General features: G+C 39.4%; 2 protein-coding genes across 6 annotated transcripts; one reads left to right on the forward strand and one right to left on the reverse strand.

The window, feature by feature from the left end:
• Positions 1-8488: 8488 nt before the first annotated feature.
• Positions 8489-42424, reverse strand: GK (glycerol kinase). Of its 5 annotated transcripts, XM_064706970.1 has the most exons (21): positions 42281-42424; positions 34843-34916; positions 34145-34251; positions 33521-33598; positions 32484-32563; positions 31373-31510; positions 30990-31099; positions 30286-30352; positions 29669-29686; positions 27784-27819; positions 27135-27202; positions 25752-25794; positions 24985-25065; positions 23065-23143; positions 21113-21209; positions 19524-19608; positions 16145-16265; positions 15811-15954; positions 15086-15163; positions 13578-13664; positions 8489-10891 (listed from the first exon to the last, which is right to left on the reverse strand). In XM_064706970.1, the coding sequence occupies exons 1-21, from the start codon at positions 42344-42346 to the stop codon at positions 10884-10886; spliced, it is 1665 nt and encodes a 554-aa protein (XP_064563040.1). In that variant the 5' UTR covers positions 42347-42424; the 3' UTR covers positions 8489-10883. The 5 variants fall into 5 exon arrangements, with proteins under 5 accessions (XP_064563040.1, XP_064563044.1, XP_064563048.1 ...); XM_064706974.1 differs by lacking the exon at positions 29669-29686; XM_064706978.1 differs by lacking the exon at positions 13578-13664.
• Positions 42425-70592: 28168 nt separating this feature from the next.
• On the forward strand, positions 70593-71502 carry TASL (TLR adaptor interacting with endolysosomal SLC15A4). The gene has a single exon (XM_064705889.1). It carries the CDS (start codon positions 70593-70595, stop codon positions 71466-71468), a length of 876 nt encoding a protein of 291 aa, XP_064561959.1. The 3' UTR covers positions 71469-71502.
• The last annotated feature ends 587 nt before the right edge of the window (positions 71503-72089 follow it).

Here is a 72089-nt window from a genome sequence, read left to right on the forward strand (position 1 = left end):
GTGCTGAAAGCACCACCCCCACTTTCAATCCATTAATGATACCCAGCTGTTTTTCACCACTGAGAACATTACTTTCCTCCCTCTGAAAGTTAAGCTAATGCCTTCTATTAAACAGGAAAGAATTTGAAGTGACTAATATCCACTCCTGTGCAGAGAGGCTTTGGCATGGTGTTTTCATCCTTCTTCCTACTCTATCAGCAAAGCAGCAGAGAAAGCCATATTGAGTAGCTTTACACAATTAATGCAATTTGTGCACTGGCATTTTCATTAAAATCCTTTTGCCAAGATTTAATTATAAAAGTTGGTGGTTTCCCCTTACGCACTGAAATAAATTTTAATTAAAACATTTGTAGTGCTTTCAGTCCACTTCCTTCACACAATTTATTTGATAAATTTGATCAACCTGAGCAATTGCAGTACTCTGGATTTTTAAATGGGCTTTATTTTTGTCAAAGACCCTGGCAGGTTTCTGAATGCCGCCTGGGCAAAGCTGACATGGTGTGAATGGCTGGGTGGAAGATGCCTGTGGCTGCTGGACTGAGGGCTTGGTCTGATCAGACTACACCCATCTGCTTAGGTCCCTCTGTTTGAGAGTGACAGCCCTGAGCCAAAGAACCCTGGTGAATTATTCAGTCCTACTGCAAACCCAGGGCCTTGCTATCTTTGAAGGCCCAAAATAATTTCTCAAAGATCCTGAAGTCCTCCCAAAGCACCCAAAGCTTGTGGTGCACATGGAGCATCACTTTAGGGCCAGCTGCTGATCCCACTGCTGTCAGTGTCATTTTGAGTCACTCAAACTGGGTGTGTCCCATACAAAAATGAGGAGGGGAGGGGAGGAGAGGGGAGGAGAGGAGAGGAGAGGAGAGGAGGAGGAGGAATAAATGAAGGTCAGTGGATGGGATCCAGGATGATGCCAGGCTGCTGCCTGACAGATCCAGCCACAGGTACTGACACAAAGCCAGAGGTGTTTGCCCTCCCACTGACAATGGTGTTAAACACTCCTCCATATTCATCCAAAAGGATTTACACAGGGACAAGCTGTAATCTCACCACACATCCTCTGCCCAAAAATATGGCCCAGATTTAATTGGCAGCAAGAATCTGCTTGGGTAAGTGATGCACGAGGGTAAGAGAGCAAGACTCAGTGTGCTGCCTGCACATGGCTGGCTTTGTGAATAAACAAAGGACTTTTGTTCACCAAACTGCCAAGTGAGCACCCTTAATTATAAGTGAATGGAGCTTTCTTGAGAAATTAACACAATCAACAAGTGTCTTTTCTAAAATTATAAACAGATGGTACTTTTCAGCAAAGGCAAAATGTGATTAAAAAAGCTCCTCTGTTCAGAGAATACAATTTGTGCTTTAAACTTTTAATCAATCAAAAGCTTCAGATTCAAAGCAGAACTTACCATAACCATGTCAACATATTTTGTTTTGTTTTGTTTATATTGCAGTTTGTAAATTGCACAACTATTTACTGTTTCAAGTCAGTTGTGTCATTAACTAAATGTTGACCCAGGTGGCACCAGCAAATGATGAAAATGTCCAAGAAGCTACACGAATATTGGCTTGTTGAAAATGAACATAGTAACATAATAATTATCTATGCTAATGACTTCTGTGTAAGAAATATGCATTGCTAAATGATGAGCCCCACACATGGGGCCAGGAATGCAGTTATCTGAGTGATCAAACAGTATTTTCATATTTCAGTCAGGACCACATTTCCTTACATCTGCGCTGGTAAGAAAATGACAGTGGCAACAAATCTATTTTTTGTTCTTTGGTGTTGTTAGCACCATGTGGGATGCTACTCAAGCTGAATGTTAGGACAAAGGGAAATGAGGAGTTGATTGATCTTACCTGTGCACACACCCCAAAATAAAGGGATTCTGTCACTGGGGGCTTTTGTAAACTCTCACCATGAATTATTTTCTAGCACGATTTATAAGTTTGTCTTCACTGAACAAACATTGGTTTTGAATAGGCTTTACTTGTTCTTATTTGTTTAAATTAGAAGCATTATGTGACTTGCCCTGAAAAGTCAGCTGTTGAAATTGCTCTGATAACAGCCTGGTTTAGCTCAGGCCCAAGATGCCAAGGGCAGCTCTGCAAGAGCCTTTCTAAGTGCAGAGAAACAGCAGCAGAGCAATTTTGTGGTGCTGATATAGAGGTTTATCAGTGCCCACCCCAAAACCAGTGAGAGCACAGCAGGGCCATCCTGTGTGGGGTGTGCAGGCCATGGGCAGCACAGCTCTGCTGTGTGGGCCTGGCTTCAGCTCTGAGCCTGGCAAAGAGAGGGACTGACTGAATTTATACAAATGCAGCGCAGCAAACGCTTATTTTTTCAGTCCCCAATGCTGTTTTCCAGAAGAAGTACTCTGTTCTTGGCATGATGGAAGCCAGACCTGTCAAAAAATCCTTAAGAAACCGCCCTGAACCCAACAAACACTCAATGTGTGGACTCTGGCAGAACACTTGTTCACCTCATCCCTCTTTCTATTGGGCTGGAGCTACAGAGATGTCCAGCAAGAGAAGGGATACATGATAGGGGTGTGTGACCGTGTTTGCAGGGATCTGAGGATGAGGAAAGAGGCAAGGATCTGACTCCATGTTTCAGAAGGGCTTGATTTATTATTTTATTATTTATATTATATTATATTATATTATATTATATTATATTATATTATATTATATTATATTATATTAAAACTATACTAAAAGAATAGAGGAAAGGATTTAATCTGAAGGCTAGCTAAGAATAGAAAAAGAAAGAATGATAGCAAAGGCTTGTGTCTTGGACAGAGAGTCCGAGCCAGCTGACTGTGATTGGCCATTAATCAAAAACAACCAACATGGGCCAATCACAGATGCACCTGTTGCATTCCACAGCAGCAGATAACCATTGTTTACATTTTGTTCCTGAGGCCTCTCAGCTTCTCAGGAGGAAAAATCCTAAGGAAAGGATTTTTCATAAAAGATGTCTGTGACAAAGGTGGATAAAGGAGTATATGGTCTGAAAATGTGCTTTGGAAGTAGGATGTTACCTGGCATCTGTGTGTGATTCCATGTGCCCTAAGATTGCCACACATTGTATCAGTACAGCAGCAGGGTGAGGGGACAGATGGAGAAACCCCAGCTCCTTGTTCTGCTCTGAAACAGAAAGGTTTTTAGTGACACCAAGTCCAGACAGAGTGATGGAGCAGACGAGCAAACCCAAAATAACCAACCACAACTGCCAGCACCCTCTGAACATGTCAGTGTTGGTTACAGTGCCAGAACAGAGGGAGAGGTCCCTTGCAGGTGTGTCTGCAAAGGTCGTGGCTCAGCATCATTTCAGTCCCATGTCTTATGCTCTACACAACCTCTGACTTCAAAATAAAACAGAAGAAAGAGATCCATGGATCTCACTTACATCCATTTCCTTCATTATGGAACACCAGTCATTTCAAAGTCTAGGCAGTGTCCAAAATGAAATATCCATTGAGAGAAAGAAATTACTAATTATACTTCAATGGATATGGGCTACTAGGTCTGTGTGTAACCTTGGTGCTGGAACTTCCTGACCTTTAGGTGGAAATCCATAATATGAACAATCTTAAGGGAATATCTGTAAACAAGAATTACCACATCACTTATTTTTTTAAATTTTATTATGAAAGACCTCACTGTCTTTCCTCATAAGTGTTTAGTGCCACATGTTAAGTGCAAACATGTCTGGCAGTGCTGATCTGCAGTGTGTAAGTGAGCTGCCTGCATGCTGATGTTATCTCTGTTTCTATTGTAAGGTACTGCAGCTGTGACTCATGTTTCTGCATAAATATTTAAATCATGATTTCAACATTTTCATTTTGACAATAATGTGCCAAATGCTGCTGTGATAGTTTCAACAGATTTTGAAAAGCAAGTGGGAATAACTGATTGGCTTTCTTTAATGAAGCTTTAATGAACTCTTCCAACAATTTCAGATGTATCAAGGATATTCTGTAAACCAGTGTCATCCTACTGCAATGACCTTTAACCATCCTGTTGCTTGTTATATTGATCTACTATCGTGTTACACTGTGTTCTGAACTGCTAAAATCCAGGTGGTTTTTTTCTACCTTTCCCAAGTGCTTACCTCACACACTGAATAATAAAACCCTACCTGCATATTCCAATGTACAGCATAGCTCATCTGCACATCAGCTGTGACTCAGTATTTCACATCCTCATGAATAAGCAAATGACCTATTTCAAGATTAGCAAATAAAATCTTTCAGCACAATTATGTTTCATTTAATTTAATCATTAATTATATTAATATGAATTGTGCTTAGCATTGCTGAATGTTGCTTAACATTTCCAAGTTTGACAAACCCTGCCTTGTGTGCAGTTCTTTGATGATGTGATATCAGAAGTCAAACAAAAAAGTCTGGTAAGAGTCAAAGTAATGATGGCATGGTCCAAAATGTGTCACTGGGTATGGCAGCTCCTGACTTGAGCTGAAATCCAAAGCAAGACAAGGTGTAATTTGTTTTCTTTAAGGTTTATGCATTAGAGTCACAGGATAGAGGCACCATGCTGCACTTGAAGTGGTCTGCACTTTTTAGAGGACTAGAGTCCGCATAAAAACAGCTTGTGTTGGTGATACATAACTATTTCCTCGTGGGGGGGCTTAAAAATACATGTCTTGAAGTTTAGCTGAGAACAAAATTATAGTTACCATCTTGTATTTTCACAGTGACATGATTCTTGATTCTCCCCTTTTCTTCTTTTTCCTTAAAAACCTCCCAAAAATGGAAAATACCTGATGCCTCCAGTATCTCTACTGTTAGATCTCTAAAAGCATTTCATTTTGCTAAAGCACTTTCTTCTGCTGAAGAGTCAGTTCTTCAGAACTGTACAACAGAAGAACCAATTGCCCTTGAGAAATCAAGGTTGACAAGCTGCAGTGGTACATTCATTTCCCAAAAATGCTGTCCACAGGAGACTTGGAGTTAGAGTCTAGTTATAAGCTGATAGAGTTTGAAGCAGTTTACACAGTTTTTCAAGTAACCTTCCTTCATATTGAAGCAGCACCCGACTTTAGTGTTTGTGGAAGAAAGTATTTTAATACTGAAACATCATGCAGGGAAGGATATTAATATTTGTGTTATGTACCCTCTCAACTGACTCCTGGTGTTCCAGAGAGAGAAGTAATAACAAAGGGATTTCTGTGCTCATAAAAGCCAATGAGTTCATGAATCTGTATCAAACAATAAGCTCTGTGGCAACATTTTTAGCAGTGGCTCCACCTGCAAGACAACCTATGCAAGAAGGAGGGATAGCACTGAAAGCTTAGCAAAAATAAATAGCTGAAGCGACATAGCCCCCACTTCTGAAGGTGTTTATGAGTATCAAAGGAACTGTGGGGGCTGTTGAGCACATTAACTCATCCTCTTGCCAAAACAAACAGAATACAACTGCAACTGGCTGTAGTGGTGGGAGGGAAAATGCTTGTTCTAGATAGTGACAACTGATGGCCAGAGCCATCCTGTCTGTTTTCTAGTTGCACAAGACCTAGGGAGTGTGTCAGGAGATCAGGAAGCTGGAGCTGCTGGAGCCTCAGTTCTCAGCATGCTCCTGAAGAACTGAAAAGGAACTGTGCAGGAGATCCCTCCAGCTGAAGTGGATGTACTTTGAAGGATAGTCAGAGAAGGAACTCCTGGAGCAGCAGCCCATAGATCTGAAGGAAAAAAACACTACAGAAAAAAAATTATTACTCCTATACTGATGTCTTCCTGTTACAAAAAATTAAAGAACCCATCCTTTTAGGTTTTGCTGACAGCAGTTTAACTGTGATGTCTTTGGAAACACATTATCCCACGCTTGCCTTCTAGGCTCCTTTGAACCACCTAGTGGTGTAATTCCCTATGAAAAATAGGGTGTTAGATTAAAGCAAGCAGAAATCTGAAAAAGAGTAATTTTAATTAAACTCCCACTGCAACTGCTGAAGAGAATGTCTCTCAGGAGTAAACCAAGCAAGATAAGCAGCCCACACAGTCGGGCTGACTCTTCCAAAGCAAATACATACACAGGGTAACACAGTGACACTGCCGGCTGAAGAATGTTGAAATACAACAGTGGGTGACAGCTGGTTCGTACAAACTGAACTGGTTTTGTCCAAATAAACCAGCATGGACTTTCCCCTAGCCTTTGTTCTGAACTGGCTCAAGGCTCCATCCTGTGCTGGGGTTCAGCTGTGGCTGATCTCACCAGCCCCACAGAGGGACCAAGGCAGGAAGGCACCTCTGTCTGGGCCAACCCTCTGCTCAGAGCAGGGTCAGAGAGATCAGGGCTGTGTCCCATCAGGTTTTGCATATCTTGGATGAGATCCTACCTTTCTGAGCAACCTGCTCCCTTGTGTGACCATCCTCAGAATAAAGTATTGTTTTCTTTTGTTTGAATGAGATTTCCTGTGCTCACTTGTGTCCTTTATCTCTTGTTCTATCACTGGGCATCACTGGGGAGGGTCTGGCTTTCAGTCCCTGTGCCAGTAATTTATATCTGAGTTCTCTCCAAGTAGAATATGTCCAGGCATCTCAACTTCTCACCCATGACAAATGCTCTAACACCTCATCCATCTCTGTGGCCTGGCACAGGTCTCCCTCTGTTATGTCTGTGTCTCTCTCATCCTGGCAGTCCCAGAGCAGGATGCAGCATTCCAGGTACCACAGAATCATGGAATGCTTTGGGCTGGAAGGGATCCTAAAGATGACATAGTTCTGGCTGCTCTGCCATGGCCAGGGACTATTTTCCACTTGACCAGGTTGCTCAAAGCCCCATCCAACACGGCACTGAACATTTCTGGGGTGGGGCACCCACGGGTTCTGTGGGCAGCAGCTGTGTCTGAGCAGGGCTGAGTGAAGGATCCCTCCCCAGCCTGCTGCTGGTGCCCTGCCTGACCCAGCCCGAGGTGCTCTTTGCCTTCTTTGTCTGGTTGCAGGAAACAAGGGTTCAACTTGGTGTCCACCAGGAGCCCCCAGGACCTGTCCTGCAGAGCTGCTTCCCAGGGTTTGCCCCTCCTGGGGTAGGACCTGGCACTTCCCCTTGCAGAGCTCCCTAAGGCCCCTGCCAGCCCTCTTCTCCACCCTGCAGAGATCCCCCAGGACAAATAATTCCAGCAGTGCTTCTGTGCCACTTCCCAGCTTTAAAGGGCTGCCACTCATTTGCCCATCTTTATCTCCATGATTGATGAGTACTGCTTCCATAAATTCCAGTAATTTATATAAAATATATATATAGCAATTAAAAAACCATACATGTACATGCAGCAATCATAGTGGGCCCAGCTACAGCTGGTAAAGGCACAGCATTCCAAGAGCTGATAAGAGATCTAGGGCTCTTTAGATGGAAAGATTAGAGCTTGGATGCTGACATGGATATTAAGAAGCTTGCTTATACTGCACAGAGTCCCAGTAACAGACATTGTATTAGCTTTTGTTGAAAAAAAAAAATTATAAGCTTCTGAAACTAATTAAATTAATAAAATTGCAATCTCACAGTAGTCCAGCTTGATGAGTCATGAAATATGAGTACACTCCTGTGCAGGGCAGCTAAGGGCAAGGCTGCAATTCTGCTGTGTGAAAGGAAGACACTGGAGTCTCATGGGCAGAGGGAGAAGCCTGATATTGAGTGATAAGCGTTTGTGTGCTGATGTGAAACTTAAATTTTTGTTTCCAGGGTGTGTGTTGGTGTGTGTTTTGTTTCTGACACACACAACTGATTTCCATAGAGGAGACTAAAGATTTGTAAAGACTAAGGATTTGTAAAGGCAACGGATGAAGGCCATAGCCTTGGATAATCATGGAGCACTGGATGTGTAGAAGGCAGCTGGAAGCCACAAAGAGACAGAGTAAGAAGAGTAAGAACCCAGCAGGTGCACTCTTTAAATGCACTTAAAGAACACTTTAAAACCCCATCAGATATCCCCCATGCTCCTTCTGTAAAATAACAGAAGCATCTTCTGCTGCCAGCTACCACCCAGCAATGTTTGTTATTTCATGAACATTTCTCCCCACAGCTCACAAAGGCTTTTGAATCTGTAGCAATTGCCAGACCATGGCATAAGACCAAAACCTGTTTGGTGCATTGGCCCCACCCCACCTCTGCATCAAACCTGTACTACAACCATGTTCCTTTCTGTTGTTTTACTTGTGTTTTCCTGCTTTTCCTGAACAAGGAGGGACTTGAGGAAATGTGATTTCTAATCCAGTCCTTGAGTCCTTGCATCACTGGAGCAGAATGCACAATTGCATGTATTTCACCTGTATTTTTGAGCAACTTAAAGCATGTCTCAGAGTGGCTGCTTTACATAAAATCAGCGTATACTCGTGCCTCTTGTTTTATATTATTTTTATAATTATTGTCACTAATATAAATATTTTAATATTAGTGACAACGTGTCTGAAAGATGATGTGCAAGAATAAACTGACACCTTCCATCAATTAATTTATGGTACTTTAATACCAAGTTAATGCATTTCTCAATTAAGAATTTATAAACTGGTAATTCATAAAAAAAAAATAAATCACAGCTTCAGAAAAAGCTAACTTTAACAGTTTGTCCCCTCCCCGCCAACAAGCAGTTTACAATAAATTTCAACTATGTTGGTAGAAAGTTAACAGTGGTGAAACTCTTAAAAAACATTTGCAACAACAATTGAAAATAAAATGATGATTTTTACTCAGTGAAAAATTAATAGGAATTGTGTTTCCCAGTAAAAGATAAGTCAGAAAAGCAGCAAAAATTCCCTCTCCTACTTGTTAGGTACAAGCTTTGCCCTGCCACATTTATCACAGGCAAAGGCCACACTTCAGCATTATTCGTTCCCAGGTCCAGCACTTGAGTGGTTTTGGCAAGACTCAGAGGTCATATTCCGAAGTCCAGAGGTTGAGGTGTGTGCTGCCCCTGCTTCCTGTGCTCCACAGCTGCTCCATTCCTCTTCCTCAGGGCACAGTGGGATCAGAAACAGCTCAGAGTAAAGGTAAGGAATATGAGATTTTTTCTATGAGATCACATTCTTTTTTTACTCTTCACCTCTCCAATACAAACTGGAAACACCAGAAATTTTGGCTGTCACGCTTCACATGTGAGTATTTACAGGAGAGAGAGGATTTGAAGGATGCTGTTATATTTTCACTTGTATACAAAATCCCTTCTCTCTGCTGAAGTTATACATGCAACCACAGGACAAAAAAAGTGTTCCATCTCTATCTTCTAAGTTAAAAGTCACATTTTCAAAAGTCATTGCACTTGACAATAAAAAGGCAATGAATATGCATTTGATATTAAATATATTGTACAGACCTGAACTTCTGTGCAATTCATTGCTTCAGACATATAACATCCTTTTAAAAACTAAGCCTCTAATCAAAGAAAAACTTTGTTAAAGACAAAAACCTTTAAGAACAAATGCACACAACAAACCTCTCCCTTTAACTCCTAGTGCATTTAAACACATCTTTGAAATTCTCTGTGTTGTTCCCACATTTAACCTCGCTGCCATTCCATACTGGTCTAACATCACTACACAAGAACACCTTGTCCTTGACCTAACCAATAAGGCTGGCATTTAGGATGCTGTTGGTACAAACAGGAAAGCTGAAGATAAGATTATTACCTCACTCCTTTCATGTGGAAAACAAAGGATTTCAAAGTGGATGGGATTCAGCTGTCACCATTGTCTGTAAATTCCAGTAGCCCATTTCAGGTGCCAGTACTTAGTCTACTGAGTCAGGGTTTTGGATTGTCCCAGCATATTTTGCAACAACTTGCAGTTAAAACTATGGACAAGGAAACTGAAAGGGAGATTTTGGTCCCTGAGATATACTAAATGAAATCAAGAACTAAAGCACTGATATTTAGTTTGGAGTGGACCCTCTTTAATGAAAACTAAGTTAGCCTCAACTTTCTAAAGTTTAACAAAGTCACTTAAGCAGGATGACAGGATATATGCAGTATTGGTCAAGGAAAGTGCACTGTCCAGAGTAGTTTGAAAAGTTATCAGTTGCTGAGTTATCAAGCAGCTGTCCTGTCAATAGCATGCTGTACCGAACTTGTCTTTCCAAGCTAGCCCAAAACCACAGGATGAAACATGGCCTTAACCAAAACACTATTTTCTCTTATCTCTTTAAAGGTACAGCTACAGAATTTAGTGTCATAAATACTTACGATGGGCCAAGTGACTTCATGTGCCACAACCAAACCCAACTTTTTAACCTTGCAACTGAGTGTTTCAGCAATACTCTGTGGACCATAGCAGCAAACTTCTCATGGCCAAACCAGAGGCAATGTGTGCTATGGTGATCCATCTTGGGCTAGTGTTCAAAAGGTTTGTACCATGGAAGATGTTTCACACCAGTGGCAACTACAATAAAACATCTTTGGCAAACATTGGCATATGAAAAGTAATTCACAGCAGCTGGAAGAATTGTAGGATGTTTACAAAGTTCCATAGTGCATCATTAACTTTCTGAAGTATGTTGCATGAAGTACCAAACTCCTGAAAAGGACAGCTAAACATCTGCTATCATTACCTCAGAGACTGCAGGGTTTTGTCATACCACTTTCTCAGACAAAGCTAGGCCTTGTGAGATTTTAGAGGATGATGTGAGATCATCCACACAAAGGCTTCCAGTGCAGTTGGAGCTGATTTGGGTAAGGGAACAGAGTAATGAAGGGGTGAAGACTGAATTTTCAGTGCACAAGTGGGAAGTTATGCAGAGACTGGTGACAGATGGATTCGTGAATATATTGAACCACAAAAGCAGCATAATCACGTTGGTGGTGGAATCTCTTCAGACAACAAAACAAACCGAAACAAAAAATCAGCTGCCTCCAGTGAGTCCACGAAGTAGCCTCATTTACCTTAAATAAAAAAATGTGTGTATTAGGAATACAGAACTTATTTTAAAACATTAGTAACACTCTATAACACAACTGAGCTATAAGAGGAATTCAGTAAAACCAACTTTTGTTTTCAACTACTGCAATTATAAATTAGATTTGTCTTGTGACACCAGATAAGCCAGCTCTTAAGTGTGTGGGATGTGTACAGTAGGGGGAGCAGAGACCACACTACTAAGATGGGTAAATTTTTAACAAGTAGAAGGAATGAAAGAAGGTAATTTAAGCTTATTTTCTTCTAAATATGAGTTCAACTTTCAGAAATTTGGAAAATATTATTGCAACTATCTTGCAGAATTGCACAGTGATCCCTATATATAAATTAGTATGCAATTTGGCAGTAACAATCACAACAAAAGAAACTAAAAAGGAAAACCAGAATCTTACAAAAAAAAAAAAAAAACCAAAAAACCACAGGGTATTTAAGCAGGGACAATATAGTTTTGCTGATCAGCACTGATGTCTCATTTTGTGAGAATAAAGTCAACTTTATACCCCAGATGCCTCTTAAGACCCCATATATAGCCAATCCCAACTATACCTCACTTGAGAGATGCCAATTTAAGCAATAAATGCCAGAAAAGCATTTATTTAAATTTGAATCTAATAAAATATAGGATCATTTTCAGTTAACTCCTACCCAACCCCTGCAAAAACACAACTAAAAAAAACCAAAACCCCCAAAAATCACAAAACCAAAAATCTACAGCTATGGAATACATTGAAATCTCTCTGATGTCCACTTCCAAAACAAGTGTGAAAAACTTAAAAAAAATCTTAGCATAGGGACTCCAATTGTTATATGCACCTTGCTTCAATAGTGAAAAATACCATCCATTTCTCTCCAGCAGAAAAGAATTAAGATTATAAAATAAGGTACAAGATTATGATTTTGATGATATTATGATATTATATCATTAACAGAGTATTGTTCAGTCATCAGGTGCCACATGAAAAGGCAGCTTAGCAGTTCTGTAAATGGGGTTTTGCTATGCTAGTGCTCTCTATTCTGGCACAGCAGATTTTTCCTTCACATTTCAGTAGCTGTAAAATCATGGCCCTGCCCTAGAGAGACATGTTCAACATCAGCACTGCTGCCATGTGAGACTTCCTGCTGTTTCAGCACATGAAGGATGAATTCAATCCTCCCTAAATTCAATCCTCAAACCTACTACTCTGACGACTGCATTGGAGTTACAGTGTTTCACTAAAATATAAAATGTAACAAACTAATTAAGTGGAATTTCTGCACTGAATTAAAAGGAACACCTGGTCAAAAAGCCTTTTAAAAGCAAAATGATATTTACCAGAGCAGTGTCTAAGTTGCTTATTTGTTCATTTATCATTGATTTTCCATATTATTTTAAGTACCATCTATGTGGTGAAGCACCTGACCTGGAATTTATATTCATTTATATTCATATTACTTTGTTCAGCTTGTTAAAAATTTACCCACTTATTCACAGCTGGCTTTATTTTATTCTTCATAATATAGATATTTCTCACTCACAGATACATTCCAGAGTTAGTAAATAACTGAAAATCCATTTGTTCATTTTGATTTTTGCCTAGAACTTGTTTAGCTTGATTTTAGTTCTCCTACAAGCTGCAACCATCTCTTCCATGCAAGGAAAATTGAATAGTTAATTCAGGCTGAATGAGTAGAAACAAAATACAAACACATCACCACAGGAACATGCTAGAGTCCTCAACTGTCTGTTTAATTAACACCTCCTTGCTTATCCCTCCAAAACCAAAATAAAAAAAGAAAACTAAACAATCCCCAAGTTTTCTGAGCAGCAGCAATGCCTATACTGTAAAACAGTATCTCTGCGATGAAATTCTGAGATAAGGAATAAATGACATCATCAAACAAACTTCCTTTTCTTACTGTAAGAACATCTTTATGAAATGTCTTACTTCTGGCATAAGTAACTGTCATCTACATTAAGAGATTTCTTTTAGAATAACTTGCACATTAACAGGTTGAAGATGCATCTTCATTGCATATGCACACAGTCCCTTCCTGGTTTTGCAGTTAAGCCTTTAAGGGTCTCTTCTTTTTAGACTAAACTAATTAACTTATCCATCAAGAGCAAAATACAAGAAGAACATTTTATAGATTCAGTAGATGAAGATTTCTATCAATACAATAGTTTCAAGGGGTCCAGAAAAATCAAATGGGTGCATGAAGCCTTTCAGGGACAGAAGAAATAGTTTTCACTTAATTTAAACAAGGTCCTCAGAATAATTAAGAACAGTGCAAGAAGAAACACAGGATAAAGGATGGAACCTTATTCTATCTGCCATGAACACTGTAAAGCAGGCAATGCATAACTCTGCTAGGCTGCTCCAACCTGTATCCCTTTTATAAACTGTGCAATCTGTACAGACAGACAAAGTCCAAGGTTTCATGTGCATCCAACAAGTACAAATTAAATGGCACATGAGGATGGATTTGAGATGGCATTCCCTTGGCTCCCTTAGGCACACTATGTCTGATTCACACCCTCAAACGTTTGTGTGCATGAACAACAAAAAGCATCAGTCATTTTTGCTAGAAACAGACAGATGGAATACAAAAAACCCCAAAACTTAAAATAGTGTAGACAGTTTTTAAAGTGATCTAATTCAAATAATAACTAACCTGAGAGGTACTTTGCTCCGATTAACATTAGCATGCTACTCATAACAAAAACACTGAAAGGCAGACTAGAGAAGATACTACTGTCACCTGATGACATCCAGGGATGGTGTTTCCAGTCAAGCAAATCAAAAGAGAAATATATATATATAAATTGCAGCATATGTGTTAAATATATATGAAAAGCAAAAAGTAACAAATGTAGTGACATTGGCAGAAGAACTAAAAAAATATTTTGCATAAACCCCATAATAATTAAAAATAGGTTCTCTCTGTAAGAGTTCAAGTCCAAATTTCACTATCAGCACAATCCAGGTTCAGCCCATTTCTAGTATTCTCCAATCCCAACCTAGCCCTAAAGTTTCAAAGAACTAAGGAAAATAACACTTGCCCCCCAGGTGTTAGACCAGAAAAATCACTAAATTAAGTTTTGATAAACACATCTCTTCACATAAACCGAAGAAAAACCATCTAGATTTATTTACTGCAAAGCAGAACTTTTTATCCTAGTAAGATAAGCATCAGGTTAGATGTAAGGGTACTAAATCATAAAGGTCAATACTGAAAGGAATCATATTGCTCATGCTAATTCACCTGTTTCCCTTCCCAATAGCCTTGGCAGAATTGTTTGTAAACCACAGTGTTAAGTAAAATATTTAAACCAACATATAGGATGGCAAAAGGAAAATTTTAGCTTTCAAGGAGAAAGTGGCCACATGCAGCTTGAGGGCTCCAACTGTGGATTATGGATTGTGAAGGGAGTTTAAATTTTGAGGATTCTTTACTTAATACTTGTCATTTTAATAGTTTTTCCAATAAAAGGGAAATTAAATATAATTGATAAAGCCCATAAATTATGTGTTATATTATTACTCAGGACTAAAAACTTATCCCAAAATAGTACTAAAATAAACATTCAAATTATAGATCACAGGAAGACTGCAGGTTTAATTAATTCAAACATGATGGATGAGAAAGCCCTCTACTACAGAAGAAAATTCTTGTTCAGTCCCTCAGAAGTGTTTTCATACTTTCTGTATGTAAACAATAGGTCTGTGTAATTCTTTACTTTATGATAACTCCTTGCTCTTACCCTCTATGGGTCAAATAGATTTTAATATGGATATGAATCCCTCCTTCCTACACAGCAAATAATGAAGGCAGATACAGCAAGCAAAACCACAGGATGGAACTTTTCTCCTTTGCAGCATGAGGTTATGGTATAAGAAGGTTTACAAAGTCCCTGTGCTCTAAGCATTGTGCTGTATCTCGTCTTGTAGGTGAGATTTTTTTCTTTTGCAAACCAGTGCCTTCCTGCAAAACCTGCAGCTATTCGGGAGGAAGACCCAGATTTTCCTGCTTTGTTTCCACAGTGGATTTAAGTAATGACCTTTAAATCACTATAATAGTCCAGAGATGGCATGAACAGAAAAGGTCAACAAAAGCAAGATGAGCTCCCTAGGTTAACTGGCTAATTCATAACACTTGACCTGCATTAATTTTTGGTTTACCATCTGAATTGTCAGATGCCTCCCATCCCATAGACTTCATCACAGCTTTCTTCCACCTGGCATAGCGATATTCACTTTCTGAAATTAAGAAATCAGAAAACAGAAAAGCCTCTCAATGCATAGGAATACAACCACAAATATTTAAGAACCAGATCTGGCAATATGAGTTTTGCACAGTATCATTTGTTTGCACAGAGAAAGTAATATAAAATCCTTTTCTGAATACAAAAACACTCCACCCCAAACCCCACAGTTATGCATAGTAAGAAGAAATAAATAATTTTATTTAAAGAAATTTTCTTTATTATTATTTATTTATTATAAGTTATTTATTTAAAGAAATTTTCTTCATGCTCACCAATAAGAAGATTTACAAGCAGGACAAAATTAAACAATTGATACTTATGTAGAAACACTTCAAATGCTGTCTTGAAGTAAGGGATTTTAGAATTAATTATAATCAAAATGGTAAGACAAAAATATGTACCAAAAATAAAGAAATAATTGAAAAGATGAAAAAAATTTATCTTGCACAGGGATTAATTATGTCAAGTGCACACTTTCCACTTCTACAAGCACTTAAGAACTGATGAGAAAGATAGCTAGATAAAAAGCAATAATTAAAATAGGCTTTTTAAAGCCAAAATTAGAGTACCTAAAACCAGTCCTATCAACATCTGTAAAAAGAATAAGTTTGCAACTCAGATAACACAAAAAGGTTTTACCCTCTGGGTTTATCTGTGGTTCAAATCGTTCCCATGTCACTGCTGTCAAATCTTCAGGATTCAGACTCCAAACTTCAACACCTTCTGCAGCTCCTGCTGCCATAGCAGCTCCTAAAGCTGTTGTTTCAGCCATTGATGGCTTTACTGAAGCAAAACACAGGGAAGACCATAATGATTTGTAATGGAAGTCCCCTTGATGACATCAGAACTAAAGACTGACATATCTATCAAGATACAACAACAAAGCAAGCTACCCAATTTGCTCTCAACAGCCATTACAAACTAATGTTTTCAGCATTAAAAAGAAAAAGCAGGAGCTGTAAATTCATCTTACCTACTGGAATACAGAGAATGTCTGATTGAAGTTGCATGAGGATTTTGTTACTGGTCATTCCTCCATCTACTTGTAACTGACTTAGTGGAATCCCACAGTCCTTGTTCATAGCATCTAGAATCTTAAATAAGAGTAATATATGTTACAATTTAATTGCACAGAAATGCTCTGATACCCTCTGAGGGTAAAACACTGATACTACAGCATTTGCTGAAGACGGTTAAGTAGATCAATCCTCTCTCCTATATATTAAAAGGCAAAACAGATATAATGACAACACAGTTTTGTTTAACACACAGCACGTGCATTCTCTTCATTACAGAATTCCTAGTGCAGGACACCTCTCTCCTCAGGTGCTCTGGATGTATGTTATGTGCTGCTTGTGTGGCCTGAGAGGAATTTTAAGAAAAGTTGATGAGAACGTTTATCAAAGCTAACAAAGGAAGCAGCAATAATAAATGGAGTCCTTCAGTTGATCATCCTTTGTCTAGATATTTTCTCTAATTTTATGGATTAAAGAATTGAAGAACTAAAACGTTTGAACTGGCAATCTGGAAGACTCTTCAATAAGAACTGAGGAATGTTGAAATGTTTTGAAAGAGCAGCCTCTTCAAACGTTTTCAATTAGTTGTTGAAAACTGAGAATTTTACATCAAACAAGACAGAGCAAAAATAAACTGTTAGTGCAATTTTTAATAAAATTATGTTTCCTTCGTTTGGGCACAGTCTCTAGCTAAAAAATGTTGAAGTGTTTGCACAGGATAATTATCTAAGCTGGAGTATTTAATTCACTGATACCTTTCAATATGCTTTTTAGAAGCTTTCCTAAAAACTTAAGACTTGCCTCAAACCATAGCTACTGGTAACACCATGGCACTGCCTCATAATCACCAATAAATACAGAACAGTGGTTTCTGTGGGGTTTTGTAAAAGCAGTCAGTTAAATGTCTCATTTACATTTTTTTATAAGGCTAGTGCACAAGTTAGGCATTAACAAGTACAGTATGATTTTCTCTCTGTATTTTTTCAGTGTATTTAAATAAAAAAGAGGTGTGTTTTTCTCAGCTTTAAATGACAAAGCAACATGGACCACAAAAAAAGACTAAAACTACAATGCACTCTGCCCTGTTCTGTAGCTCACAAAGTAGCCAGTAATACAATATTTACCAGGAATAGTCAACATGCTACTTAGAAAAGAACAAAAAAATTGTAGGCTTGCAAGATAGTCAAAATTACATGGAGATGAACTATCCAGGAGATCTTCCCAGTTTCCAGAAAGTAAGCCAGCAAGGTCCCTTACCAGAAAAATCTTTAAAGGAACATAAGGAACTGCCCAGGATAAATAAAGGTTAAAAATTACAAGGTAGAAAGAGTAAGGACAGTTTTCATGGTGGCAGCATTTGCCTATGGGCCCACACTATTCAATACACTAGAAATAAATTGGAAAACAGGATTCTTGCACGAAGTTTGCTGGCAGTACTAAACTAGTACTTATTTCTTTCACATACATCACCTCACATTTGTCTAAGGTGATATTATCTGCCTTTTTTACCATTCAGAACTTCAGCAGCATTGGAGGCTCTGGGTTTGTTTACCACTGTGCAAGAGCATGTTGGATCAGCATGCACTCAGCAGAGATTAAAATAATAAAAACAATGCTAGAAGCCAGGAAGGGATGAAGGAACAAAACAAATCATGGTCATGCTGCTGCTATCCCTATTGTACAGAGGTGGGATGAAGAGCAAGGATCCAAGTATGCAGATTTTGCCTCATGACAGTATTGTACAGCTCTTAGAACTGAAAATTTGCTTATTTTTCCAAAATTCCTTCTGGAAGAAAAAATGTAACAAGTGTCATCTATCTGCATGAGGAAGAAGCTTTTTGGATAACAAGGTACTCAGAAGGAGTGAATGTGACAAACAGGCAAGAACTCCAGTGAAGGTGACCTCCAATGAAGGGTTTTCCTGAAGACTTCCATTTTCACTGGAATTAAAAGAAATTTGTTTTTGACAAGGCAGAACTAAGGATGTATCTTTAGAAAAACATAAATATATTTTACCTGTGTCGCTAGGATTTAATCTGTTCATTTGAGAGTGTCCAGTGCCTGATTAGGCACTCCTGTCATTGTGATAAAATCAGAGTGACTGAAGTATGGGGAAGTGTTAGGTCTGTTCAAACAGTGAACTTCACCCTCACGCAGTCTGACAGCTTTTTCCCCCTCCATCCTACTTCCAGCCACATGCCCTGCCTTGCATTTTGACATTTGCTGAATGCCTCTGTGAGGCAGCTGAGGTCATTAATCCAGCAGAAAAATAGCCTTGCAAAAAAAGGGATAATTTTCTGCTGGAAAGTTCACTGAGTTGTCACATGAGAGGGAATGGATGGGAGGATGGACAAGGAAAGAGGAGCAGACAACAAATCAGTTCAGTTGCCTGTAACTTTACCCTGACTTCTAGTACAAGAATTAGAAAATTAGAATGCTACTTCCAATTTCCTTCACAACCATCTGAGGACTCAGAGGCTGTCAGCACAGCTTCAAAAGCAGAAGCCTGAGTGAAATCTCTGTCAGTCTTTTCCAATAAGCAATTTATTCTATATCACTACAGAAACAGCACACTGCTTCCCTCATCTTACATGGTTAAAGCAGGATGCTATTTTAAAAATCATTATGTTTAAATACCACCAATTTAATTCAGGTAATCAAATTAAGGCTTGACTGTTATCCTGCAAGGTCTAGGGATTTCATTTCCTCCTGTATTTGCACAGAACCCAGGGACTGCAAACACTGGTGATATAAGGATTCAATGCTCATACTGATATCAACCTCTTTAATCTGGCTGGAGGATTAATTTCCTCTGTGAGAATTTTGGTTGGCTGTTACTGAATGCCAGCTGAGGCCGTGAAGGATGGAACAGGCAGGAAGTGAAGCCAGCTTACCCTTGGTATGTTTGCTGCTGTCTTGCCTTAACTCCTTTTTGTTCTTGTGTACCAAAAGTGACATGAGCCATCTCTGTCACAGCAGACCATAAAGTGTAGTTTCCTACACCAATGAAGCTTTGTAGCTATGTCACTGGCCCTGCCATTCTAAACATTCTGTGTTTTGCCCTTCAAAATATTCAAAAATATGTTCACCTTATTTTACATGCTGGTAAAAAGCAGCATTACCACTCCAAAAAAATGTAGCACACAATTTTAGCTAAGTCCACAGGAGCAATTTTTCAACATTAGCAACAAGTAAAGACAACAATAGCATCCAAGTACAATATAAAGCATATGACTAATCTTCATTAAATTTTTTAAATCTCCTCTTTTTCTGAAGAGCTACAGTTCCTGTTATCACACTAATTTACAATGAATTTAGGACCCAATTTGTCTTTACCTCTCGTGTTTGAAAGCAGACTGCTTCTAGTGCAGCGAAGGCAATGTGGTTTTTATTTGTAAACTGAGTAAGGCCACAGATGATACTGTTGAAGAGAGAAAAAACCCAATTAGGACACTCTTCTTTATCAGACATAAACCTATACTTCACACCTAGGTCCTCTTCAAATCTCATTCAGTTCTATTGTATGAAGACTACTTTTTTAATATTAAAAAGCTTGGATTTTAAAATATAAACTAATTTTCCTGACAAAGTGTTTTCAATAGTCCAATCAATACAGTTGTCATAAATCATCCATGCACACACACAAACAGCCCCACAAATTGTAGTCTCTCTATAAGAAAAAAAAGGCTTGATTGAGGTTGATTTCTCTTTAAAAAATAATAGAATTTATCAATAAAATCTTAAAGAATTCTCTAATGTTTTCAGTTCTTAAGGAAAAGCCTATATGGCTCATTGCTGTTCTCTAAATGTTTGAAATTATTTTCAGATCCAGTCTGATAATTCGTTGCTTCTGAACTTTCAAAGAGATTTTTGGGTATGGGAATTATGCTACACCTAACCATGATTAACTAAGCTGAATTCTGCCAATATACTCTGAAGAGCAGAGCAAATAACCATCTTTTACTCTATTTCAACAGCTGAGGAACAGCACAGCACTACACAGAAATACTGCTGGATACATGCAAGTTCAAAGATATTAAAGGACATTTTTTGTTGTTACCATTCCAAAGATCAGTTTTTAACCATTAAAAGTTAAGTATTCTGATATGAAAAACTGTAAAAACATCTAATTCAGAGATTTTTCTTTTTCCTTAAAGAAAAAGATACATACAAGAAGCATCTGAATTCTAAAGATGGAACTACCTAAAACCTTGGGAACAAGCTAGCCTTTAAGACTTCTTTTCCCAGTCTAGGAAAGTTACTTTAATTATATGACTGCTATGGCATGTTCTGATTCCAGCAACAGTAGGCAAGCTCACAACAGCATAAAAGACAAATGAAAACCTATTGTTGGAAATATCACAGGTGGTTGAGGCTGAACTACCAGGAAAGGGGCTGTAGAAAAAGGAGTAGAAAGGAATTTTCAATAGACTGGAAAGAACACAGTATACAAGGGGAAGGAGGCCAAGTGGGAAGGAATTACGTGGCCTGAAACTGAACTCAAAATACTAATCAGCACAAAGTTCTTTCTTTACTACTTTTGTTGCCTGACAGTTCACAGGAATGCAAACCTCTTCTTTTACTGTAGTGAGATAAAAACCCTTTCAAAACCTGAAATTTTTTTCCCTGCCCCACACGGGCTTTGGTTCTTTTGTTGTTGTTTTTTTTTTGTTTTGAGGAGGGGGACAAGGAGAGGAGAGGAGGATCAATAGCTGGGCTAGCTAATCCTTCCTTTCCTCCCAGTAGCAGTTGCTGTTTTGATCAGGTTAAATATAGAACAGAAACACATTAGCTCACAAAAATACCACAGAGAATGATGTATCCCAACACATCAAGGCAATAAAAAGGAAAATTTCACATACCTGGAAAGAATATTTGTAAAATTATTAAATCCCCCTGCAAGTGCAGTTCAGTCAGATCCTTACCCCCTTGCACTGGGTTCCCAGTATGGTGCGTACAGTCCTGAAAACGCTGGCACAAAGTAGCAGCCATAGGAAGTTCCCACTGCTGCAGCCAGTTGTTCTAAAGCACACACAAAACACTAACTTAGCTTTTCACAACTATACCAACACTTAAATACATCACTAAAAGTGTTATCATTTAATCAAGAAAAATATTCAGGATATCTTGGGTAGCTACAAATTTAATCCAGCCATGTATACAACTAGAAAACTAATGCTGGCACTCTGTGCCTTGCTAGCCAGTTTTCCTTTTGCAACAATATAAACAGAAGATGGAGCATAAGGAGTTGTGGGAAATGCAAAATGAAAACTCAAAACTGAAACCCACAACTGTGTACTCAATATTCTGACCTAGATTTTGTGAGGTTTTCAAATGTTATCTATCATGTGGATAAAGAATGCAACCTTCAAAGCAGTCCAAAAGGTCACACTTTACTTGCATTTAAGTCAAGGCAAGCAAGTGAAAGTGGATCAAGACCAAAGGGAGTTAAGAACTAAATTCCCATTAATTTCAAATGGATTTAGAGCTCCAAATTGTCAGCTTATGTATTTAATCACAAAGCCAGCTAGAAGGAAATCTGAAATTTCTTGATATGAGAAAAATAACTGTGGATATATGAACTCCTCAATACCAAAATATTTGTAATTAAAAAAATAAAGACATTTATAATGACAAAAGAGATATTGCTAATGAACAGCTCTTTCCTATAACAAGAAAGGAGCATTTTCCTTCTGCTTTTGCAAATTTCTTTTGTTTGCATTGATCAGAGAAACACAGCAGGATAGGAAAGAAGTAGTAAAACATCTCCAAGAAGTCCTTCTAAATTGAGTCTCTCATACAGACTCCTCTTGAAAAAACGGAGTGAAGGCAGAAGGAAAGACAAGGTCAGTGAAACAGGAAGAGATGATGGAATCCCTACGTGACTTTAACAACACTGACAAAGTTAAAGGTCCTGAACCCAAAGGTCTTGACAAACTTGTGAAGAGGTACTGTAGTCTCAACAAATGGCTAATTATGTGATTTAGTTTATGGCTAATTTAGTTTATATTCTTCTGTATGATCTTCACAGCTTTCATTCAGAAAAACAGACTGATGCTCTAAGTTTTTGCTGACTCTTTGAAGTTTTATATTAAATTCTAATTCTAAATTTTCCTACCTTTGAATAAGACATCAATTTATTAAAAATATGTAGTTAATTTATTTCAATCCTAAATCTCATTTAATCAGTCACTTTCAATTTTTTGCCTTTGCATGCCTCTGACATTTTTTATTTTCCAAATTTTGATATGTTCCTAGTTTTTATCTTACAATCTAGTTTGTTTCAGTTCATCTGAATTAGAAAACATCAGCTACACAAAAGCTAAAGGATTACTGCATTCTCAGCTGAAACAGATTACCCTCCTCCACATCTCTTTAAGAGGCAACTTTGCAAACTGAGATCCCTAACTCAATGGATATGAAACCTACTACATGAATATTACATACACTTGCAGGGCCTCAGGTTCTCATGTTTATGACAAGAATATGTAAGTTTAGGATCAAATATATGCTGGTTTCTGTAATACAGGCTTAAATACTCTTGGCTCTGGAAACTTCAACACTGCATAAAACCAGGAGATGCTCTGTAAGTATAGTATCTTCCTGAATATCTGCTTACCAGGGAAACTACTAAAAAGTACAGATTGCAACAGAACAAAGCTGACAAAGCCTTTCCAAGACTGTGTTGATAGGCTCTATGAAATACATGTATCAACAACAATGAACGCATGGATGCAAAGTAAATTTTTGTTGTGTTTAAACACAGCAAAATATATGCACCTTCCAGCTTTTTACTTAAATATTTTGAGCTTTCATTCACCGATAGAGACATCATGACATTGGAAAACTTAAAAAAACTGTACAGCTCCATACTCACCAACTTCCAGTGAAGAGCTAGCAATACCCAGATTGTCCCTCAGCCAGCGAACGACAGCCCCAGCTATTGCAACAGATCCCTGAAGGAAACAAAGCCACTCCTTTAGGAGACAGCACCTGGCAGCTCTGTGCTGCTTTTAAAAAGCCTGGGGAGGAGAGGTGGCTGTGGCCTCCACCTGCAGGCTCACAGTCACAGCTCACAACCAAACCACACAGTTTCTTGGCATCTGGAAAGTGCCATGTAAAAAGGGCAGCCTGTTACACAGACCCACGTAGAAAAGGTGCATATTGTATGCTTTTTTCCATGAGGGGAAGTTACAGTGACATTTCCTAAGGAGTCTTCTTGTCTTTCTAATTTATGTCTTCTGAATATATAGTTATGAGGTTCAGTAGCCTCAGACTTCTTTTCCTGACACATCAGTATAGTTTTATGTTTTGATTTAAAAAAACAAGACTAATTATGTCTAGTCTAAATACAAACATCCAGAAAGACAGAAAATTTAGGCACTTGTGCATTTGCCAGCAAAATTGTTCTGTTGCCTCAGCAAATGGCCCTGAATGGCTTCACCACATCACAGATGGATGGCATGGCTCCCATCTAACCCCAAAGCCAAGTCCAGTAGACTAATTTCAAGTAAAACAGTAGCAGCTTTATATTTTCATTCCAAGCCACTGCTAGAAGGGGCAGGGGTGTTTTCTAAGCAGCTGGCTATTACAAGATACCAGTTTGATTAAAGCAAAAGGCTGAATCCACATTTTCTGTCTCTCTGCAGTGTCTCAACCAGCAGACTGTAGATGATTCTAGAATGGATATAGGACAAAGCACACTTAATGGCTTCTGTTGAAGCCATGTTTTCAGATAATATCATTAAAGACTTGGAGGTGAAGAAGAAGCAAAGTGCAGGTGTTTCAGCATGCAGGAATTCAAATCACTCTTAAGACAGTTTCAGTTCTTGCTTTAAGAACAAGGGTTAAAAATAAAACAAGCCTCTCACACACCCACACAAAACAAAAATCTCAGAGTTTGCCAGGTCATGGCAAATGCAAGATGCACTTTCCTCAGGGAAGAAAAAGGAAATAAACTCAGCCTCCCACATCCTAATAAAGCCACAAACTATTCTCAGAGTGAAGAAAATCCTGTGATGTCTTTCACATGGAAAACACAGTCTGTCTACAAAAGCTCAGTATCAGCATTCAGTGCATGTGATTTGAGAATAATTATTATATTTCAATACTTAGCACATTAAGCAGCACAGATGGAAGAATAATAATTTTGTTGGTGCCAAATAGGTGCTCAGTTGATCTGTGATTCAGAAGTAGAGCTTTAGAACAACGAACTCCAAAGTTTAAGCTAAATACAATTTTCTATATAATTTGGATACCCTTAGGCTTGTTTGGAGAATTGAGAAACTAAATTCTGTAAGTAGGCATCTAAATGAAAGAGGTAAAAAAGCTAAATGATTAGAGGATTTTTCCCAGAAATTTGATTCACATTTTAAGAAGTTAGAAGTAAAATCCATTTGAACAAAATAAAAAAATTAGCTATGACTTTATTATGAGGTAATAACTGAAACATTAGTACTTTCTCCTTCTTTTTTTAAACTTTACTTAGTATTACAAAATGTATGGCTTTTTATTTATAGTACTTATTAAAGATTTGAGAGACTGAGTAACAGAAAAAATGTTGTAGCCATCTAGCTCTGAAAGTATAAATGATGCAATGAAGAAATATTTTTTATTAGATTTCATGACATAGATTTGAGACAGGAATAACCAAAACCACACAGAAGCCTTCAGGCACACAAGCATAACACAGAGCTAGTTTCATTTCTGCACAGCTGAAGACACCATAAAAGTACCAGATAACAGAAGTAAATAAGAACATACATCATTACAAAAAGGAAGAAAGTACTGAACTTACCTCCAGTGCATAAAAAGCAGGTTTGTCTTTGCCCATTTTGTAAGCTAATGTGGTTAAAAGACCATGCTCAGAAAACACACACTAAATGGGGAAAGGGAAAAGAAAAGGTAAAGCATGAACAGAGGCAGAAAATACTTAAATAAAAACATTCAAATTATAATAAACAAGGGACCAAACTTTCAAATGAAATATGCAAAGTTTAAACAAAGTAAATGTTAGAGTCAGTGACTCTAAATAAACACCTAAGATAGAGTACTCAGATTGCTGGTGCTAATTCTTGTTTCTACAAGCTGCTGCAGATCTTTCCATCTTCCTTATAGAAAAGAATTGGGGGTCTTTAGGGGGAGATGTAAATGAGAAGGAAGCCACAGAAGCTTTGTGCTATTTATTCAACTCCAACTACAAAGAAATGATGACAGAAAATGAAGAGAAGAAATAAAACAGCCAAGACAAGGAAAAAGGCACATGGTAAAATAATATAACACTTAATCCTGTCTGGGTGACGAGAAACATACAAGGGAAGAGCATGAAACTTGTTAAGAAAAGTTCTGTTTGGAAACTTAAGGAGATAGGAAATGGAATCTTACAGAAACACCTTAAAAAGAATTACTACTTTTATTCTTTCAGATTTCAGTACGTGCTTTTCCCTTTGTCTGGCAATATAATTGTTGTTAATAAGTTCAAGAATGGCTAACATAGAGTTGTGTTTCAGAAGTTAAATAGATTGTGAAAAACAAAAAAGCAAACAACTCAAAAATGCAACTGACCTTCTGACCTGTGTTGCACAGCAAGAAACAACCTGTTCCGTACCTAGCATGAAAACAAAGCAAAGTTAAAACCACAATGTTTAAAGAATAACCTGTTACTGCAATCCATGAGTCCCCCGTGAAGAGTCAGGACACCACTCTTTGACCCTTGAAGGTTTTGCCACCATTAACTGATGATACAACTATCCTCAAAAAGTTGATCTGAATGCAGCCTGAAAAATCTAGTCACATGTCTTCCTCTCTCTCTCTCTTTTGTCTAACACTTAATCAAGGAGAGATATGGCTGAAAACTAAGTGTAAATTCCTCTTTGGTGGCAGTGTTTACCTACTTCAATTTAAGCTGATTATGGGATCAACTTTATAAAATAAATATTTCACAATATTAAATGGGAAATTTTAAGAAACTTTGTTCCTTTCACAAAGAGGGTTTTCTTTAGACATATCCCATTCAAAAATTTCTAAAAATGGCATGTTTCTCATTTGAAGACCAAATCATCTATGTGCGTGCATACACACTTCTATAGGAACACAGTTTAATATAAGGAGTAGAAAAATATTATGAACCACTCCAACTTACTCTAAGAAGTCATTTTTGAGAAAAATATTCCTTACCTTTTTAAATCCCTCAAAACTAATACCTTAAACCAGTCCTGAGATAGCCTTCAGTTATATTTGGAAACAGAAATAGTAAAGCAATAACAGAAATGAATTAAAACAAGATAGACTAATATGTAGCCATACCTGTGAATCTCCCATATTTGAGTGTGTATGTCCCTACATGCTTAGTTAAGCATCTGGCTGTACATGGAACAGTAAGTCATTTCAGCAGACAGCTTCTCCTCCCATGATTTTTTATTATACCAGTTGCCTGATTTAACTGATCAGTTATTTTAAACAAAGGACACTAAGAGGCTGAGAAACAGGAAAAAGCAAACATAAAATTCTCCACTCTGAGTGAGATATAAAAGCAAAACTAAGCACTGCAATTGAAATGGACCTTTCCCATCCAGCAAAGTGTCATTCAAGTCTATGCAATCTAACTCACCGTACTGTATTTGCTTAACCTTAGGTCGCCATTTAAATGACACTGCAAATGTTTTAATCTGTGTTTTGAAGAATGTTAAAATGAAAAACCCCACTGTCACATAGAGATTTTCCTCACAGTGGCTGTGTTACAAAATATACCTCACAAGCCATGTAACTTTAATATCTTTACTATGTAAGAGTCAGGACATGGTTTACTTTGTGGGTCAACACACTCAAAAGGTAGATCTGTAATTAAACGTTAACTACAAAAGAGTTTGGCAGTTGCTTGAAAGAGAGCATAATGCTAAATTCAAAACAGAACAGGGTGTTTATCTTATTACTTTCCTAATAACTTACGTGTTTTTTGCTTGTCCATCTTGAAAGCACATTTGCCCAACAAGAGCAGCATGCTGGTCACCCAAGCACTGAAAGTGAAAGATTTTTTTCCTTTAGCAAATGTCCTCACATGAATTTCATATTTGTCTATAACTCTAATTTATTAGTAGCACATGGATAATTGAAAGCAAGGAAAAACCTACAGAGGAAAGCTATGCTTTTTATTACTCTTCCCTGTAAGAGCTGCAAATGAGATGTGTTGTGCTACTTATGGTGAGCAATTTATAGAAATAAAAACTAAAATTTACTATCTTTACACGTTATTGGAAAAAACCTGAGAATTTGTTCAGCATTTCTGGATTATGTGTATACTTTTTTTATATATATGAAGCAGAGCTTGCTTCCATTTTGTAATGTTAGTCATTTACTTAGAGATACCACGTTTCCAGCTAAAGCTCTCACTTGTATTTCCACAGCCAAACCTTAATAATAATGGATCAAGCCAAACAGTGATTCATCTACAAAAGTTTACTTCCTGTTCAACTGGAAGAAAAAAACTAAAAACTTAATTCACAGCAGGATTCACTCATCCTTAAAGCTTTTTCCTGTGAAGCTATGTTCATGCAGTTCTAGGCTGTCATGCCAAAAGCTACGTTGAAGTAGGACTTACCCCAGAAATTGGTACACCTGTCAAAGCTCCAGATTCCTGTTTTGCAAAAAGTGAAAGAAAAACTCAGAGTTAGCTTTCCATGACTAGAATTGAAGGCAATGAAAAATAAGCTAAACTTCTAATGCTCAAAGGAAAACAAAGAAGGGTCATGAAAGCAACACGGCTTAGTTCAGGCGTACACTTTGTTTCAGCTTAATGCAGCTCATGTCTAAATCACTAAGAAATGAAGAGCAGGAAGTTTTACAAATATAGTTCATGTGACCTCAAAAGTTCTTAGTATAAGTTTTCTTGAAATAACACTACACAGAAAATCCAGTTCAGTGTAATCTGTGCAGTAAATGCCAAGTGTAAAATGCAAAAGTGCAAAATGGTAAAGTGATCAGGAAAAAAACATGGCTATGGTGACATCCTAAGCAAAGGCAGATGCCTGATGTTAAGATACAGCATTTTAAGTCTCAAGTAGGATTTCTTACAAACACTACCAGAGTTTTTCATTTACATTCCTGTTACAGAATCATAAAATCATTTAAATTGGAAAAGACCTCTTAGATTATCAGGTCCAACTGTTAACCCATCACTGCCAAGTCCATCACTAATCCATGTCCATAAGTGCCACATCTATACGTCTTTTAAGTACTTCCAGGGATGGTGACTCCACCACTTCTCTTGGCAGCCTGTTCCAATATTTGACAAGCTGTGAAGGCCCTTGTTTTATCACTTGTTACGTAGGAGAAGAGATTGACCCCCACCTGGCTACAGTCTCCTGTCAGGCAGTTATGGAGTGGTAAGGTCCCCTTCTGAGCCTCCTTTTCTCCAGGCCAAACACCCCCAGCTCCCTCAGCTGCTCCTCATCAGTCCTGTGCTCCAGACCCTTCCCCAGCTCTGCTGCCCTGCTCTGCACTCACTCCAGTCCCTCAATGCCTTTCCTGCAGTGAGAGGCCCAAAACTGGACACAGGATTTGAGGCGTGGCCTCACCAGTGCCGAGCACAGGGGGACAATCCCTGCCCTGGTCCTGCTGCCACACTATTGCTGATCCAGGCCAGGTGCCATTGGCCTCCCTGGCCCCCTGGGCACACCTGGATCATGTCCAGCTGCTGCTGACCAGCACCCCCAGCTCCTTTTCCTCCAGGCCTTTCCAGACATTCTTCCCCCAGCCTGTAGCTCTGCCTGGGGTTGTTGTGACCCAAGGGCAGGGCCTGGCACTTGTTGAACCTCACAGAACTGGTCTCAGCCCATCACTCCAGCCTGTCCAGATCCCTCCACAGACCCTTCCTGCCCTCCCAGCAGATCAACATTCTGCCCTACTCAGTGTCACGTGCTAACTTAGTGAGGGTATCCTGAAAATTTTAATTATTTAACTATTTCCTGACAATTTCTACTTGTTTCCTTAAATTGGTTTTTTGTGCAGTTGTGAAAATGAATTTTCAGTAAAGCCATGCAAGTGTATTTCCAATCTGAATTAATTCACATTTTAATTAACTGTATTAAGGTAACTGTGTTTATAAACGCACTAAAAAGATCTACATGAATCTGATGTTTAGCTACCACAGGATTAATATTTTTAGAGAGAATGGACACTTTTTCTCATTTATAAAATGCTATAGCTAACATTTATTAGCTAGTAGCTGTATTTTTTATCTCACTATAAAATAAATATTCAACAGTGTGGAAATTAGGACAAACACATACACTGAGATCATGTTTTAGAAATAATTTTGGCATGAACTTATTTCTTTTATCTAATTTTTTTTATCTCAGATTTGGAAACACACAGCAAATTTATTGGCCTAGGAGTGCACTTTTTCTAATCCTTAAACCAATGAAAATGCACAGCATCTGAGCAGAATGAGTAAGGTGGTCAGCCTAATGGAAGCCTCTACTCACCCGGCTAGGACAGATTTTCTACAGCCAGCAAAAGGAAGAAAAAGAAAAAAAAATGGAAAGGGGAAGAGAAACAGAAGTTCACATTTAAAGTGAAGAGCAATTCTGTTCTGGTGGTCAGGCAGTATCTTTTTCCATTTACCTTGCTCATTCATCTTAATACAACTCACTCTTATCCAACCTTCACATAAATAAACATCAACAATGAATTCTAATGGCATTTCCATTAACACATTAGCAAAAATATTTCAGGGAAGTTAGAATTCTATTTTAAAAAAATCCATCTTGTAACTTGTGTTCACTCAAAATACATGTATTCTTATTTAGAATAGCTCAAATTACCAGAAAAAAGAATGCAAAATCCCAACATCCAGTTTATCCAATCTTGAAGTTTATTAATTAGATGCCACTGTGTCAGAAGAACCGGTGCTGCATTAAAGTAATCAAATGCTCAACTTCCTATAACATTATATAATAGTAGGTAATAGCTTACTAATCATAAACCAAAAAATACTGGTCAAGAAAAAACCATTAATCCTAATCTATAGAATCTGTCAAATCCAAATGGATACAGCTATATTTTTATAAGATGAATTTCACACAAATATTGGAAAACATACCATCACACCATAAATCTCAGAGGAGCTTCGTATGTTTGGAAGTATCTCCATAGGAATTTCAAAGAACCTGAATACAACAAAAAATAATGTAAATTATGTAGTCAGTGCTAAATCAGAAAGCATAAAGGAACTTTTGTTTCTAGTTTTTAATCTACATGTTTTTCCACTTGCTACAGTGGACCCTGAATTTTGGAGGAAAACAGCATATATTTCCATCTTTGAAGACCTATCCAACTCTTTTGTATAGAAATTCATGCCTCTTCCAACAGTATGTTAATAACACACTTATTAGTAAATTGAAGTCTCAAATAGAGATGCTATCATTCCAGCTGCTGTACAAATTTGATTAAGTAATAAAAACACTATTAAATCACAGTATTCTGAGTTGGAAGGGACCCACAAGGATCTGAAGTGATTGGCCCATACAGGGATGGAACCCACAACCTGGGCATTATTAGCATCATGCTTTAATCAACTGAGCTAAACTCTTTCCATGAACCAGGCCTCCACCTACAGAAAGATTCTGCTACTTTTATTTAATCCAGACCATTATAAACTGGACATCTGGAGAACAATGAATCTTAGTTATTAATGTCAACAGCAAATAGAACAGTACTGATGATCTTAGTTTAGATAAGAGATTCTTACCTTTAAACTAGTTAGAAACTATTTACATTATAGTATTACTGAAAAACTGAGCTTACTTGCAGAGCTCAGGATCCCATTCCAAGGAATGAATGTTGAACAACATTGTTCTACTGGCATTGGTGACATCTGTACAGTGAATGCCTCCATTTATTCCACCTGTCAAACACTAAACAAAAAAATCACAGCATTTGTCAAGGAGAAATACAGGCTTACTCCAACAAATTACAAAAACATTTCAAAATCAAAAAGTTTTCACCTTGGGATTAGGAACTCTGGTATTTCATCTTGCAAGGAACCTCATTGGAATTTCTTTAGTAGTTTTTATTGATTGATTTTTATCACTGTGTCATCAGTGGGCATCAAGTATCACATGCATGGAGATTTACATGATATGGGAATTCACTGTAAGAAGAGTGACAAGAAACTCACAAATACACACCCATATCAGCCATGAATCAATAGTCCCAAACATAGCTCTTCCATCCTCAACTGCTTTCTTAATCTCTTCCACATTATCCAAAAGCCACCGAAGTTTCACTGCACTAAAGTAAGTGCTAAGTGGAAGACCGGTCTTAGACTGTAAAATTAAAAAAAAATAATTTAAACATCATGCAAGTATCTTTTCCATAAATACTGTAGTTATATCTAAAAATGGTGATAGTAAGGGAAAAAGAAAATACACAAAACTCAGAAAAATTCCACGAACTTCTGCAATTATTTAAATAAGTACTAAGCATACAACACACAAGTCTGAAAACATCAAAATCAAATGACCAGTGCAAAACTAGATAAAGATCAAAGCTGATCTAAATGCAGTTCAAAGATCATCTACGTGGAAAAAGTTGTTTGCAGAAGGCCTGTCTTATCTAGGACATCTCCATATGACTAGACAATAAGTAACAACAACAAAAATGGGCAGGACAACACAGGAAAGATGAAAATTGCATTCTACTAGAACTTGAAAATCAAGTAAGTTTATGCACTTTTTGACATCTGTTTCCTGCCTGTAGGAAACATATAATATAAAAAGTACATAATATTTATTCTATTAGTAAAGGACAACATTAATCAAACAATTGTGACACTTCTTTACAAGCATTTAGTTTTCAATTTGTTATACATAGGCTCACAAAAAAAGAATGATCTTGCTCTTTATGAATGATCTTCCTTGTTCTCAGATTGGATGCAATTAATTTCAATATTAAGGCACGAGAATGGATAATACATTTCATACCAGTAAATTATTTCCCTTTTTTTTCCTACTTGACTTTAATTTTTGTGTGTAATGTTTATTTTATATTGGCTATATAGCATAGGATTATGTCTCACTTCCATAGTGAGATATTAAATAAGTGTTAAACATTTATTTTAAGGAAATGAAAAATTTTCTAGTCTCAGATTGGTGTCTTGTGCTCATTTTTTATTATTTGAAAAGCTAAGAAGGGACTAAAAACTACAAGTAACTTGGTTTAGGAGAATTTTAAACATATATAGCCAAAACATTATAGATTGCAGCAGGTACCATTAAAATGTTCTGGAATGTCTCCTACCTTTAAAAAAGATTTGTTTTGTCCAGGAATTCTTTTAAGAAGACGTTCAACTGTTGACTGGGTTCTCAGGTCAAGCCACACTAAAACCATGAATAAAATTAATTGATCATGTGATTTAATACACAAAAAGTGACATGTTCAGCCTGCTTCTATGAAACCACAGCTCTTGCCAATGAATTCCTGTCTATTTTTATCTTTTCATGTAGTTGAAAGAATATTGTATTGCCATTGTATTTTACAGGCACTGTTGTAAAAATTAAAAGGGTTGGATAAATCAATTTGATTTAAAAGAACAAATTATTTGAGAAAGAAGAAGGATTTTCCAGAAGCAGGGTATTTACTTTATCAGAATATAAGCAAGTGACTAATGCAGCAGATGACTGTGATTAAACTAAGAGATTAAAACAAATAGCAGGTTGATTATTTACTATTTCTATGTAAACTTTCTACTAAAAGACTGTGTTGTAGTTATCAAGGTGTAGCTGGGTTTAAGATAAAGTTGTTAACTACAATTTATTTGACTATAGACAAGTCCTGGTTTTACAGTCATACTATGTCAAACTATATCTGGCACTTGACCTAAAAAACCAACTCCAGACAATTACCATTTTTCAGCTGACAATATCTGAAGAGCTAAGCAAGTTAAAAACAAAACTCTGAGTATTAATAAGTATTCATTAAGTCATCAATAATTAAACCTACTTAACAGGATTTTCCTTTAAAGTGTAATCACCAGCATCCTGAAAACTTCAAAGAAAGTGATTGGGTGCAAGTCAGAGCATTTTGTGCCAGGAACCCCTCAGGAACATAGTGGGGTTTTTTGAAAACCAATAAAGTGATTTATTAAGTAACAATTTTTATGGAATGAGTTTTTTTAAACTGCACTGGTATGTGTGCTAACACACATCTTACAACACAGATATCAAAAAATCCAAGAAATTACTAGGCTAGGCCACAACCAGATTTGCACAGGAAACTACAAAAGCATTTTTTCCACAACATGATCATTTTATGACATATTCAGAAAGCATAGTTACCAATAGCATTATAAAGAGGTTCTCCAGTTGTCTTGTCCCAAACCACTGTTGTTTCTCTCTGATTGGTGACTCCAATGGCTTCAGGACAAAACAGAAAGTATCCTTTTCAGAAGGTTTGTTTTCCCCTTTTGGGGGGGTGAGGGAGGGAACGGAGAGGTGGAGAGGAGGGAGGAACAGGTAAGCAGAAGAGCAAAGTAAATGGGAAATAAAAAGCTTCCAATTTTTTCAAGGCATAATCCAGAAATATTACTTCTACGAGTTCATCTTTGCTGATTAACCTATATGCTCTAAACCTCTTTCTTTTTCAGCCACAAACTGAGACAGCAACAACACTGACAGGGGAAAACAGCTTTCCTAAATCAAAGTCCTAAACTTAATTTCAGAATTTCTTCATCACTCGTCTCAGTGATTTTACAAGATTAGGTTAAGTCTGTTTGTAGATTCTGCATTGCTAATACACACACTTATTTTCTCATTATTCCTCCCCAAAAAACTACTTTCAAATACAATTTAACATTTTGTTTGAGGCAGGCACATGCTGCCACCTTTCTATTTATTCATTTAAAAACTATGGTATCTGAATTGCTCAACCATAGCATGTTAAAGCCCTCTACCCATAAGTACCTCTTATGTTAGCGATGTCTATGTTCAGTTCTTTCATTTTCTCACAGGTCCTTTCCACACATTCATGGACAGAGTCTAATATTTCCTTTGGATCTTGTTCCACCCATCTTTAACAAACAGTAAACACCAGTTAATAAAAATGTACATAAAAAGAAAAAATAATACTAGTCTGAAAAACAAGCTGACGATTTTAATACAAATATAGCTACAAAACATGTTTTACATATTTACAAAGAGTTTTGTTTTGTTCTATACAGAGGGCATTAGCAGCAACTGGTAGGTCATTTAGGAACAGACAAACAAACAAACAAAACCTCAGAAAACAAAGGAAGATATTTCTACACCAAGGTGAAGACTGTGATTCAAATGTAAAAATTACCAATTTTATTACCTTAAATGAGATGTTAAAGTCTCATTTAAACTTTAGTTTTAAACTTCAATGTTTAGACGTGAAAGTTTAGATGTGAAATATGGAAATGAGTGACCAGAGCCAAACACCAAGTACTTTTAGTTCTGTAACTCAGGCACGTTCTGCACACCCAGTGGGAGCTGTTTCATGCCATTTTTTCTGCCCAGGCTTTTATAGCAGCTGCTGTGCTACTAAGAATTATTAATCAGCTTCAGTTTTGATGACTCATAGATAAAAATTCATAAGCTCTACCAAACTCTACACAAATGAAAATAAAAAAATATCATACCCTTCTTTAGGGAATTCTTGCTTTAGTTCCACTTGGTGGTGACTCAAGAGCTCTGCTGTTCCTGCATTAAACACCTGCAAATAAATTACACAATTGAATTTTCTACGAACACAGAAGTTTATACAACAATAATTAACATTTATTATTTTGAACAAACGCAGTGCTGTGACAACAGATAGTAATTTGCTATCATCAACCCCAATATCTATATAACAAGGATTCAGAGATACACATTTTTAAAATTAAGGTAGGCAAAGATTATTTTGGCAAACTTTGCTGTCACTCTGTCAATTTTAACAGCTTTTTTTTCCTTAATGGGTTGGAAAAGAATCAGATTTTTTTCTTGTGGTGGTTATAGAAGTTAAACTCCTGATGCATACTAGAATATTACTCAGTAAAATACCCACTGTTGTTGAGTATAGCATTTCTTTACCTCTTGCTGTGCCACTCTACTGCCAGAGTTATCTGCGTGTTTTCTTGGGTTAGCACATTTTAGGAAGAGTGAACATCTGTGACAAAATCTATGGGACATCTATGTGAACAGATCTATGTGAATCTATGAGAAAATCTATGACAAAATCTATCAAACTAAAGAACAAGAAAGTACCTAAGCAAAACCCATTTTGTTTCAAGACAAACTACAAGTACAGAGCTCATGAACAATCTGACAAGAAAGGAATGCCACTGCAGCAACACAACCCGTCAAAAAAGAGAACATGCAGAAAAGTAACTTAAATTTGGATACTCTACAATAAGAACCAGCAGAGCAGAGAATCACGAGGACTCTGAATGGGTGTTCTCAAGGAATCCCAAGTTAGAGGCTGTGCCTTGCAGTAGAAGCTCATGGAGAAAGCACAACAAGCCTCATTAACCAGCAGTGACTGTTCCCAAAAGGAATCTCTGCCGAGGCCAAGCTGAGGGAACATTCACCGGTGAAACGTTCAACTGAAGTGAACAGGGAGTGAGCCCGAGGGCCTGGCTGGGCAGTGGGGCAATCCTGGGGGAAGGGCTCTTTGTCCACAGCACCACACAGAATCTTTTGTGTGAAGAACCTTCTGGGACCTAGAAAGTAGAATCCAGCAGCAGGTTCAGGTGAACTGCAGAACATGTCAGTAGGACACCATCCTCCTTTTCATGGCAAGCAGAGCTGAGCCAATTTGGAAACCACTCACATGCTGAAGAAACAAAATTCAGTTATATCCATCCTCCCTCTAGGATACAACTGAATCTATTCTATACTTGTAATGCTCTCTTCTCATACCACAGATTTTAGGGGTTTCTCTTAAAGTTTTTAATCCATAAACTCTTGGTATCATCTACACAGTACACCTTACCCTGAAACTATTAGAACAACCCTGACAAAAAGGAGATGAAGTTCTGATTCTCCAGTTTCTTTGGAACCTTAAAGAGCATCTTCAGAGTGAAACTTTGATGTTTAGAAACATTTGACTTATATATTAGAACTGCAGAATAATTCAGGCTGAAAGGGACCTTGAGAGATCTCTAGTACAACCTCCTGCTCAAAGCAGGATCAGCAATGAGATTAGATCAGGTTGCTCAAGAACTTTTCTAAGCAAGTCTTGAAAACCTCCAAGGATGAAAACAGCACAAACTGTGGAAAGCATTGAAAGCTTCACTGCCCAGAAAAGAAGTCTTTAAAAGGTACATGACCACTCTTTTCTGCTATCAGCTCAAAAGATTACATAGAAAGAGCACCACTGAATTATTGGTACTTTATTTACTTATCTGTGTTTCATCTATCAGCTCAGGCTTGACATGAGTCTATCCTATTAAAGAGAAAGCTCTGTCAGTACTACACATTAGGAAGCAACTTGCATAATGGGATATGGATCTCAAAATGCTACACAAGACACTTAATGGAGAGGTTGTTTTGCATGTAGGCAGTAAGATTTCTTTACTTGAAATTGCCTTCCTGCCAAAAGCATATTCAAATTTACTAGGTTTTTAGAATAAAGACAGATAGAAGACTTTATTTTACCTGTACGTTAATAAGTTATGTATCTGACATACTAGTAATGTTAAATATCATGTGGTAATCATTCACCACTAATCATTCAGTATTTCTTGAAACAGAAGGTAATGCAAAGGATTCCTACTGGTAGCAGGAAGCACAGATTCCATTAGATAAAGTCATCAAGTGAATGTGGAGTGTGTGGCTTGCAGACACAGCAATAAGCTGTGACAGGAATACATTTTCAATGGAAGCAATAACAGTATGAATGCACAGATTTTTTCACATCCATAGAGAAGAACTAGGCAAACACTTTGCTAATCCATCACAAACAAACCTGCAAGCTTCTGACATTCTCAACAAAAGCAACAGACACTCCCTATTATGCAGGGCAAGGGATTAAAAAGTTTCACTGGGAGCAATCCCTGTTTGAGGCCACGTTGGACAGGGCCCTGTGCACCCTGGTCTAATGGAAGCTGTTCTGCCCATGGTGGGGGGGTGGAACCAGGTAATATTTATGGCCCCTTCTGACCCAAATCATTCCATGATTCTATGACTTCTACACTGATAGACAGAATTCTGATATGTGGAAAGTTTTTCAATCCTTTCATATTCATTTACAACTGATTCAAGTTTATGCTCCTGACCTCTCAATTGTGTGTGGGGGAAAGCCAAAGTCAGTTTTGCCCTAATTTTATCAGCAGAAATGAAGAATTGTCTAGGCTATTTGGACTTTTAGAGCTGTCTTGAACAGAGATGAAAGTGAAAGCCACCAGATGTGTACCAAATTCTCTAGTGAGAGATTAAAAAAAAGGAATAAATAACATCCTCCCTCTACTCCCAACAGATAATCAGAGCTTGAGCCTTGAGTCTCAGGAGTGCAGAGAAGAAAGGCCTACAAAGGTGTCCTGTATGTGAACAAGCAGAGAGGCACAGGGGCTGGTCACTTAATTGAAGCTTTTTTAGGGTCTTTAATATAATACATCACATCACATAAAGGGGTATAGTTACACATTATTACATTTTATTGTGTATTACATTTATGTTTTGTTGTCTTAGTGGAAAAGAATATCAATGAGTTGTAACAATTTTCAAGGAATGAACAGAAATAGGAGGCTCATGGAAGTGATGAAAGAAGCTGCACAGCTGAAAAGACAATAATGAAAACAGATTTTAGAAGTGACTTTTCACATCTCTCAAGCTTTGTCATGTAACTCTGCCTGCAGAAAAGCTATTTCTGTTATGCTGTGCTGTATCTTCATGAGTTTCTGGCAAGCAGGAACAGTCATGGCTTTGCAGGCAAACAAGTTCAGAGCTGGAGTTCTGAAATTGCATCGAAATCAACCCAGCTGGGGCAAGGATAAGAGACAAGCAATCATTTCCCTGTCCAGTATTTAACTGGGAGTAGCACAGTCAGAATTTATGAGTAAGTCCAAGTTTAACAAGCCTCCTAGAAATTACCCCTCTTGGAAGGCTCGTGATGAACAGATTTCCCTCACCATCTAGGAGGTGCTTACAATTATGGGATTTAAAAGTAAAACTACACTGTATTTTAAGTGATAAGAGCTAGGGGGAAAAATGTATTTACAGTATTTTTAACCCTTCTTGCTAGTTATATAATCAAATTTTTCCCACAAGTTCATGTTACTTCAGAAGAGGGGTAAAATGAATGCCCCTCTGAAGAGAAAGTTCAATGGATATGAATGTCTTCCTTACCTAAAATCAGGTTTTGTTTATTGAAAGAATGCTTGCAGTGTGATATAGCTTTATTTGATTGTTTCTTCTGGAGACAAAGTATAGGAAAAAAGAAATATTTTGCAAAGGTAGAAAAAAAACCTGTCCTGTGTCTGACTGACAAACTTATAACTTAAAGTACTGTATAGGTACTTCACTTCTTTCAATTCTTGCTGTTCCTGGATAAAATGACAGAAACACTGTCCAGCAAATACCTTTCAAGAGATCAAACAATGGTTCAGCTGGCCATTAGCTCCTGATCCTAAGACTTTTCACAAAAGAAGTTATAGTGTATGATTTTTATGATTCTTGAATAATACAAGATGGAACACAAGAGATGAAAGTATTTGATGAAAATATTCCATGAAACATCTTGGCCAGAATTCAGTCATCTGGGTACACTTATTTAGCCTATCCAATTTATGTTCCTGCTTGATATTTTCAAGAAAATGAGCCTTAAGCAATTGTCTTATGAGCACTGTGCTCTCCCTGGTAACTCTGAATCTGTTACCCATGTTCAACCCAGCTTAACAGAAAAGTTACAATCTCAAAAATAATTGTAGTTCATTTTGCAAAATTAGCTAATAAAGGTAAAGATCCAAAATAGGGCTGTGGAGGATGAAGCTACAGCATAAAAGTACCACTGTATGTGTGCTGTGTGAGAGGCAAGGCTAAAAGAGGAGTGACAGTAACAGAAATGCACGTGAATTCTGGCGCTCCTTCAGCCTCTGTGCTCATACAGCCTCCTCATTCACAAGCAGGAGAGACAAAACTTGGGTCTGCACACAGGATAATTCACTCTGAATCTGAGGTCACCTAGCCTGACTCACTGCTCAGGTAAGCCTGAATTTACAACCAGGCTGTTCAGGGCCTTTTTCAGTCAGGCACTGAATATCTGCAAAGATGGACATTCCACACACCTTTCTCAGTCCCTGATCTGGAGCCCTCATAATGAAACATTGCTTCTTTACATCTATTGGAGATCCCACTTGCTGCAGCTTGTATTCACTGCCCACATTCTTTTCCTGTGCAAGTCTGAGAAAAGGCCAGTTCTGTGTTCTCCACAAACTGTGGTTACATAGCTGAGGACACTCCTTAAGCCTCTTTTGTGAAGAAAGAACCCCTGATCTCCCAACCCTCCTTCCATGGCCCTGTGCTGCAGCACAGGGATTCCTCTGGCTGGATGAAATCCAGTTCTTCCAGCTCTCATCCTCTGCAGGGTCCAGCATCAGACCCAGTGTTCCAGATGCTGCTTCCTAAGTGCTGCACAGATGGCAACAATTGCTGTCTGAACTTTTCTTAATGTGCACCACCGCCAGGATGCATTGCTCACACGTGTCCAACTTGAGGTCCAGCAGGAGTGTGAATTTTTTCACTAAGCAGCTTCTTAGCATTCTGTCTCGAGTGCTAAACTTTGTTTAACTGTATGAATATTCTGGCAGGCCCCTTGTCCAACTGGAATTTCAGTCAGCTGGCCACCCCCATGAGAGAGAACATCCCAACCCATCCCCATGGCTGCCCAGGAAAATCCTGTGGGGTATCAGCCCTCACTACTGACTGCTATGGACACCACTGGTAAATCTGCCACCTGTAATTGTAAATTTACACTCTGGACTGCTGACACTGCTCTTTGGCCCCATTGGACCAGACAGCTTTTCACCCAGGAGAACTCTTTACCTGCTCAAAATCAAGTTTTCCACTTAAAAAGTTAGATAGCAGTTGCACTGAACTACTGAATACACAAGTGTGAAAAGTAAGCAGCAGGTTGATTTTGACTTGTGACTTGGTGAAGACAAAAACTGGAAACACTACATTAAAAAAAAAAAACCCTAGAGACATCACTAAGAAATGTAACAAAAACAACTAAAAGCAAAAGATCAACAGAGCCAAGAAAATAATTTAGGCACAGACAATAATACATTACATTCTGGCTTAAAACATTTCAAGGCAAAATCTCTATTCCAACTGCAGCAATCCCTTTCCAGCACAGAATTCTCCATTTACAGGTGTTATCTGAATGACTGAGATGAGCTGTAACAGATCTCTGCACATTTTGTCCACTTCTCTCCCTCTCCCCTGTGTTCTGATTTAACTCAGTGATCAGGCATCTTATTTGCTCAAGCCCATATAACTTTATTATCATAATGTAAGTTTATTATCATAATGGCATGATCACACTGCCAAGTTTACAACAGTGCTGTATGTTGACATGAAATGAGAGACACTGGGACGGATACAAGAATTTAAAAGTGGCAGACACAACATACGTCTTGAAAAAATTAGGAAGCAATTGAAACCTCTTGTAGGCAGGCAAAATCTCCCCAATAAAAACCACTGGTGAATGTGTGTAGTGTAAGAAATTCCTCCTAAGAGGAACTTGTACAAACACTTGTAAAAAGAGCTTAAGTTTTACTTCTAGTAGTTTTACCCTTTGAGGATAAGAAAAAAAGATATCTTTTTATATACATAAAAGCAGACACAATTTATCTTACTGCATTACAGGGACCTTCTTCAAGTTTGTTCCCAAAAAGGACTCCTGACTGGCACCCAAGACAGCCCACTGGTGTCATTTGTCAGTCTGGAGTTTCTCTCCGCCCCCAGAGCTGTGTTTTCTCATTTGACAATCGCATGAAGGTCGTGATATTGAGTAATAATGGTAGCACAGGTCAAGAAGATATTCTAGTCTCCTGCTTCATGAAGGAACATGTCACACAGGGGAAGCATTAAAGAAAAAAAAAAGGCAGCAAGGGCAGACTAAAACATTCATCTTCCCAATTCATACTTTGACAACACATTTGACAACATTTTATACCTAGTAAATATCTCTGTTTCATGGAGGAAATTGTCATAGGGCTTTAATTAACTCAAACTACCATGACTTAACTGACTAGGGGACAGTACATTTGCAGAGATTTGTAAACCAGAAGTATCTATAGTAAGTTTCATATATAACATTCGTTACAGCCTATTGCATAATACAGAAATAACCAGATCCTTCAACTAAAGGGTCAAATATATGATTAATATATTAATTCTCCTATCCTTAAACTTACCTTTCTCTAGTGTTTAAACAAATCACAAGATGTGCAGGTTCAGCCACCTGAATAGCTACAGTGCCCAAGATGCACTGACACGAGGGCTGGAGCTGCAGCAGTCCCTCCAGCAGGCCCCGGGCAGATTTTAGCGGGGAACACAGCGGAGTCATCGCATTGTCTGAACACCAGCTAATCACATCACCGAACTCGCACGGATCTATTTCCCCAGTGCCTCAGGACCTCGTCCATTTGATTCCATTCGGGGCGAGGTACCCGACAGATTGAAAGCCTGACAGATTGCAAGCCTGACAGATCGCAAGTGCAGCCTGCCCAGAGCAGCGGGATCCCGCAGTGCCCTGGGGCAGCGGCAGAGCCGCCGGGGCCGGGCTCGCTCCGGGACCGCTCCCCTCGGGACGGGCGCTGCCCCCCGCGCCGCGGCGGGAACGCGACTGAGGGACAGCGGCGGATCCGGCAGCCCCGGGCCGAGCGGCGCCGCTTCTCCGGGAGACAGGAGGCTGCAGCCGGGCAACACAGCACAGCCCAGCCCTGCGGGCCCGTTCCCCTGCCCTTCCCCAAGGGCACGGCAGAGGCCCCCGCCGGGATGGAGGGGAGCGAAGGCGCGGAAGCCTTGGCTCCCCTCAGGCCGCGGGGGCGCCGCCCGCCCCCGGTGCCGGCCCGATCGCCGCGCTGTGCTCACCAGGAAGCGGGTGGAGCTGGTGCCCTGATCGATGGCTCCCACCAGCGGCCCCAGCGACGCAGCCATGGGGCCCCCTCAGCGCCCACTGCGCTCCCGTAACGGCCGCACCGGCAGCTCACGGCCGGCGGCGCGTGGCTGCCGGGGTGAAGCCGGCGGGGGGGGCGGGGCGGGGGGCGCTGCCTCGCGCATTGTCAGCCCGCAGCCAATGAGAGCCCGGGGCGCGGCGGGGGCGGAGCGCTGGGGGCGGGGCCCGGCTCGCGGAGGGGCGCGAGGGGGGCGTGTCACGTGACGAGCGGCGCGCGGCGCTCCCCCTTCCTCGCCCCGCCCCGGAGCCCCTGAGGCGGCGGCGCGCTGGGCGGCGGGAGGGGAGGCGGGAGAGCCCCGCGGGTGCTGAGGGCAGCCCGGGTCGCTGAGGGAGAGCAGCAGGAACCTTTTTCGGGTCCCTTTTTCGGGTCACTTGTGACTTGAGGCGGCGTTCCACGGAGCGAAACGTGTCCCGCTCGTTTTCGGGGAGAGGGGGAAAGAAACCCCCCGCTCTCTGAGGCGGGACCCCGCTGAGGAGGTGCCAAGCCTGGGTATCCCTGTAAGTCTTTTGTTCAGAGCGAATGCTGCCGAGGAACTGTGCAAGGCTGAGTGATCATGGATGACCGAGATGTGTTCTATGTATTTATGATACATCCCCAAAGCGGCTTCTTTTATCTTTTGAATATTTACGCTGCGTCATGCAGAGATACTCATTGGCTTGAAAGAAATGGAATCTCGGTCTTCCTTCCTTACTCCTTGTGGTACTCCTGGAACTTGTGCTTCCAGAAAAACCGCTGGTGTTGTAAGAGCCGGGCCGGAATTGCAAAAGCCACCAATGCTGACTGAAGGGCCTGAAAAGTTTCTAGTGACACACAGTGCCAGTAAACCAGCTCCCACAGACACCATTAAAAAGATTTGCCTTTGCCATTAATTCACATTACTAGTAGTTGTCCAAACTTGGGGTGTTTTGCTCCAATTGCTCCATGATGAGCAAAATCTGTTTGCTGCCACTTGGGAAAGCTTTGCGAGATACCTTACCCAGCTCTTTCAATTTTTTGTTTGTTAGTGCTTCAGGTGGCATGGAGGAGCCTTGGATAGGGCGTGAACAGCACTTACTGCTCATGTGTAATAGCAGGAGATTTCATTGCAGCCCTTAACTACAGCATCTGAAATGAGACAAATACAGCCTTGTGGTAAGATCCACATCCCACATCCACATTTTCAAAACTGACAGTGAAGTAGCATGTGGGCCACTTGCCAAATATTATCAAAGATTTTCCATTATTCTTAAATCTTATCACCAAGACTGGTATTTCTTTTTTTTTTTTTTTTCTTGGAACCTAGCTATAGTTTAGTGGTCATCTTGCTCAAGAGCTTGTTGCAGCCCTTAGAGAAAGATCCACAGAGTTTATCCTAGAAGGTCATAATGATCCCTCTCTTTGTCAGAGATCTCCCCTCTACTTCCTCACTTGTCACAGGGAGCTTCTACTCTAAAGCCAAGAACTGCAGTTCATCAGGAAAACTTGCCCAAGGCTACATCTTCTCCATGTAGATTAGGAATTAATCCCATGGGATTTTAGTTAAATCTGAATTAATTAGTATAATTCCTAGGAAAAGTGTGAGGTTTGTGTTATTTCTCTTTTAAAAGCTGCAGTATTGCGTTCTGTGTGTATTTTAGCTCAAGATAGGGTGTGACAATTTCAGCAAAGGTTGAGGTCTCTGAGATCCAGGAAGGGAGGAAGCAATATCATGACAGACATTTATGCAAAACATGAAATGCCACTGTACTGTTAAGGATTACTGAGTTACAGAAATTCTCTAGAAGGTCCCGTTTCCTCAGGTGTTCTTTAGCAATTCCTGTGAATGTTTATAGAGCAGGAACAGGAGAGGTGACAGCAATAACCTGTGATATTTCCTTAACCCTCAACAGACAAGCAAGACAGGCAGAAGGGGGAAATAATTTGGTCCAAAACCAGAAAATATTGACTCAGGGAGAATAGTTTATTCTTCCTAGCTCATTCAACAGTGTGGTCTTGCTTCCTTCACATTCCTATTCACTGTTTGAGTGGAACATTTTTTGCTTGTAGTATTTATGATGCAATACTGTTTGCAGAGCAGGGATAGAGGGTGCTGTCCCAGGGAAGCCTGCAGGGGAAGGAAGGGTGGAGCTCTGGCCGTACCTTTACAGTAAGATGGTGTGAGGCCACGTTCGGCTGAGACGCTTCTGAAGGAATCAGCTTCCTTTAAAGGAGGGACTGTGGATATCCGTGTGGACTAATTTCTTCTGCTTCTGGCTCAGATCTCACTGAGGCAAGTCTACACAGTGCAAATCAAGTTGTTTGCTGTTCTGCTCTCCTGCTGAAGAACTTGCAAAATGGGAAAAAAACCCCAAAATAAAGCTCAAGTGCTAGTTGAGAGCCTTGTATATATTATTCTTGACAGAAGGAGAGATTTTGGAATTTAGATAGACTTGCTGTAACAATTTCTAGCCTGGTAGAAATAATGGAGGCTCTCATTGATTTTAGAGGACTTAATTATAAGAAAGTTGAATTCAGTTCCTCAAAATGTAACATTTATAAAGTTGCTGGTTATTGTCAACTGCCCACACAATGCAGATTCCTGTAAATGCTGCTCTTGTTCCACATGGAGCTTTTTGACCTCTTGTTCTGTAAACTACTCAAATTGAAGGTTTTTCCATCTTTGAATACAGCCCCACTGCTTTTTTAAAAAATATTTTTAAGGTAGTGGACACATTGGAAGACTTTCATTAAGCACATAAATATTTGTGGTGCCTTTTTCAGAGCCACCATAATTTAGTTTCTACAGAACTAGTTTCAATAGCACATAAACCCAGTTGTTTGCTTTTGGTTCAGGTTTTCTTAGTTTCAGTTTGATTTTTGTGTTTAATCTCAGCAGAGTTAAGTTGGCAATTCCGTTCTGCTCTTCTTGGCTGATTCTTCTTTAGTGACCTCAAGCTAAGGACAAAATGTGACTGTGTCAGGCTACTCCAAGCATGTGATACAGTGTGAATTAAAGAGTGGGTGCCAGAGGTCCGTGTCTTTCCCTTCTGCTTCTCGGTGCCAGAGAGGGCTCGGCCGTCAAACCCTGCACTTCCTTACAGATGAGGGATCCTTGGGCTCCCCCAGCAGGGACAGAGGGCACGGATTTGGAGCTGGGCTGGAACAGGTGGAGTTGTGACGTGTCCAGGGCACCGGGGTAACGAGTCACGCTGCCCCTTGCACCCTTTTGCCTACTGGGAAGATGAGTGGTATGTGTGAGGGCGCCTGTGCCTGCACAAGTGGATAAACTCTGTTGCTCTGGAGCAGGGAGCCAGCACAAACAGATTGTGACCTTGGCTGCCAGTGCCCTCACATTTCTATAGGTCATCTGCAGCACCCTTTGTGTGCTGGAAACCTTTCTGTAAATCCCGAGGAGGTCAGGATTGCAGAGACCCATTCTGTGTTCTGTCTCCTACATTTGTTTTGGCACACACCAAACAGTACATGACAATACCCTGTCACCATTTGGCAGGAACCATTTTATTGTGAATCCATGACTGCAGTGATGCAATGAATGTTTTACAGGGTATGTTTTACTTCTGACCTGGTATTAGACAATAGTTTTCCCTGAATGACATTTTATATTTAGAATCACTCTCACAATGTTCAAACCCTGAGTAATCATTGTTGCAGTTGCTGCCTTTCTGGTGGACAATAAAATAAATAAATAATAAAAATAAATTCACATTTTGAAGACAGCTAATACTAAATCCTTTGAAAAGCAGTTATTAAGCCAGTAAGTCTTTACAAGAGTCAGAGAATCACACAATGGCTTAGGTTGGAAAGGATATCAAAGATCATCTAGTGATAATTCACTGCCCATTACCAGGGACACCTTTCACTAGAGCAGGTTGCTCAAAGCCCTATTATTCAAATCAAAATGGGGAAATCAGAAAAAACACCCTACAAGAATTTTATATTGATAAAAGTAAATATTCTTGGGAATTTAAATGAATAATTCAGAGAATATAAATATTCATTAGTGGTATAGTTACTATTCCATGCTTCAAAATCCTTAACTGAGATACTTGGTCTTCTAGCTTCCATAAAAAATCATGGCAACTTACTGCAAAATTTACCCCTGAAACTATATACTGCATTGAAGACACACATTAAAAATGAGTTAGCTTTCTACTGTTTTCATAACAACTGTACTTTGCTAGTTTGTTTTTTTTTTAATCAAAAGAGTTAATCTAATTAGTGCTCCATAAGATGATGATAAGGCCAATTCTCATGGGCTCATTCTGTACTTTAGCCTTAAGTTAGCAGAGGCAAGGCAACTGCTGGTCATAAAGGGCATCTTTTCACATCCTTTTTTTTTTGCACTGCACAGTGGATATTTCCAAAAATAGGCTTTTGTGAAATTGCTGCATATGATAATAGGATTGTATATTGCTCCAAATACTGATATTTGATAGTTTTGCTTCTACATCCTAGTTGGAAGTTGAAAATTTAGCGATGTACACTCCAGACTCTGGTTTTCATATGTGGTGAAGATATGATTAAAACCAAGAAGCAGCAGTGGAACTCCATGAAGACTCTGAGACTGTTGCTACAATGGGTTTAAATTCTGTTAATCTTGCACAAACCTGAGCTCAATTCTACACAAACCTGAGCTCTTGCATCATGCAGAAGAGCTAAAGCAAAGGAATAGAATGTAAAGTTTCAAGTGGGAGATGCCATATGTCTGTAGGGAGTACAGAAGGACAGTTTTTATTAAAGCATGCTGTCAAATATATGTTATGCTAAGGAAAATACTTGCTTAGTAAAGAAAATATATCCATTCTTTTTGGTTTTCTGTTTCAGTTTGGTGATGGCATACTGAATTACTGTGCAACACCCTCAGATAAGAATTGAGAATTCAGCACCAATTATTATAAAGTGATCTAGTCATTTACTCTAGCTGATTAGATGCCCTCAGGAACTGTACATTTATCTATGAACATCAAAGGGTTTTTATGTATCATCTCTACGAAACCTCTTGTGAAAATGTAATGCCTATGGCATTTTTTTACAGATATGGAGGTGGGCCCAGCTAAATTACAGGCCAATGGTCACTTAGGAAGTGCTTAGCACAGCAGAGGTAAAGCACAGCTTTCTCTGAGGTCCAAAGGCATTGCTTTCCTTGGCCACTGCCTTCCTCAGGAATCAGTAACTGCATTCCTGTTGCCCTCAGAGAGGACAGGACAGAATAAACTGTTAATAACTGGCAGAGGCAGGATTCCACAGGGTGAGTAGATCTAGCCTCACACAGATTCTAAAGGATGATGTTTTTACCACTACCATCCTGATCCTGGCCATGTAGTTTCTGCTTGTTGTGCAAGGGGTCTGGTTTTTACTGGATCCTTTCTTGAGTCCTCTGAGCTCATTAATATGGCAGAAAACATACCCAGACAAAATAAAAGTGGATTGTTCTCTGCCAAGAAGCTGAATTGACTCACTTGCTGTAATGAGTGCCAGAGCTGGTGGAAAAGCAGAGCTTACCACAGCAAGGAGCATGGGAAAGGTTAAGAATAAGTAGGAGATGATGTGGAGGAGACTGGGGACAGCATGAAATATTCAGCAGCTGCAACCTCTTAGATTGCCTCAGCTGCTGACAGACCTTCAGCCTCCATATCATCAAACCAAATGTTAGCCATCTATTAGGAAATTGTGGAGATGTCAATGGTGCATTATTATCATGAAGACTAGACTGTACTGTCTGCTTTTGAGAACAGCTTTAATACATTGATGTTTTCAATTTTACATCACAAAACACGTGTATCTCATAAAACTGATGGGAGAGCTCAGCTACACTGAGGTCTTCTGGATTTTTTTTATGCTACACTTATACCAGAAGGCAAAATGGTGTTAGTTACCTTCAGGTGGAGTTCTGGGGGACTCACAGGTAATGTACAGGCAGCTGCTGAGAGAGATGTGTTTGCTTGGCCCTGGGAAGAGAAAATGTAGGGGACATCTCACTGCTGCCTATAACTTTACCTAGTGGGGAGTATAGAGGAGATGGATCTCCTGGAATGTCAGTGAGCATCTTGTTGTATGTAAATCACCCAGGTTTTGTATGCTTTTGTTATATTGCTGTTTTATCGTTCATTTTCTTATCTCATTGCTGTTCCCAGTAAATCTTTACCTGTAATCTCTGTCTTTTGTCTCTCTTGCTGGAGTGGGGGAGGGGAGTGTCTTGTGGTTTACTTTACAGTGGGAATACTAAATTGAGGAATAGTATTCCTAACCCATAACAGCTGGGAAATACACCTCATCAAGAACACTGAAATGAACACCAGCCTTGCCGAGCTTCATAAAAGATACCTTGCTGTGTTTTATTGACAACTGAATTGCATTTGAAATTACAGAGAGATATTACATATATTTCTTTCTGTGGTTGCCAAAGCAGAACCTCAAAGCTGCCCTCATGGAGTAAAAACCCTGCTCTAGAAAAAAGAAACTCTCAGATGTAATCCACTAAAATAAACTCCCAGCAAAACACAGAGAAGAAGATAACTAAGCTATCAATGAAACTGCCCGAGAGAAAAAGGTTCTTTAGTAGTGGAGGATAACCGAGTTTGTGAGATAAACTCAAAAGTATCCTGGGGAAGGTATGAGAAAGCCGTGACATATCTAGTAGATATCATTAAGGCAGAAAGCCCTGTCACCCAAAGAGAAAGTGGATATGTGGACTGATCTTCATAGACTGAATTTGATTTATTGTTTGCTTTCTGAGCATCTGCTGAGACCACATATTTTAAGCAATACTTAGGAAAGCTGATCTAAGAATGCACTTTCCTGGTGCTCTGGTGGAGGAGCATGACACACAAAAAGAAGACGCTTTTCTGAAACTGTGAGCAGCTCAGCTCTTCTTGCTCCAGTCCTGGAAGGTGAGGATGAACTCCTGACCTTACTGTCCTGATCCAGCACAGACACCAGGCCTGTGTCATTCCTGGAAACCCAAGGTAATGCTGGGCTCAGCACCTGCCTCTGTCAGACCCAGCTGGTTTACAGGCAGACCTGCTGGGCAGGATGCTGGAGCAGAGGTGAAGATAAGGATTCTTTCCCTGGGATGACTGTAAGGTAACCCTTCAGTGGGAGCATTGCAGGCAGGCTGAGTGCTCACGTTTGCATTCTGGATTCTAAAGCACAGACACTTGTGCAGCAGGAGGTATTTCTTACAGGTTTATATTTGCAGATGGCTCCACCTCTGCTGTCACTTATGGCTATTTCAGTAGGTTATTGTGAAGTTCTATACTTGGTCAAATTTATATTGAATTTATACATTGTCTGACAGCAGGTTCCTGTTTGTCTTTAATATACCTGAAAACATATTTTCCTGCCCGGGTTTCCTGAGGTGAGCTTCTGATAACTGTGTCTCAGAGCCTTTGCCATTTCAATCTACCTATCAGTGGTTTGTTAATAGAATGTGTGTCAATCTTCATATTACAACTCCTTATCAACTTCTAATTGCAGTAATGCTCCTGGTCCATTATCAGGAGAGCTTACTCATAGCATTTGGTTCTTTCCAGTTTACAGTGCTCTTCTGCAGGAACAGAAGCTTCTTAGGGGCAGAGTGAGAGCTGGGATGGAAACTGTTCCAGCTGCCTTATTTCTGAGTCATCCCTGTGAGTACATTGACTTCTAGAAGCTGCATTGGTTCTTCTATGCAGTTTAATAAGACTCTAATGAATACAAAAGAATTATTTGCCCATATAGACTCCTTATTGAGGATATTAGGACAAAATATAATAGGAGCATAGATAAAATCATAAGGCTACATATTCAGGTGAAGAATGTCAGTGTAACACTGGTAAAATTCATCTATTTATTGCAGAAATAAAAAAATTAACTTTGTAACAACATAAGTTTCCTGTTATTCCAAGATAAATTTATATCTGGCTGTTCATTCTGTATGAAATTATATTTTTGGTATAATAATACAAAGAAATTAAATTACTAACTTTAGCCTCTTTTATACATTTGTTTCTACAGAGAGTCAGCCTGAGGCAACACACAGTGTTTCATATGCTATGTATGTAGTTTATTCTTTCTGTTCTATGGAGAAATAATTATCTAGCCAACAAGCAAGACACTGCACAATGAGTGCACCACAGCTAAATGCTTCAAAAATACTTTAGGAAAATTCTTGCTCCCCCTGCAGTCAAAGAAAGCTTTTGCAGTGAATTTAAGAAGGCAAGGAGATGTGCCTCTCTCCTGTGGACGCCCTAAAATGGGCTTGATGTGTGTGTTTGCTTTGCTTTAGCACTGCTTACTTAAGAAATAAAAAAGACTAAAATTTTAACATAAAAATGAGTTTCTTTCTTTGCTTACTGTTTTGTTTGCTGTACTTTTGTAAGCAACGTGAAAACAGTGAATAGAAAAGACTGACATCCATGGTGCATTTTCTACAGACTTCTCAGATGATGGAGCACCCAAGTCTGCTGAAACAAAAGAGATCTGAGGGTATTAGAAATCTTGGAGGCATATAAAACATAGGGAAATACACTTCTATTTATTCACAATAAATGCATGATGTGAACTTTGAAAATAAATAGTATGTACACTAAATAATTGTAGTTAATACACATAGATATAGATATATACATAGGTATAGATGTAATATATATGATTGAGTAATGTCTTCTTATATATATATATGTAATAAAAACAGAGATCAAGTTTTGTATAATAGAGTAATTCCAGATATTACATTAAAATAACATCACAATATAAATCAAATAGCATAAAGTAGTAAGTGGCTTTTTAATAGTTCAATGCCATTATTTTAGTAAAATAATTTAGGTTGGGAGCGAACTTAGAAAGTCACCTCATCACCCTCTTCTGAGGTTGAAAACATCATCTGTTTTTTGCCTAGACATTCAGTTATGCTATGCCCTAAATTGCAGATGACACAGCATCCAAATGAAAGGGGTTTTTTTCGATATATTCTCCAAAAAGACTGATTCCTATTTTCTTTTTGCATCTTCCTCTTGAAAATTTTGTAATAATTAGAAGCCTGATATAAAACACAGAGCTCTTCTGTGACTGAAATGCTATTTTCCTTATACACATCAGTAGAAGGTTTAACTTTTTCGTAATTTTGACAACTGAGACAGTGTATGTAAAACAAGTGGTCCCAGCTAACAAAGCACATTTCTCCTGGGAGCTTTGTGGCCAGGAGAGGGAGGATTTAAGAATAGCACACTATCTTTTTGCTGTGAGAAAAGCCCTCATCAGGTAAACTTTAAACAATCAGCCTCCCAAGGAAATCTGATACGTAATCACTCCCTAAGGAAGAGGCTGTTGTGGAAGAAAGGTGAGAAGGTGCTTTCCTTGAATGTGGTGTGGCCTTTTACACATAAAGCAGCAGATGGGTGGATGCTGTGCTTTTCCCACAGTTGCTCTACCCCTCATTTGTTGGTTCAAGTTCCCAGGCTGTCTTGATTATAGGGAATTTTACCAGTTGTGAAAAGTTCATTCTGCACTTTCATGAGCAATGCTCAGTTCATTCACCTCAGAAGACAAAGAATGAGGAACTGGGCTGTGTTCTGCAATAGAAACAGTTCAAAGGTGGAGTGTCCATTTCTTACCAAATCTTATAAATTCTTATCTCTTAATTCAAATGTTAACAGGTTCAAATGCTCCTTCTGACCTTTGTGCCTTTAAACATGCACAGTGTCACCTGAGGCAGGTCAGTCCAATAATATTCTGTGCTTTTGGGCCTGAGGGCTGGAGAATTAAGGAATAAAAAAAAAGTAAAAAAAGTAAAAGGATTATTCTTTCCAGTCTTCAGGTAAAACAAGTTCAAAATTCTCAAGTGCTTTAATAAGAATATATTTTTTAGAGGACAGGACAAAGCTCCTTCCCTCCTGCTCTACAAAGATACCCGATGCTTATTGCATTGAGAAACATTCCACCATGTAAGAGGTATGTCCTGATCATAAGTAATTGAATTAAACACTTAAACCAGCAAAAGGGGTGACTTTGTTTCTCCTCCCCTGCCCTCCATAGCTGCCAGGGCAGGGAGCCAGGGTGCTGGTAGTTTGTCCTTTTCCCTGGGCTGCTCTAAGAACCCACAGAGTTAATGGGAAGTGCCCATCCATGGCTGTGCAGGGCTGCTCAGTCCTGCTCAGTTCATCCCAGAGGTCACACTGCTGGGCAGCAAAGCCAACAACTGAATGGCCAAAATTGTCTCCTCTCTGTCCTCTCCCTAACCACAACTGACAGGCAGCAAGGCAGCGACCAAGCAGCCCCTGCTCTTTAGGAGCTTGTGCTCCACACTGAGGGTGGAGCTGGGTCTGCAGAGAAGCTGTGGGATGTAACTGGGGAGATGTGCAGATATGGTATCCAGAGTCCAGGCTTCTCTTCAGAATGACTTAAGTGATTTAAACACTTCAGTAGAAAAAAAGCCCAACCCTTCAGGGTGTCACTGACATATTTTATGAAAATCCTTTCACTAGGATTTTTCAGCTGAGAAGCCTCAGAAAAGAAATGTAAACAATGACTATCTGATGGCTGTGGAATGTGGTCTGGAGATGGTTTACCAACAGGTGCATCTTTGATTGGTCTCATGTGAATTGTTTTTACTTGATGACCAGTCCCGGTCCCAGCTGTGTAAGGACTCTGGTCAGTCACAGGTTTTTTATTATCATTTCCTTGCTAGCTTTCTGATGTCTCCTTTCTCTTTCTTTAGTATAGTTTCAGTATATAATTTTCTTTTAATATAATATATATCATAAAATAATAAATCAGCCTTCTGAAACATGGAGTCAAGATTCTCATCTCTTCCCTCATCCTGGGAACCCTCAAACACCATCACAGCAGGGTAGTCATCAGAGATCAGGACCGCTGACCTTAGCACCTGTATTTTAGAGTTCCTCAGGGCTACCAGATAACATTGTCAGTAATGTGCCCTTTTTTCTCTCCAGTCTGTGGGTGCTAAACAGCCAGCTTTAACAGCAAGCAGCCTTAATCCTGCATTTTGTCAAAGCATAATAATACGGGGTTCAAAGTACTGTTCTAGTAAAAGGCTAGATACAAATTTCCATGGAAATTGATTGCATCATGTATCACACATGGGTGAGTCAAGGATATTGTGAAATTTTTCCCATTTACTGGTTATAGTAAATCCATAGCAAAATGTGAATTATGCTCTGTAAGTGCTCCTTATCATGGTATCTGGTATGTATAATTATTTTATTGACCTCTTGTGTTATTTTACTTTGCCCTGTCTGACTTAGCACAAATGGCTCTTGAGTTTGATGATGATACAGATATCTGATAGATCACTATAATTTTTAGGTTACAATTTCTGTGCTGTAAATAATGATGTTTGTGCAGCTTGATGTAAAGTGAGGTTAAAAAAAAAGAAGAAATCGCACAATTACTAAACATCTTTAATTTCTGACTATTTATTTAATTCTTCCCTTTACCAGTAGCTTTACCAAGTCATTAAAGATGCCAACTGCCTAAGATGAAAATAAATATAAACAATTTAATGAAGGGAAAAAACGGAAATTACCAATTTTACTTGACATTACAGCCTTACATTTTTTCAACATTTCTGTAATACCCAGAAAGATACAAACATTCCTTATTACTGATTTAGGAGTAATCCACATTGTTCTGATCTATGTTTCCTGCCTCTTACTGGTTTTCAGAAATTTCTCTGCTCTTTTGGGATTCTTGATGCCAGCATTCATACCTTTCATTATGGAAATGTATATGGCCTATGGCCACAGTCTTTGGTGTTTTGCTTAGTAGTTACTGAAATCACTTGAATTTTTTCACCTTTTGTATAGTCAAATCCAAGAGATTGTCTTGTTTCCCTGGAAGTGTTATGTAAACCCATGCTTGCTATTAAATGATTTTGCCAGTTAAGAAAATTAGTCATGTAATATTTATAGATGTCATTCAGAAACAGAGGATTTTGGCAGTGTTGCCAATACAGCCCCAATTCTCAAATATCAAATGTTGCTTTGAGGAAAAACTTTCTTTACCTTTAGTTTCCATTTTCTTCCTTTGTGGTTATTCTGCTACCTCTTTGTCTAGTTTTATATCCAGCTTTTGTCTATTGTATCATTGTGCTTACTCTCACACATATTAGTGTATTTCATTGTATTGTTTTCACACATCAATGCTCTTTTATGCTGCAGTAGCAGCAAACATTTGCAGAGAAATCTTTGTTGACAGTTGTATGTACCAAATGCTGTATTTTCTGCCTCCTTCCTATTTAGGATCACAGACCAGCTGAGGCAGGAAGGCACCTGTGAAGATCATCTAGTCCAAATTTCTGCTCAAAGACGAGTCTGTGAGAGCAGGTTGCTCAGGATGGGTGTTCATTTGGTTTTGAGTATCTTCAAGGCTGGGGTAGAGTGGAAGGATCAACTCTCTCAAACTGTAAACAATGTTCTGCCTGATGCAGCACAGGATAATATTGATCTTCTTTCTACAATGACACATTGCTGGCTCTTAATTTAAATTCTTAAATGCTCTTATTTCTAAATCTTTGTATTGTTTCTGTCTCAGTCTTTCTGAATATGTATATATATCTTCCATAAATCCCCTAAATACCACACCAAATGTACACTTTTCCATCTTAAAGTAAATATGTTTGTTTTCTTCAGAAACCACACTGGATCCATTTTTCTGAAGTTGTTTTCCTCTTATTAATGTAACTAAATAACCTTTCCCTACCAGTCTTCCTTGCAAAATCTCAGTTGCAGCCTCCATCTGAAAAAGCTTCCCTGGTTCTCCATGCCTGTCTAATTGCTCAATTTCATATTTTTCTGCCCTTTTCCTGTAACTATCTCTTTCAAAAAAATCAACTCAATGACCCTTTGCTTTCAATCTGCTTTTTAGAAAGTTTCCTGTTAAAACATTCCTCCCTCTCACTTCCTTTGGCAGGTCTTATGCCCCTGGATAATGCTCAACAGCAGCAAACTGTGCTGAACATAATTTCTTAGCAAATGGAACTAGTGATTTGTCCACTAGTGATCCAGACCCTCACATTTTCTACTTTTCCTGTTTTTCTTCACTCATGGCATGGTTGCCCAGGATTACCTAACTCAAAAAAACAAAAAAAAAAAAAAAAAAAAACAAACAAAAAAAAAAAACAAACCCCGTGGGCAGTGATGGCTTCTGCTTTGCATTGATTAAAGTGCAGGAGGGTTTTCTATCATTATTTTGTTAAAAGTACTCAGCAGATCAATTGCTTATTCTGTTGCTACTCTCTGACAAAATTTTCAAATGAATGTTACTGACACAGAATTTAGAACAGCTGTAAAAGTTGACTGCTGGGAAGATGGAAGACTAAGAAAGTGAGGAATGTAGAAATCAGCATCAAATTAAGAGCCAATACTTGAGGGAAAAAAACCCCATGAAAATCACCCAATTATCATGGGATGGCTCTACCTTGAAATTACAGGCATGTGCCAATGCAACTAAAGAAAACAGACTGCTGTAATACTTCTTGGATTTCTGCAATTTTTTGTGGTATTTTGATACACTAACAAAAAAAAATCCTTTCATAGTGGCCTGACTGCCTTCAATTTTATTGTTACACAGATGTGTAGTAAAAAAAAAAATGAAAAGAGAAAGCCCTTATCTGTTGCTCAGTCCTGTTTTCCAGATAACAGCTCTTTGCCTGATTGTAAAGCCTGACCACTAGTGGATAGTTGTCCCTGAACCAAGAAATACATTAGCAGCTGGATGCATTATTTATTTTTAACAAAGACCCAATGCAAGCATTGTATCATGTGTCAGCATTCTGTACAGGTAGGCAGTCTTTCAGATAATCTTTATTGTTCTTGGAAATGACATTTGACATTTTTATAATATAATTAACCAGTTCCTCCTTAGGAATATCCTGTTTTATCCCAGAGGGTGTGTGCAGCCTCAGTGGGAATCTGGCAGAAAGCCAGGAAGAACACTGCAAGTACTGTAGTGCACTTGTCCTGCAGAGATGAATGGTCTTCCTTGTCCTCAAGGTGCAGCCAGGTGAAAGAACAAGCTCCTCCTCTCATCAGCTGGGATTTGCTGAGGCTTAGAGTTTATTAGATCTAGAGACCTGCTGAGAAGGGAATCATGAGCTCATCCAGAGGCAAGAAAGCATGAAAAGATTCTTGTGAAAAGAAAGTCAAGTTCTGTCAAAATTGGTAAAAAAACTTCAGCTCTGCTGCCCTCTCCCTAGGATGATGTGGGCTGCTGGAATCTCTGCTTTAGACACTGCATCTGTAAAAGCACTCCTTCAATAAAAGGTGGAGCAAAAATACTTCCTTCCATTGGACTACTGATAAAACTAACCTGCAGAATAGTTTTATCAGTAGTCCAATGGTTTCCAAAGGTTTAACACCTTTCTATCTGATAAGTACGATGCAATTAGCTTCTATTTAATTAAGTGAGCATATGTGAATGATCATTTCAGACTTATGAAGCCAAGAATGCAGTGTAACATCCCTGCACATTTCCTGATCTGCCATAGTCGGGAACTCAAGTCCTTTTTTATTCTGCAGGAGATGCTTTTGTTCAGGGATTTGAGGTAGCTGTTTTGTTTGTGTGATACCTGAAACACTAATTTTCATCATTTCTGTTTGCTATGCACACTCAGGTTTTTAAAATGTTTATTTTACGTTGCTGAAATGATTTATGTTAATTTCAACAATTTAAAGAAGTTTTCAGTGTATGGAAACCATTAAATAAATCTAAAACTGAGATAAACCACCAAACCTTCAGTGTATAAGGACATAATTTGAAAATTTAAATACTTGCAGAGAAATGATACATCTTGAGCAAAAATCACCCCCCCCCAAAAAAAAAGTAATTGCTAAACTTCCTGTCAAAAAATTGACTTTTGAAGGAATGATGGGCCTACCATAAACTCTATGAAAGGATCAGAACTAAGGTGTGCATCCTGGGAAGCTTAAAAAGTGACCCCAGAGGACTGTCTAACAAGACCTGGAGGTGCAAACATGAGAGTTATAGGTGCTGATAAAGCCTTTTGCTGAGCTGGGGAATAATATGCTTCATTGCTTGAGAGTAGTTGTGGTTTGCACTCTGCACAGTATGCTGAGAATTGGGCTCCTCTCTGCTGCTGACTGAAGTGCATCAGACCCTGGGGTATTTCAGCCAGCAGCACAGAGCAAACCATGCACAGTATCTGTGGTGTGCATCAGGATTTCAGTAAATATATTTCTATGTTTCTGCTCACTGTAGACCACCTTTTATTCACGTTGTTATGTGAGGGTGCTAAAAAGTAGGTGGCATTTAGATGTTGATATTCTTGTTTGGTTTAAAACCATCCATTTCTAAGTTATCATGGTACTAGTTAGGAGACAAAAAAAAAATATAAGAGAATAAAAAAAAGAGAAGTTTTTGGCTTCTGGCCAGATACAGACAATGGAAAGAGAGCAGCTTGCCCAGCTTGCTGCCTTCTGATGCTTTACAGGATGATTCACGCTCTGCAGGGCTTAAAGGCTTATGTGCCCATGTGTGGTTATGCATGGAAGCCTCAGGATAGTCTCTGCCATCAGTGGGATCACTTGTACAATAATGTACTTTGTTCAGGATACATCATTTGTAACCATTTGTGACCATTACAACAAAAGGATATGGGCAGAACAGTTTGATTACTAAAGGTAAATAAGAGGCTATGAATGAAGAGAGGTTGAGACTGAAGGGAAAGATTTCTGAACTGTGGCAAGATCAATCTCCTAATTCGTGTAAACTAGTGAGAGAAGAAAAGAACATGAACTGAAAAGACTTCACTAATTGGCTACTTGTTACTACAAAAATCAGTGCTGGGAACATAATGTAGATCAGCTTCAATATGCTATATCCAATACTGTTATCTCCTCCCAGAGCAAACTCCCCTTGGCCTTGGAGATTTTATCAGAGGATGCAATGTTCTTGCATATAATTTTCTCATATCAAAGGCCTTACTTTTGTTTCCTTGATTTGTACATAGATCGAACCTGTAGCAATGTCTGCTTATAACTAAATATGTCATCCACAGAAGAGAAAAGGAATTTAACACAGGAAAAAATTGCATATTTAATGGAATAGAAGGAGCATGAGAAGCAGTAAATGTTCCCTATTATTACCCTGCTTGTTAATGAAAAGATTTAGTGGTCGCTTTTGTATGATGAAACAATTGCTTCATTTTGAAATATCATACTCTGGGTGCAGAGCTTGATGGATATAACTACATGGAAGGTGCTGTGCTCCTTGAGTTCCTGAGTTAAGGCTCTGGACCCCAAGGACAGCCAAACTTCTCATTGCTGTGTGGGCAATCACTGGCCATGGACAGCTGGAAACAGTAAATATGGCTGGGCACCAAAACTCCTTCACCTTTTCTAGAATGGGAGGGCTCTCTGTGTATCCGTGGTCTTTTTTTCCTCCTTGGAAATGCATGGCCAAGAGAACGATGTCACAACCACTTTTTTTTTCCACACAGCAAGTAAAGGGCTGGAGTAACTAATCCAGGAGACTCCCTTTGGCCTGAGATATGTCAAAACCAGACTTGCCTGGCACTCATTTGTAAGATAGGAACCCTCGCAATTTACCTAGAAAATTCTACTGATCTGTTTTCTACTACCAGCAATAAAGGCAGATGAAAAATAACTGTGATGATGAAGGTTCTTCCCTGTTTAAAGACTGCTGATTTACTCAAATAATTGATTATACTGGTGCAATGAATGCATTGAAAACTGGGTTTTCAATTCAAATCAAGTCAAACTTCCTGGAAAGCTTGAAATATGTCTGATTTTGCTGCTGTAAGGAATGTAAATCATTCATTATTGTTTTTATGATGGAGTACTGGGAAACACGCTTATCTCCTTCCCATAAAATCTTTCCTTCCAAAGATCAAAAGGTTTGAAAATATCCACTTTGTCCTATTGCACAAATAGGACCTACTTATAAACTAGGTCATAATGTTAAGGTGGTTTCTTTAACCTTTTAAATTTCAAAATTTGTGGGTAAAGGTACAGACATGCCAATTAAGAATAGAGCTAAAATAGTTTGATAACCAGAGACAGCTTACTGTGTACATACCTGCCTGAATATATGTACAGGCAAATTCATTTATTTTATGCACTTATTCCTACTATTGAATTTTAAAAAAAAGCTGTGGAATATTGTCTTATCAAAAGTTCCCAATTTATCACTTCTAGAATATAAACATTTCACCTGCAAATGACAGGCAGCTGTCTTTGCACTCTCTGACCCAACAGGCCCAGCCTAAGCAGCGGCCAACCAAAGCAGAGTGAGGGCAAACAACTGGCACATTTGTCTTGAAGATAAACTCTTGAACTGAAATAAAAAACTAAGGATCAGAACTGCTTAGGATCAAAATTAAAGGAATTTCCTCAAAGAAATTCCTTATGAGTAGAATAATGTGGTAGAGAAGGAGACATGGTAATTTACTTGAAATGTTTTTCTTTTTTTTTTTTTTTGGAGGGGGAAGGGCATAGGGTTACACAGTCTTGATATATTGGGTTTGCTGTAGTGAATTACACTGACAAAAATAATTTGGCATGGCCTCACAATCTGAGCTACATTTACAGATGAAGAGACTGACTGAAAAATTCCCTGAGTGCTGAAGCTTCCTTCTCTCTCACATCTGTTTCACTAGGCATGGGAGGCACAGCCCACGTGGGGATCTCTGCAAAAGGGGTCAGGTGCTGGTGTGTTGTACCCTGCCCATTCAGATCTGGATCTGCCCCTCAGAGTGCTGCACTCAGTACAGTTTATAAGCCACATGGCGAAAATTCATACAGGACAGTGCTTGTTAGCTGAGGAAAACTCTTCCAAGGTTAGGAGTGAATGTGGAAAAGGTCATTAGAATAAGTGGGTGTCCTGAGAGCCTAGACTGTCAGGATGTTAATGTGCAATTTCAGTGACACAACAAATTACAGTTTTATATCTCACTTTCATAGGTACTGTGCAGAAATGCAGACAATGTTTGAGTTCTTCTAGAGAACTGAAAACATTCCACATGCTTAACAAAAAAAGTCACTTATTTTATGCAAATCTAGGTGTCTGAAGATAAGTTTTAAGATAAGTTTTAAATCCATACTGAAATAAATCTGTGCTAGTAGATTGATTTTACAGCGCTTCTGGATAGCTGTGCTATTGTGGCAGTAGAAGCACTTTAAAATATCTGTCCATTTGTATCTTCCTGGGTTTGTATGGATTTAGATTATTAAAAAAATATTTTGAAAACTCTCTGAGGACCATTAGAGAAATGCTTTTTTATACTACCAAAGATTTTTCCCAACAGTTAGAAATATTGAGCTTTGGTGAATATAGAGCTCTTTGGATCTACAGAAGAGGCAAAACCTCACAGAGATTTATTTCTTACTTTCCTTGATGCATTTCATCCAGGTAAGGAAACATGGGAAGTGTTGGGCCGGTATAAATGTGATAAGGCCTGAGATTGGTCCATAGTACAAATGAGAGATCAGAGAAAAAATTACAATAATGCTAATATTAATGTTAATGTTAAGCATAAAAGAGTTGGTCTGTTATGACAGTAGCTTTGTTTCCACAGTGTCTTGGTTTGAAAAGACAAGTGTCTGCTAAGGAAGGCAGCAGCCTTCCCTGAACTGGAAACTGTAAACACCCTCCCTCCAAATTCTTGTAAATTTGAAATTAAGGGGGGCTCTCAGGCAAAAATATGGGAGCAGGAGTAACAGTTCTTTATTAGGGAAGAAAATAAATTAAAGAAAATATTAATAAACAATGCAGTAATACAAAACAACACAGACAGAGTCAGAATACGACCTGACACCCTGTGGGTCAGGGTGTTGGTAGCAGTCCAATTGGAATGGTGGCTGCAGCCCTCCAGGAGAGTCGGGCGTGGTTCTGTTGGAGCAGTGATCCTGTAGAAGGGTGTAGTCTTCTGTTGAAGATTGCAATGCAATGCAAGTTGTTTTCAATTACCATCTGTATGGCAGATTACCTTTGTCAAGTAGGCAGTTTGGTTTATCTCTCTCTTTGAGGGACCACATTCACACCTCCCTCGGAGGGGACTTTGCTGATAACAGACTATGGAATGTCACTGCATGACTGATAAGAACTATAACATCCCATTGTGAGATGCTCTGCCCAGGGGGAGGAGCCAAGCATTGCTACCTAGATATAATCCAGAGGTTTTTGAGACAACGGCAGGGCTTTCTCCATGGGATTCCCCGGAGGAACAGCAGCTGTTTCTTCTTCCACTGGATCTTCAGAGGAAGAATATATCCTTCTCTACAGATCCCCCTCGCTCCAACAGAACCACACATGATATTCCAGGAGGGCTGCAGCCACATTTCCAATGGGACTGCCACCAACACCCCACAGGGTGTCAGGTTGGGTTCTGACTCTGTCAGTGTTTTTCTAGTGTACTGCATTGTTTATTTTATCCTTTATTATTTTTTCTTTTCCCTATTAAAGAACTGTTATTTCCTGCTCCCATATTTTTGCCTGAGAGCCCCTTAATTTAAAATTTATAGCAATTCAGAGCGGTGGGGAAAGTTTTTCAGGGGAAGCTCCTGCCTTCCTTAGCAGACTCCTGTCTTTCCAAACCAAGACATCTTCCTGTGAAGATCCAGTGGAAAGGGCAGCTCTTCCTTGGGGAATCCAGTGGAAAGGCTGTTCCCAAAATCTCAGATTATATCCAGTTAGGAATGCTTGGTTCCTCTCTCTGGGCAGAGGTTCTCCCAATGGGATCATGTAATTTTATCAGTCATGCAGTGAGATCAATGGCCCATTAAGAGAAGATATCTCCCCAGAGGGTGGATTGATTTGTGGAAGAGATAAAGAAAACTGCCCAATTAACAGAAGATAACTGCCACAGCTCTAAGAGATGGTAAATAGAATACATATTGCCATGCAATCTAGGACACACAGGGAGAACATTTACAGCAAAGATAACTGATGAGACTTGCATTAAACTGCCAGTGCTGTCCAGTTTTTGTGCTGGTCCAGTTTTAGATGCTGTTGGCCCCAGCATGGCATATGACTGGGTACAATATCACTCGTTAAACTGCTGTATGAATTAGCTACAAATATGTAGGTAGGGACAGAATGACACTTGTACTTTTTTCGTGCCTATGTCTAAGAAGACTTTGGAAGAAGTCTTTGATATTAGCCCCAGTCACATGTTGCATCATAGTGAATATTTAGGAAAATGACATTAACAGAAGTATTGTTTCTGGCTGGCAGAGTTGGAGGCTTCTGAGAAAAACACATGGTACTGAATGAGGAAGTAAAAATTCAGTGAGAATTAAAATATATTGCTAATATATTTCTCTTATTATTGCAATGTGTGGATGCACAATGATGCCTTTTAAAGCAAATTCTGTCTATCCTGTTGGGATCAATTCAAAGAATCCAGTTATTTTTTTCAAACAGTATTTGTCTTCTGCCCATAAGGAATATTCCAACACCAATCTCAAAGCCATATTCACTGTTCCCACACCTCACACTTGCTGGATGAATTCCTGCTTGCCCCAGGTATTTTCCTTCACTGCCCCTCCCGAGACAAACTTCTTGGGTATGGTACCAAGTGCTAAAACAGACGAGGCCTAACTTTCAGATCTAACTTTTGACCTGACAAGTGTTGTCAAGTTTGCCAAAGCAAAACCCGAGAAAGCTGTGCTGTGCTGCTTGGTGGAAAATTATATGTACAAGGGTCTGCAGACAACAAAGTAGGCCTGCTGTGCAAGAGTGAGGTGTGTTTCTGCTTTGGCCCCTCACTCTTCCAACCTATTTGGCCTGACAATCTTGATCTATCAAGATGTCTTGCCGTGTCAGCTAGAAGGAGAGTGATGGCTGAAATGGGGTGCACTGTGAGCTGCCAACAGATGAACAGTTTCTCTAAGATTGTTCTGAGCATTTGACTCACCAGGGCTTTTTCTTCTTACAACAGTCCATCTGCCTGGACTGAGAGTTTTGCAATCAGCTATTTTAACAGTACACAGTTTCACAATGAAGTTTTATTTGGACATAAAAGAGGAAGCAAGTTCAGCGTGTTGCAGTTCAGTCAGTTATAAAACCCCCTCATCTCCTAAGGGACTTTCTTTCTATACTTCTTTGGTATAGAGGATTAGAAGTAAAACAGATGTTATCTTCGAGGTGTAATTAAAAAGGAAATAAAAACAGAACGTTGCATTTTGGGGTAGGACAGACTCAGAGGAAGCTTCAAACTAGTTAGAAGACATCAATTTTTCTGTACCTGGCCAGCTGCTGTATCTTTGGAGGTAAGAACTAAAATATACTGCACATTCTATAAATGTATGAAACAGTTTCCCTTGCTTATCAAAGTGGCTTGGTTCTGTTTGTGTGGCACCACAGCTGATGGCTGGTAGAATGAGAATGCACATTTTTCTGTTTTGAATGCACGTGTGTTTGTAGAGTCTCAGCTTCTGCCCACAGACACTTACTGGTCTTTAAAAGTGAGGGGAACATTTCTAATGTGCCATCTTCACAGCCATGACCAACTGAAGTTGCAATGAGACTTCAAAATGAAAACAAAAATTTTCCTCTGATACTTCTAAAGATTTTAATAAAATCAGACTAAACAGGTTTTTCAGAATATTTTTAAAGTGAGCCTTACTAGCTGTGTTGCTTTTATCATAATTAAGATATTGTTATTGAATTTTCTGTGCATGTTACTGTACTGTCTAAGTAATGTCCTTCAACTGGAGTACTCTATTTGTAGATTATAAATAAAAATAGGCACCAAAATAGGTGAATATGGGCACATACTAAAAAAAAAGTTCATAAGAAGAAAGATGAGATTTCTCTGAGAACACGATGATGTTAAAAATATAAACAAAGAAATGCTTTTTTTCCAATTCTCAGTGAATTTCCTGGTTTGCTGCAAATTCACAGCTCGACAAGGGTATACATGCCCAACATGCCTCCTCCACTCCTTCAGTCCTTCTGGGAAACATTCTCCTCCTTTTCTGTCTTTCTTGCTTTACCATTTATTCTTTTAATTTCTAGAAAAAGTATTCTCTTCTGTAAGAGTTCATGTCGATTTATTGCCTCTTCAAATGCTTAGATTCAAAATGTTGCAGTACACATAGTTCAGTCATAACAGCTAACAACTCATTAAAATTAACACAGATATCCAGAGACATGAAATTATTTCCACACCAGGAAGAAAATGATAAAAGCACAGGGTAGAAATCTTATGTAGTCAAGTCCTCCTTATGAATGTGGAGCCTGATTCTTTCCTGCCTCAGATTTCATGCTGTTGTTTACAGCTGTGGGTATGAGATGTAAAATGCTATCCAACCAGATTGATGGGGTCCTAAATCAACTTTGTACAGGCCTAGATGATGAAGAAAAGTATGGAAAATTATGAACCAGGCTTGGTCTGTATGATGCTTCAAGGTACTTGAACTGGGTGGAAAACAAACTTGGGTGGAAAACTTTGAGAGCTCAAGAAGCTTTATTGTTTCATTACAGTTTTCATTGTATTTTTATGGAAGTATGTCCCCCCAACTCAAAGATACAACAACACTCAAAAATACACTGAGAATGTATTTGTTTCTAAATTAAAGAAGCTGGATGCTCCTGAAACTCATTGCCATCCATTTAGCATGATCAAAAATTGGTAGGTGTTTGTATAACAAGAGCATTCAACAGTATAGTAGACTTCTTGGGGAAGATGTCTCCTCTCTTGCTTTCTTTAGCATGTCCTTAGCAGATATCCTCATACTCTTGATATCCAGGATTATTATTCTTTCAAACCTACTTGTTCCCCTCAAACCAGCCCACATTCCCCCATGGGTGAAGTACTCCAACTTTTCTGCATCTCTTCAACTGTTGACGTGTGAATAAAGAAGATGCATGGGGCTTATGTTTTCTCCTGTGGGAAGAACAAAAGATCAGAGTCAAGAGAGACATGGGGAGGGGACAAGAGTGGTTTGGCTCAAGAGGCTGCTTAAAGAGCCTCTTGGTGCATCTCCCGGGCCCCAGATCTTCCAGAGCAGCAGCAGCAGGGAGGGGAAATGACAAATGTAGTGGGCAGCATTCAGATACTTGTGCAAAACCACCCTCTGGCTATTCATCTTCTGCTCTGCTGTGGGCAAAGTGAGCCACTCCTACATCAAAGAGCAGCCACTGCTATTGTAGAATTATAGTCAGAGAGAAGCATAAGTTGAAAAGGACCTTGAAATATCATGTGGTCCAACATTTCATAGGAAAGGAAGCCTAGATGAGATTATGTAGTGTCACTCTTGCACCAAGAATGACACAGGAACAGGTGGGAAGCAATATTGTAGAAAGAGCAAAGAAAGCTTTATTCAAGAGAACTGCTTGGTTTATATAGAGCGATACGATAGATTCTATTTGACTGGCTAACTAACAAAAACATCTTCCTCACACACTGTCCTTGAGAAGAACAGACAGATGAAGTAGAAAAACACCACCTGCAGATTGTTTATACTTAACAAGTTATCACATCCTTACAACTCCCTAAAAATTCTCACAAGCTGCTGTGAGAAACATTTGTCGTTTCTCTCTCTCTGTCCCATGGCACCCACAATGTAGAACTTTGTCCAATCCCACCTTGAAAACCTCCAGCGAAGGGGACTCCCCACGTCTCTGGTGAGGTTGTTCCAGTCATTGATTGTTCTCACTGTAAAAATTTTCTTCTCTTCCCTCTTATCCCTGGGAGCACTGGGGTCATGTTTTAGCAGAGAACATGGTGGCACTGGGTTAATGGTTGGATTTAATGATCTTAGAGGCCTTTTCCAACCTATGTGATTCTGTGATTCTATTCCATGCAACTTGTGCTCATTGCTACTTGTTTTCTCCATGTGCCACTTGTGAAGAGAGACCCTCTGTCTTCTTTGCAGCTGCAGACACTGGAATACTATGATGAGATGTCTCCTTCCCACATCTTCTTTTCTCCAGGGAGAAGAGTCCTAACTCCTTCAAACTTTCCTCACAAGGCAGCTCTTCCAACCCTTTGATCATCTTCTTGGCCCTCCATTCGACTGTCTCCAGTCTGTCTACATCTTGTTTGAATTTTTTGGGACCAGATCTGGATGCTCCAGAGCAGCCTGACAAATGCTGAGTGGGAAGATCCTGTCTCTATCTCTGCCAGCTGTGCTCCCATGGGTGCAGCCCAGGATCTGATTTTCCTCACTGCTGCAGCCCTGCTCTGCTGGCTCAGGGTCCCCTTGTTGTGCTCCAGGTCCCTCTCAGCAAGGCTGCCCAGGCACACAGATCCTGTGCTGGGCTCTTTGGTTGTGCCATCCAGTGCAGAAGCTGCCACTTGCTTTTGTTATCCAGATGCTGTTATTGCTGGCCCACCTTCCAGTCTGTGCAGGTCCTTCTGTAAAATGTGTCCATCTCACCACACAATTAGGTGTCATTAGCATTACCTTTACCCAAGCCAAATGAGGTCCAGATAACAAAGATCTGTAGGTTTTAGGCATTAAGGAGAGGCTCTGCCTACCCATGTGCACAGCTCATTATACTGCCTTCTTCACTGTCCTGGTTTCCCCACGCTGGCTGCATTGAGGCCTCCTGGGAGCTGTTCCACACCAGCCCCAGGGGAAGGTGAGATAGGGGTCCTGCAATACTTGTAAGCTTGCTCTACAGACTATCCTGCTTGCCAGGACTCCTGCATGTGTGTCTGGCAATCTAAGCAGGATCCCACACCTCACTGAGGGGATTTGTCTGTATCTCCACAAACTGGAAAAATGTCTCATAATAGAGGGAAAATATCAGACAGATCCATGGGATTTGAGTTCCCTCAAGACAGGGAGAATGTCATTGGGGACCCTATCTAGTAAATCAGCTAGAACTCAATGTATACCCTGTGATAAGAGCCGAGCTCCAGTCCCCTGCAGCACAACTTTAATGCCATTCAGAGCCCGGGTCAGGGATCTGAAAGCCAGACATATGCAACACAAGCTTGTCTCTTCTATGAGTTTCCATCCCCTCCTTTTGCAATGCAGAAGAATGTCCCTTTCCCCACTGAGCTGTGATCCCAGTGGGCATGATGTTCTTTCCATTCTCTCTAGCAACCTTTCATCTTGCTTAGGTTTTTGAACAGGACACAATTTACCATATCTCTGTGCACACTTCTCAGGCTTTCTGTAAGTGTTTGCTTATCCTGAGCCAAGAACGCCCATTCTGTTTTCCTGTTCTCAGACTGTAATTTGAGTTCTTGATGCAAACATTGGCACTGTCTACAAGCACTACAACCTAACAAATTTGCAGCCACACACTGGTAATACCCCAGGATTCTCCACGTGACCTTAAACCTTCATCCTGCCTTCAGGCTTTTCTTCTGCTGAAGAACTGAACAAAAACCTCAAGCAAGACATAGGAGTTTTTAAGATCATCTGACAGTAATAAAGACTATGTCAGATAGAAAAGACAGTGTAAATCAGGAAATCTTCTCCCTCTATCTCCGCTGGGCTTAGACAGGGTGTAGTCAGTGCCCATTGCCAGGACAGTAGGAAAAACTAGGAAATTCTTTTTGTTCATCTTACACACAAAATGTGCCAGATCAGAATTATAAAAGGGACTGGTTTTCCTTGTGCAACAAAAAGTTATGCAATTATTTTCAGGCAGATGTAAGTGAAATCTGGATTTAAGGAGCATGAAACCCAAATATTGAAAGACTTCAGATATAATCTCTGTGCCTTTGGAATCCAGGTGTGCATGGAGAGGGGATTAAGAGAAGAGGCACGGGAAAGCAGAATTAATGAAAACTGCAATCCTTATCAGATTTAAAACGCAGAAATTAAAGGTGGCACAGTTGCATGACAGTTGGAGTGATGGGATAATAACTTGTCAGGTATAAATTACATAAGTACAAGGACAAGAAACACCAGAGATACATACACCTCCCTTTTGCATTCATGCTCTCAGCACTCCTATCAAAATTTCTGTCAGATTTCCTTGCAGAGCTGGGAAGAGCCAGATCAGTGTGGCAGCCTTTGCCGGCTTCAGAGGCCAATCTTGTAACTCATTCAGCAGAACACACAACTCTGGGCACAATGAGACCCTAATATTTTTTGAATTTGCCAATTCTTTTGTTTCCACTCCTGTCTCAGTGTGCTCCAACACTCTTAAAATATGCATTACAGAATGCAGTGCAAAGAAATGAAACTGATGGTTTCATTTCCCTCCTGTAGCACCTTATGGCAGAAACAACTCACATCTGGGGAGCAGGAAAGACCAAAGTGTCACATGCTGCCTGAGCACAACTGCCCTTGCCCATGTTGGTTGAGCAGTGGACAGGCTGTATGTTACATTTCCACTCATTTCTCCAAATCCACATTAAAAATAACATAAAAATGAATGTATAACAGTTCCAGATTCAAACTAGCCATGGTTAGTGGTGACTTTGCCATAAGGACTTCTGGGCCATGGATGGAGGAGGGAAGGGAATCCTTTGCAAAAGGGGAACAGAAGCATAAGACAAGAGTTGATAACCTGAGCAGCTCTAACATTTGGTTAAGATTTCTATGGGGGCACCTTAATTACAGCTAAAAGCCAAAGCAAAACAACAGCAGCATACTACAAGAACTGCCAAGTCCCAAACATGATTTTCCCCCCTTCTGTGTAAATAGGTCACTTTTAATTAATTGTTACTGCCTGTGGGAAATCTCACACAACTGGCAGCAACAAAGAATCCAGGGTCACCAAAGCAAGTGTTTGGACACATCTAATTCCCATTAATATTTCTGCCTGAAGGAAGGTTATTTTCTCTTCACCTTTCTCTTCTACCTTCTTCATGGTGTGGAAGTGATTCCCTCCCCTCAAGGAAAGTCTTGTCTCACACTGTATCCTCCCTAACATTTATGCAAAGTCTATCTCCATGCTTATTCAGGATTTAGCCAACAATTATTAGTGCAGCATTTTGCATTAGCAACAGTGACACATCAAAACTTTACTAAGAAATGAGACTACCTTCACTCTTGGAAAAGACTATTTGTAGTATATAAAGAAAAAATATTTTAATAATTTTAATTTATTTTTAATTTAAATCTACTTTCTCTTTGCTGGACCAAACAATTTCTTTAGAACATCTTTCCCATTGATTGCATCCTTGACATCTGTTAAGAAAAAAGACAGAGGTGGATTTAAAACAATTTTTTTGGTAGTGCAGCTGCCAAAGCTTGGGCAGAACATTTACTGATGTGCAGCATGTGTGTCCTTGCTGGCAAATCCTGTCTTTAATTACTAACATTTCTATGCAGCTTTTGGGTCAGAGCTGCCTGCTCAGAGAGGGGAGAGAGTTAGTGACTGCTGGAACCCAACTGTGCCTTTGCATGCAATGAAAACTGATTCCAGAGCAGTGGTATGGCTAATCCCACAGTGAAAGAGCGAGCTGGAGTACTTCTGAAATGTGCACTTTCCTGTGCATTGCACTGAAATCTGTCTCCTCAAAAGTACCCTGCAGATATCTATGTCTACGATCTAGTTTAAGATCCTTTTATAGCAACTGGAGAGTGATAAGCAAATCTAGGACACAATTAATTTCATTTTGATTTAGGTGTCTAAACCAGGCCAGATGAATCATGCCTCCAAAGTGTTTTGCTTTTTCCACTGACATTTTCACGTATAAAAGGTAGAGACAATTAATTCCATCCTGATTGCAATGCAGAAGTGCAAAGTGCAAATTTAATGGTCTGAGATATTTAATAAAAAAGGAACCACACCTACAGTTGTTGATTAGTCTGGAACAGAAGGGGTGATACTCTCAATATGAATCTCAAATCACCAAAGTTCAGAGGCAGCTGGCAAACCACACATAACAAAAGTTGCTTCAAATCATATGAGACAAAGGGGGAAACCCCTGACTTATAGGCATATAAAAAAAAGGGGGAAACCCCTTGTTTCTTAATGAACTCCAGGGCAAAATTAGATTTTAGTGTAAGCTATTACAGCAGCTATTCCACAACAAAAGACTTCTTGTCCCTCTCTCTTGTCACTGAATGCATTGGATGTGCAATAAATGGTGTTATACAAGATATGCTTTGGTGAGATTCAGCACAACAGGGACACTGGCTGCTCACTTCACTCACTGACTCAAGTGCCCAGTAAGGCAGAGACAGGACAGGAGACACTCCTGATCATGTCCACACTGGAGCCATCTCTTTGCAGCTAGTTACAGACTGGCGAGTGCAATCACAGCTCAGAGAGTTTAAAATGAACTTTTTGTAATTAACTTCTTCTTATAATTTTTGTGTCTGCTGGTGGTTCCTTTCCCTTGGAGAAGGATGCTGTCAGAAGGTTACCTTCACAGAATCACCTATCTTTGGGAAGACCTGAAACCTGCGCTCTACGAGAGTTTGCCTGATGAAGGGGTGTATGAAATGAGCTCCATTAGTTATTCTTCCCCAGGTGAAGCACAAGGAAAAAGCCTCCTTCAGAGATGCAGATCTGCTGGCAAACACCTTTCCTCAGTCTGCTCTAGAGGCAGCAAGCACAGCAGAAGGCAGAAGGACAATCTCCCACAACCTGTGCAGCACCCAACACCCACAGGGCAGCCACCGCCAGCTACGCATGCCTGTGAGGAGCTGACCAAAAAAGTCACCTACCTGGTTCCACCTTCCTGCAAGAGCATTTGCAAGAACTACAACGATTTGCATATAGCTGGGGACTACGTGGTGCCAATTAGCTCGGTCACCACAGATTTTGCTTGTGATAGTGGCATAGGCCCATTCCTGGAGTCCTCAGAGATCCCTCCGGCCATGGAGTCTGTGAAGGCTCCCCCCACGAGTGACACCACGCGCAGGCCGGGCCAGGGCCACTCCTCGTGCTGGCGCCTGGCCAGCCTGGGGCCCCACCTGCAGCCCCTCTCCGACTCTGCCCTCAACGACTACCTGGAGCAGAAGCTGCTGGAACTGTACAAGCAGTACATCATGGACAGCACAGCCAACAGGGCATCCCCCACCCAGATCCTGGCCTCAGAGCTCATCATGACCAACGTGGACCAAATCAGCATGCAGATATCACGGGAGAGGAACATGGAGACTGTCAAGGCCAAGGACATCGTCATTAGCCGCTTCCTACAAATAGCCAGTGGGAAGGTTTCCTCAGAAATGAGCACGCCTACTCTGCATATTTCTCAATATAGTCACATTAATGCTTAGTGTATGAATGTTAGAAAGTTTTTATGTTCTTCAAAGTCGGTTTTTGGTTTAAGATACTTTCTGCTTAATAAAAATTCATTTACCATCCACCATTTAAATAAAACCTTTCAGTACATATTAAATAAGTAAAACTACCTGCACTTCTGTGCTGTGCAGCTCCTCCTGTGGACCAGCAAGTTATTTTTTTCTTACAAGTTTTTTTAATGAACCTCAGACATTAAAAACATTTCACAGAAAAAATGACTAAGATCATATGAAACTCTTCCAGGTGCTCAGGTGTTTGCTTTGTCCCTCACATACTTGAAGAATCACTTCAAATTTCCTCTCTCTGGCATCTGCCATCCTACCTCTGGGTCTGTGCTTATGCAGGCTTACATTCATGTGAGGACAAGCAAGCATGGTGATGGCACAGCCACAGAAATAAAGAATTTAGGATGCCATCCAGTTCACCTCCCTGCCCTTGAGGGCTTTACTTGAGGACATCCCTCACAGAAGGTTTTATAATTTGTTCTTAAAGATATTAAGGGATAGACAGTTAACAGGTCTTTCCATGCTAACCCTAATTATTTAATTGGTGTCTTCCTGTTCAAGAGCTACCATCCCTTTTTGCGAAGCACAAGC

The sequence above is a fragment of the Zonotrichia leucophrys genome, chromosome 1, assembly GCF_028769735.1.
Source record: "Zonotrichia leucophrys gambelii isolate GWCS_2022_RI chromosome 1, RI_Zleu_2.0, whole genome shotgun sequence".
Taxonomy (NCBI): domain Eukaryota; kingdom Metazoa; phylum Chordata; class Aves; order Passeriformes; family Passerellidae; genus Zonotrichia; species Zonotrichia leucophrys.

Excerpts from the sequence above, each read along its gene's own strand:
- TASL (XM_064705889.1), top strand. The coding sequence starts at position 70,593 with ATGCTGTCAGAAGGTTACCTTCACAGAATCACCTATCTTTGGGAAGAC.
- GK (XM_064706970.1), bottom strand. The coding sequence starts at position 42,346 with ATGGCTGCGTCGCTGGGGCCGCTGGTGGGAGCCATCGATCAGGGCACC. Across the intron at positions 32,564-33,520 it reads ACCTCTTTATAATGCTATTG|TGTGGCTTGACCTGAGAACC; the intron begins GTAACTATGCTT and ends TCATGGTTTTAG. Across the intron at positions 19,609-21,112 it reads TGGGAACCCAGTGCAAGGGG|TATCATCTGTGGCCTTACTC; the intron begins GTAAGGATCTGA and ends TCTCTTCAACAG.